The sequence below is a fragment of the Pleurodeles waltl genome, chromosome 11 (assembly GCF_031143425.1).
Source record: "Pleurodeles waltl isolate 20211129_DDA chromosome 11, aPleWal1.hap1.20221129, whole genome shotgun sequence".
NCBI lineage: Eukaryota > Metazoa > Chordata > Amphibia > Caudata > Salamandridae > Pleurodeles > Pleurodeles waltl.
This window is the reverse complement of record NC_090450.1, coordinates 763,559,871-763,630,993: the sequence shown is the minus strand read 5'-3', so window position 1 is coordinate 763,630,993 and position 71,123 is coordinate 763,559,871.

The window sequence follows — 71,123 nt, the reverse complement described above, 5'->3', positions numbered from 1 at the left end:
CAAAAATGCATAGGTTTGGTAGGTTTCCCTAGGTGCCGGCTGAGCTAGAGGCCAAAATCTACATGTAGGCACTTTGCAAAAAACACCTCTGTTTTCTTTCAAAAAATGTGATGTGTGCACGTTGCGTTTTGGGGCATTTCCTGTTGCAGGCGCTAGGCCTACCCACACAAGTGAGGTATCATTTTTATCGGGAGACTTGGGGGAACGCTGGGTGGAAGGAAATTTGTGGCTCCTCTCTGATTCCAAAACTTTCTGTCACCAAAATGTGAGAAAAATGTGTTTTTTTAGCCCAATTTTGAGGTTTGCAAAGGATTCTGGGTAACAGAACCTGGTCAGAGACCCACAAGTCACCCCATCTTGGATTCCCCTAGGCCTGTAGTTTTCAAAAATGCATAGGTTTGGTAGATTTCCCTAGGTGCCGGCTGAGCTAGAGGCCAAAATCTACAGGTAGGCACATTGCAAAAAACACCTCTGTTTTCTTTAAAAAAATGTGATGTGTGCACGTTGCGTTTTGGGGCATTTCCTATCGCGGGCGCTAGGCCTACCCACACAAGTGAGGTATAATTTTTATCGGGAGACTTGGGGGAACGCTGGGTGGAAGGAAATATGTGGCTCCTCTCTGATTCCAGAACTTTCTGTCACCAAAATGTTATAAAAATGTGTTTTTTTAGCCAGATTTTGAGGTTTGCAAAGGATTCTGGGTAACAGAACCTGGTCAGAGACCCACAAGTCACCCCATCTTTGATTCCCCTAGGTCTCTAGTTTTCAGAAATGCACAGGTTTGGTAGGTTTCCCTAGGTGCCGGATGAGCTAGAGGCCAAAATCTACAGGTAGGCACTTTGCAAAAAACACCTCTGTTTTCTTTAAAAAAATGTGATGTGTGCACGTTGCATTTTGGGGCATTTCCTGTCGCGGGCCCTAGGCCTACCCACACAAGTGAGGTATCATTTTTATCGGGAGACTTGGGGGAATGCTCGGTGGAAGGCAATTTGTGGCTCCTCTCTGATTCCAGAACTTTCTGTCACCAAAATGTGAGGAAAATGTGTTTTCTTAGGCACATTTTGAGGTTTGCAAAGGATTCTGGGTAACAGAACCTGGTCAGAGCCCCACAAGTCACCCCATCTTGGATTCCCCTAGGTCTCTAGCTTTCAAAAATGCATAGGTTTGGTAGGTTTCCCTAGGTGCCGGCTGAGCTAGAGGCCAAAATCTACAGGTAGGCACTTTGCAAAAAACACCTCTGTTTTCTTTCAAAAAATGTGATGTGTGCACGTTGCGTTTTGGGGCATTTCCTGTCGCGGGCGCTAGGCCTACCCACACAAGTGAGGTATCATTTTTATCAGGAGACTTGGGGGAACGCTGGGTGGAAGGAAATTTGTGGCTCCTCTCTGATTCCAGAACTTTCTGTCACCAAAATGTGAGGAAAATGTGTTTTTTTAGGCACATTTTGAGGTTTGCAAAGGATTCTGGGTAACAGAACCTGGTCAGAGCACCACAAGTCACCCCATCTTGGATTCCCATAGGTCTCTAGTTTTCAAAAATGCATAGGTTTGGTAGGTTTCCCTAGGTGCCGGCTGAGCTAGAGGCCAAAATCTACAGGTAGGCACTTTGCAAAAAACACCTCTGTTTTCTTTAAAAAAATGTGATGTGTGCACGTTGCGTTTTGGGGCATTTCCTATCGCGGGCGCTAGGCCTACCCACACAAGTGAGGTATAATTTTTATCGGGAGACTGGGGGGAACGCTGGGTGGAAGGAAATTTGTGGCTCCTCTCTGATTCCAGAACTTTCTGTCACCAAAATGTTAGAATTTTTAATTTTTTTAGCCAGATTTTGAAGTTTGCAAAGGATTCTGGGTAACAGAACCTGGTCAGAGACCCACAAGTCACCCCATCTTAGATTCCCCTAGGTCTCTAGTTTTCATAAATGCACAGGTTTGGTAGGTTTCCCTAGGTGCCAGCTGAGCTAGAGGCCAAAATCTACAGGTAGGCACTTTGCAAAAAACACCTCTGTTTTCTTTAAAAAAAATGTGATGTGTGCATGTTGCGTTTTGTGGCATTTCCTGTCGCGGGCGCTAGGCCTACCCACGCAAGTGAGGTATAATTTTTATCGGGAGACTTGGGGGAACGCTGGGCGGAAGGAAATATGTGGCTCCTCTCTGATTCCAGAACTTTCTGTAACCAAAATGTTAGAAAAATTTGTTTTTTTAGCCAGATTTTGAGATTTGCAAAGGATTCTGGGTAACAGAACCTGGTCAGAGACCCACAAGTCACCCCATCTTGGATTCCCCTAGGTCTCTAGTTTTCAGAAATGCACAGGGTTGGTAGGTTTCCCTAGGTGCCGGATGAGCTAGAGGCCAAAATCTACAGGTAGGCACTTTGCAAAAAACACCTCTGTTTTCTTTAAAAAAATGTGATGTGTGCACGTTGCGTTTTGGGGCATTTCCTGTTGCAGGCGCTAGGCCTACCCACACAAGTGAGGTATCATTTTTATCGGGAGACTTGGGGGAACGCTGCGTGGAAGGAAATTTGTGGCTCCTCTCTGATTCCAAAACTTTCTGTCACCAAAATGTGAGAAAAATGTGTTTTTTTAGCCCAATTTTGAGGTTTGCAAAGGATTCTGGGTAACAGAACCTGGTCAGAGACCCACAAGTCACCCCATCTTGGATTCCCCTAGGTCTCTAGTTTTCTGAAATGCACAGGTTTGGTAGGTTTCCCTATGTGCCGGCTGAGCTAGAGGCCAAAATCTACAGGTAGGCACTTTGCAAAAAACACCTATGTTTTCTTTCAAAAAATGTGATGTGTGCACATTGCGTTTTGGGGCATTTCCTGTCGCGGGCGCTAGGCCTACCCACACAAGTGAGGTATCATTTTAATCGGGAGACTTGGGGGAATGCTGGGTGGAAGGAAATTTGTGGCTCCTCTCTGATTCCAGAACTTTCTGTCACTAAAATGTGAGGAAAATGTGTTTTTTTAGGCATATTTTGAGGTTTGCAAAGGATTCTGGGTAACAGAACCTGGTCAGAGCCCCACAAGTCACCCCATCTTGGATTCCCCTAGGTCTCTAGTTTTCAGAAATGCACAGGTTTGGTAGGTTTCCCTAGGTGCCGGCTGAGCTAGAGGCCAAAATCTACAGGTAGGCACTTTGCAAAAAACACCTCTGTTTTCTTTCAAAAAATGTGATGTGTGCACGTTGCATTTTGGGGCATTTCCTGTCGCGGGCCCTAGGCCTACCCACACAAGTGAGGTATCATTTTTATCGGGAGACTTGGGGAATGCTGGGTGGAAGGCAATTTGTGGCTACTCTCTGATTCCAGAACTTTCTGTCACCAAAATGTGAGGAAAATGTGTTTTTTTAGCCACATTTTGAGGTTTGCAAAGGATTCTGGGTAACAGAACCTGGTCAGAGCCCCACAAGTCACCCCATCTTGGATTCCCCTAGGTCTCTAGCTTTAAAAAATGCATAGGTTTGGTAGGTTTCCCTAGGTGCCGGCTGAGCTAGAGGCCAAAATCTACAGGTAGGCACTTTGCAAAAAACACCTCTGTTTTCTTTCAAAAAATGTGATGTGTGCACGTTGCGTTTTGGGGCATTTCCTGTCGCGGGCGCTAGGCCTACCCACACAAGTGAGGTATCATTTTTATCAGGAGACTTGGGGGAACGCTGGGTGGAAGGAAATTTGTGGTTCCTCTCTGATTCCAGAACTTTCTTTCACCAAAATGTGAGGAAAATGTGTTTTTTTAGGCACATTTTGAGGTTTGCAAAGGATTCTGGGTAACAGAACCTGGTCAGAGCCCCACAAATCACCCCATCTTGGATTCCCATAGGTCTCTAGTTTTCAAAAATGCATAGGTTTGGTAGGTTTCCCTAGGTGCCGGCTGAGCTAGAGGCCAAAATCTACAGGTAGGCACTTTGCAAAAAACACCTCTGTTTTCTTTAAAAAAATGTGATGTGTGCACGTTGCGTTTTGGGGCATTTCCTATCGCGGGCGCTAGGCCTACCCACACAAGTGAGGTATAATTTTTATCGGGAGACTGGGGGGAACGCTGGGTGGAAGGAAATTTGTGGCTCCTCTCTGATTCCAGAACTTTCTGTCACCAAAATGTTAGAATTTTTTATTTTTTTAGCCAGATTTTGAGGTTTGCAAAGGATTCTGAGTAACAGAACCTGGTCAGAGACCCACAAGTCACCCCATCTTCGATTCCCCTAGGTCTCTAGTTTTCAGAAATGCACAGGTTTGGTAGGTTTCCCTAGGTGCCAGCTGAGCTAGAGGCCAAAATCTACAGGTAGGCACTTTGCAAAAAACACCTCTGTTTTCTTTAAAAAAATTTGATGTGTGCACGTTGCGTTTTGGGGCATTTCCTGTCGCGGGCGCTAGGCCTACCCACGCAAGTGAGGTATAATTTTTATCGGGAGACTTGAAGGAACGCTGGGCGGAAGGAAATATGTGGCTCCTCTCTGATTCCAGAACTTTCTGTCACCAAAATGTTAGAAAAATTTGTTTTTTTAGCCAGATTTTGAGATTTGCAAAGGATTCTGGGTAACAGAACCTGGTCAGAGACCCACAAGTCACCCCATCTTGGATTCCCCTAGGTCTCTAGTTTTCAGAAATGCACAGGGTTGGTAGGTTTCCCTAGGTGCCGGATGAGCTAGAGGCCAAAATCTACAGGTAGGCACTTTGCAAAAAACACCTCTGTTTTCTTTAAAAAAATGTGATGTGTGCACGTTGCGTTTTGGGGCATTTCCTGTTGCAGGCGCTAGGCCTACCCACACAAGTGAGGTATCATTTTTATCGGGAGACTTGGGGGAACGCTGCGTGGAAGGAAATTTGTGGCTCCTCTCTGATTCCAAAACTTTCTGTCACCAAAATGTGAGAAAAATGTGTTTTTTTAGCCCAATTTTGAGGTTTGCAAAGGATTCTGGGTAACAGAACCTGGTCAGAGACCCACAAGTCACCCCATCTTTGATTCCCCTAGGTCTCTAGTTTTCAGAAATGCACAGGTTTGGTAGGTTTCCCTATGTGCCGGCTGAGCTAGAGGCCAAAATCTACAGGTAGGCACTTTGCAAAAAACACCTATGTTTTCTTTCAAAAAATGTGATGTGTGCACGTTGCGTTTTGGGGCATTTCCTGTCGCGGGCGCTAGGCCTACCCACACAAGTGAGGTATCATTTTAATCGGGAGACTTGGGGGAATGCTGGGTGGAAGGAAATTTGTGGCTCCTCTCTGATTCCAGAACTTTCTGTCACCAAAATGTGAGGAAAATGTGTTTTTTTAGGCATATTTTGAGGTTTGCAAAGGATTCTGGGTAACAGAACCTGGTCAGAGCCCCACAAGTCACCCCATCTTGGATTCCCCTAGGTCTCTAGCTTTCAAAAATGCATAGGTTTGGCAGGTTTCCCTAGGTGCCGGCTGAGCTAGAGGCCAAAATCTACAGGTAGGCACTTTGCAAAAAACACCTCTGTTTTCTTTCAAAAAATGTGATGTGTGCACGTTGCGTTTTGGGGCATTTCCTGTCGCGGGCGCTAGGCCTACCCACACAAGTGAGGTATCATTTTTATCAGGAGACTTGGGGGAACGCTGGGTGGAAGGAAATTTGTGGCTCCTCTCTGATTCCAGAACTTTCTGTCACCAAAATGTGAGGAAAATGTGTTTTTTTAGGCACATTTTGAGGTTTGCAAAGGATTCTGGGTAACAGAACCTGGTCAGAGCCCCACAAGTCACCCCATCTTGGATTCCCATAGGTCTCTAGTTTTCAAAAATGCATAGGTTTGGTAGGTTTCCCTAGGTGCCGGCTGAGCTAGAGGCCAAAATCTACATGTAGGCACTTTGCAAAAAACACCTCTGTTTTCTTTCAAAAAATGTGATGTGTACACGTTGCGTTTTGGGGCATTTCCTGTTGCAGGCGCTAGGCCTACCCACACAAGTGAGGTATCATTTTTATTGGGAGACTTGGGGGAACACTGGGTGGAAGGAAATTTGTGGCTCCTCTCTGATTTCAGAACTTTCTGTCACCAAAATGTGAGGAAAATGTGTTTTTTTAGGCACATGTTGAGGTTTGCAAAGGATTCTGGGTAACAGAACCTGGTCAGAGCCCCACAAGTCACCCCATCTTGGATTCCCCTAGGCCTGTAGTTTTCAAAAATGCATAGGTTTGGTAGATTTCCCTAGGTGCCGGCTGAGCTAGAGGCCAAAATCTACAGGTAGGCACTTTGCAAAAAACACCTCTGTTTTCTTTCAAAAAATGTGATGTGTGCACGTTGCGTTTTGGGGCATTTCCTATCGCGGGCGCTAGGCCTACCCACACAAGTGAGGTATAATTTTTATCGGGAGACTTGGGGGAACGCTGGGTGGAAGGAAATATGTGGCTCCTCTCTGATTCCAGAACTTTCTGTCACCAAAATGTTATAAAAATTTGTTTTTTTAGCCAGATTTTGAGGTTTGCAAAGGATTCTGGGTAACAGAACCTGGTCAGAGACCCACAAGTCACCCCATCTTGGATTCCCCTAGGTCTCTAGTTTTCAGAAATGCACAGGTTTGGTAGGTTTCCCTAGGTGCCGGATGAGCTAGAGGCCAAAATCTACAGGTAGGCACTTTGCAAAAAACACCTCTGTTTTCTTTCAAAAAATGTGATGTGTGCACGTTGCGTTTTGGGGCATTTCCTGTTGCAGGCGCTAGGCCTACCCACACAAGTGAGGTATCATGTTTATCGGGAGACTTGGGGGAACGCTGGGTGGAAGGAAATTTGTGGCTCCTCTCTGATTCCAGAACTTTCTGTCACCAAAATGTGAGAAAACTGTGTTTTTTTAGCCAAATTTTGAGGTTTGCAAAGGATTCTGGGTAACAGAACCTGGTCAGAGACCAACAAGTCACCCCATCTTGGATTCCCCTAGGTCTCTAGTTTTCAGAAATGCACAGATTTGGTAGGTTTCCCTAGGTGCCGGCTGAGCTAGAGGCCAAAATCTACAGGTAGGCACTTTGCAAAAAACACCTCTGTTTTCTTTAAAAAAATTTGATGTGTGCACATTGCATTTTGGGGCATTTCCTGTCGCGGGCCCTAGGCCTACCCACACAAGTGAGGTATCATTTTTATCGGGAGACTTGGGGGAATGCTCGGTGGAAGGCAATTTGTGGCTCCTCTCTGATTCCAGAACTTTCTGTCACCAAAATGTGAGGAAAATGTGTTTTTTTAGGCACATTTTGAGGTTTGCAAAGGATTCTGGGTAACAGAACCTGGTCAGAGCCCCACAAGTCACCCCATCTTGGATTCCCCTAGGTCTCTAGCTTTCAAAAATGCATAGGTTTGGTAGGTTTCCCTAGGTGCCGGCTGAGCTAGAGGCCAAAATCTACAGGTAGGCACTTTGCAAAAAACACCTCTGTTTTCATTCAAAAAATGTGATGTGTGCACGTTGCGTTTTGGGGCATTTCCTGTCGCGGGCGCTAGGCCTACCCACACAAGTGAGGTATCATTTTTATCAGGAGACTTGGGGGAACGCTGGGTGGAAGGAAATTTGTGGCTCCTCTCTGATTCCAGAACTTTCTGTCACCAAAATGTGAGGAAAATGTGTTTTTTTAGGCACATTTTGAGGTTTGCAAAGGATTCTGGGTAACAGAACCTGGTCAGAGCCCCACAAGTCACCCCATCTTGGATTCCCCTAGGCCTGTAGTTTTAAAAAATGCATAGGTTTGGTAGATTTCCCTAGGTGCCGGCTGAGCTAGAGGCCAAAATCTACAGGTAGGCACTTTGCAAAAAACACCTCTGTTTTCTTTAAAAAAATGTGATGTGTGCACGTTGCGTTTTGGGGCATTTCCTATCGCGGGCGCTAGGCCTACCCACACAAGTGAGGTATAATTTTTATCGGGAGACTTGGGGGAACGCTGGGTGGAAGGAAATATGTGGCTCCTCTCTGATTCCAGAACTTTCTGTCACCAAAATGTTATAAAAATTTGTTTTTTTAGCCAGATTTTGAGGTTTGCAAAGGATTCTGGGTAACAGAACCTGGTGAGAGACCCACAAGTCACCCCATCTTGGATTCCCCTAGGTCTCTAGTTTTCAGAAATGCACAGGTTTGGTAGGTTTCCCTAGGTGCCGGATGAGCTAGAGGCCAAAATCTACAGGTAGGCACTTTGCAAAAAACACCTCTGTTTTCTTTCAAAAAATGTGATGTGTGCACGTTGCATTTTGGGGCATTTCCTGTCGCTGGCCCTAGGCCTACCCACACAAGTGAGGTATCATTTTTATCGGGAGACTTGGGGGAATGCTCGGTGGAAGGCAATTTGTGGCTCCTCTCTGATTCCAGAACTTTCTGTCACCAAAATGTGAGGAAAATGTGTTTTTTTAGGCACATTTTGAGGTTTGGAAAGGATTCTGGGTAACAGAACCTGGTCAGAGCCCCACAAGTCACCCCATCTTGGATTCCCCTAGGTCTCTAGCTTTCAAAAATGCATAGGTTTGGTAGGTTTACCTAGGTGCCGGCTGAGCTAGAGGCCAAAATCTACAGGTAGGCACTTTGCAAAAAACACCTCTGTTTTCTTTCAAAAAATGTGATGTGTGCACGTTGCGTTTTGGGGCATTTCCTGTCGCGGGCGCTAGGCCTACCCACACAAGTGAGGTATCATTTTTATCAGGAGACTTGGGGGAACGCTGGGTGGAAGGAAATTTGTGGCTCCTCTCTGATTCCAGAACTTTCTGTCACCAAAATGTGAGGAAAATGTGTTTTTTTAGGCACATTTTGAGGTTTGCAAAGGATTCTGGGTAACAGAACCTGGTCAGAGCCCCACAAGTCACCCCATCTTGGATTCCCCTAGGCCTGTAGTTTTAAAAAATGCATAGGTTTGGTAGATTTCCCTAGGTGCCGGCTGAGCTAGAGGCCAAAATCTACAGGTAGGCACTTTGCAAAAAACACCTCTGTTTTCTTTAAAAAAATGTGATGTGTGCACGTTGCGTTTTGGGGCATTTCCTATCGCGGGCGCTAGGCCTACCCACACAAGTGAGGTATAATTTTTATCGGGAGACTTGGGGGAACGCTGGGTGGAAGGAAATATGTGGCTCCTCTCTGATTCCAGAACTTTCTGTCACCAAAATGTTATAAAAATTTGTTTTTTTAGCCAGATTTTGAGGTTTGCAAAGGATTCTGGGTAACAGAACCTGGTCAGAGACCCACAAGTCACCCCATCTTGGATTCCCCTAGGTCTCTAGTTTTCAGAAATGCACAGGTTTGGTAGCTTTCCCTAGGTGCCGGATGAGCTAGAGGCCAAAATCTACAGGTAGGCACTTTGCAAAAAACACCTCTGTTTTCTTTCAAAAAATGTGATGTGTGCACGTTGCATTTTGGGGCATTTCCTGTCGCGGGCCCTAGGCCTACCCACACAAGTGAGGTATCATTTTTATCGGGAGACTTGGGGGAATGCTCTGTGGAAGGCAATTTGTGGCTCCTCTCTGATTCCAGAACTTTCTGTCACCAAAATGTGAGGAAAATGTGTTTTTTTAGGCACATTTTGAGGTTTGGAAAGGATTCTGGGTAACAGAACCTGGTCAGAGCCCCACAAGTCACCCCATCTTGGATTACCCTAGGTCTCTAGCTTTCAAAAATGCATAGGTTTGGTAGGTTTACCTAGGTGCCGGCTGAGCTAGAGGCCAAAATCTACAGGTAGGCACTTTGCAAAAAACACCTCTGTTTTCTATCAAAAAATGTGATGTGTGCACGTTGCGTTTTGGGGCATTTCCTGTCGCGGGCGCTAGGCCTACCCACACAAGTGAGGTATCATTTTTATCAGGAGACTTGGGGGAACGCTGGGTGGAAGGAAATTTGTGGCTCCTCTCTGATTCCAGAACTTTCTGTCACCAAAATGTGAGGAAAATGTGTTTTTTTAGGCACATTTTGAGGTTTGCAAAGGATTCTGGGTAACAGAACCTGGTCAGAGCCCCACAAGTCACCCCATCTTGGATTCCCATAGGTCTCTAGTTTTCAAAAATGCATAGGTTTGGTAGGTTTCCCTAGGTGCCGGCTGAGCTAGAGGCCAAAATCTACAGGTAGGCACTTTGCAAAAAACACCTCTGTTTTCTTTAAAAAAATGTGATGTGTGCACGTTGCGTTTTGGGGCATTTCCTATCGCGGGCGCTAGGCCTACCCACACAAGTGAGGTATAATTTTTATCGGGAGACTGGGGGGAACGCTGGGTGGAAGGAAATTTGTGGCTCCTCTCTGATTCCAGAACTTTCTGTCACCAAAATGTTAGAATTTTTTATTTTTTTAGCCAGATTTTGAGGTTTGCAAAGGATTCTGGGTAACAGAACCTGGTCAGAGCCCCACAAGTCACCCCATCTTCGATTCCCCTAGGTCTCTAGTTTTCATAAATGCACAGGTTTGGTAGGTTTCCCTAGGTGCCAGCTGAGCTAGAGGCCAAAATCTACAGGTAGGCACTTTGCAAAAAACACCTCTGTTTTCTTTAAAAAAATGTGATGTGTGCACGTTGCGTTTTGGGGCATTTCCTGTCGCGGGCGCTAGGCCTACCCACGCAAGTGAGGTATAATTTTTATCGGGAGACTTGGGGGAACGCTGGGCGGAAGGAAATATGTGGCTCCTCTCTGATTCCAGAACTTTCTGTCACCAAAATGTAAGAAAAATTTGTTTTTTTAGCCAGATTTTGAGATTTGCAAAGGATTCTGGGTAACAGAACCTGGTCAGAGACCCACAAGTCACCCCATCTTGGATTCCCCTAGGTCTCTAGTTTTCAGAAATGCACAGGGTTGGTAGGTTTCCCTAGGTGCCGGATGAGCTAGAGGCCAAAATCTACAGGTAGGCACTTTGCAAAAAACACCTCTGTTTTCTTTAAAAAAATGTGATGAGTGCACGTTGCGTTTTGGGGCATTTCCTGTTGCAGGCGCTAGGCCTACCCACACAAGTGAGGTATCATTTTTATCGGGAGACTTGGGGGAACGCTGCGTGGAAGGAAATTTGTGGCTCCTCTCTGATTCCAAAACTTTCTGTCACCAAAATGTGAGAAAAATGTGTTTTTTTAGCCCAATTTTGAGGTTTGCAAAGGATTCTGGGTAACAGAACCTGGTCAGAGACCCACAAGTCACCCCATCTTGGATTCCCCTAGGTCTCTAGTTTTCAGAAATGCACAGGTTTGGTAGGTTTCCCTATGTGCCGGCTGAGCTAGAGGCCAAAATCTACAGGTAGGCACTTTGCAAAAAACACCTATGTTTTCTTTCAAAAAATGTGATGTGTGCACATTGCGTTTTGGGGCATTTCCTGTCGCGGGCGCTAGGCCTACCCACACAAGTGAGGTATCATTTTAATCGGGAGACTTGGGGGAATGCTGGGTGGAAGGAAATTTGTGGCTCCTCTCTGATTCCAGAACTTTCTGTCACCAAAATGTGAGGAAAATGAGTTTTTTTAGGCATATTTTGAGGTTTGCAAAGGATTCTGGGTAACAGAACCTGGTCAGAGCTCCACAAGTCACCCCATCTTGGATTCCCCTAGGCCTCTAGCTTTCAAAAATGCATAGGTTTGGTAGGTTTCCCTAGGTGCCGGCTGAGCTAGAGGCCAAAATCTACAGGTAGGCACTTTGCAAAAAACACCTCTGTTTTCTTTAAAAAAATGTGATGTGTGCACGTTGCGTTTTGGGGCATTTCCTGTCGCGGGCGCTAGGCCTACCCACACAAGTGAGGTATCATTTTTATCAGGAGACTTGGGGGAACGCTGGGTGGAAGGAAATTTGTGGCTCCTCTCTGATTCCAGAACTTTCTGTCACCAAAATGTGAGGAAAATGTGTTTTTTTAGGCACATTTTGAGGTTTGCAAAGGATTCTGGGTAACAGAACCTGGTCAGAGCCCCACAAGTCACCCCATCTTGGATTCCCATAGGTCTCTAGTTTTCAAAAATGCATAGGTTTGGTAGGTTTCCCTAGGTGCCGGCTGAGCTAGAGGCCAAAATCTACATGTAGGCACTTTGCAAAAAACACCTCTGTTTTCTTTCAAAAAATGTGATGTGTGCACGTTGCGTTTTGGGGCATTTCCTGTTGCAGGCGCTAGGCCTACCCACACAAGTGAGGTATCATTTTTATCGGGAGACTTGGGGGAACGCTGGGTGGAAGGAAATTTGTGGCTCCTCTCTGATTCCAAAACTTTCTGTCACCAAAATGTGAGAAAAATGTGTTTTTTTAGCCCAATTTTGAGGTTTGCAAAGGATTCTGGGTAACAGAACCTGGTCAGAGACCCACAAGTCACCCCATCTTGGATTCCCCTAGGTCTCTAGTTTTCAGAAATGCACAGGTTTGGTAGGTTTCCCTATGTGCCGGCTGAGCTAGAGGCCAAAATCTACAGGTAGGCACTTTGCAAAAAACACCTATGTTTTCTTTCAAAAAATGTGATGTGTGCACTTTGCGTTTTGGGGCATTTCCTGTCGCGGGCGCTAGGCCTACCCACACAAGTGAGGTATCATTTTAATCGGGAGACTTGGGGGAATGCTGGGTGGAAGGAAATTTGTGGCTCCTCTCTGATTCCAGAACTTTCTGTCACCAAAATGTGAGGAAAATGTGTTTTTTTAGGCATATTTTGAGGTTTGCAAAGGATTCTGGGTAACAGAACCTGGTCAGAGCCCCACAAGTCACCCCATCTTGGATTCCCCTAGGTCTCTAGCTTTCAAAAATGCATAGGTTTGGTAGGTTTCCCTAGGTGCCGGCTGAGCTAGAGGCCAAAATCTACAGGTAGGCACTTTTCAAAAAACACCTCTGTTTTCTTTCAAAAAATGTGATGTGTGCACGTTGCGTTTTGGGGCATTTCCTGTCGCGGGCGCTAGGCCTACCCACACAAGTGAGGTATCATTTTTATCAGGAGACTTGGGGGAACGCTGGGTGGAAGGAAATTTGTGGCTCCTCTCTGATTCCAGAACTTTCTGTCACCAAAATGTGAGGAAAATGTGTTTTTTTAGGCACATTTTGAGGTTTGCAAAGGATTCTGGGTAACAGAACCTGGTCAGAGCCCCACAAGTCACCCTATCTTGGATTCCCATAGGTCTCTAGTTTTCAAAAATGCATAGGTTTGGTAGGTTTCCCTAGGTGCCGGCTGAGCTAGAGGCCAAAATCTACATGTAGGCACTTTGCAAAAAACACCTCTGTTTTCTTTAAAAAAATGTGATGTGTGCACGTTGCGTTTTGGGGCATTTCCTGTTGCAGGCGCTAGGCCTACCCACACAAGTGAGGTATCATTTTTATCGGGAGACTTGGGGGAACACTGGGTGGAAGGAAATTTGTGGCTCCTCTCTGATTCCAGAACTTTCTGTCACCAAAATTTGAGGAAAATGTGTTTTTTTAGGCACATTTTGAGGTTTGCAAAGGATTCTGGGTAACAGAACCTGGTCAGAGCCCCACAAGTCACCCCATCTTGGATTCCCCTAGGCCTGTAGTTTTCAAAAATGCATAGGTTTGGTAGATTTCCCTAGGTGCCGGCTGAGCTAGAGGCCAAAATCTACAAGTAGGCACTTTGCAAAAAACACCTCTGTTTTCTTTAAAAAAATGTGATGTGTGCACGTTGCGTTTTGGGGCATTTCCTATCGCGGGCGCTAGGCCTACCCACACAAGTGAGGTATAATTTTTATCGGGAGACTTGGGGGAACGCTGGGTGGAAGGAAATATGTGGCTCCTCTCTGATTCCAGAACTTTCTGTCACCAAAATGTTATAAAAATGTGTTTTTTTTTGGCCAGATTTTGAGGTTTGCAAAGGATTCTGGGTAACAGAACCTGGTCAGAGACCCACAAGTCACCCCATCTTGGATTCCCCTAGGTCTCTAGTTTTCAGAAATGCACAGGTTTGGTAGGTTTCCCTAGGTGCCGGATGAGCTAGAGGCCAAAATCTACAGGTAGGCACTTTGCAAAAAAACACCTCTGTTTTCTTTCAAAAAATGTGATGGGTGCACGTTGCGTTTGGGGGCATTTCCTGTTGCAGGCGCTAGGCCTACCCACACAAGTGAGGTATCATTTTTATCGGGAGACTTGGGGGAATGCTGGGTGGAAGGCAATTTGTGGCTCCTCTCTGATTCCAGAACTTTCTGTCACCAAAATGTGAGGAAAATGTGTTTTTTTAGGCATATTTTGAGGTTTGCAAAGGATTCTGGGTAACAGAACCTGGTCAGAGCCCCACAAGTCACCCCATCTTGGATTCCCCTAGGTCTCTAGCTTTCAAAGATGCATAGGTTTGGTAGGTTTCCCTAGGTGCCGGCTGAGCTAGACGCCAAAATCTACAGGTAGGCACTTTGCAAAAAACACCTCTGTTTTCTTTCAAAAAAATGTGATGTGTGCACGTTGCGTTTTGGGGCATTTCCTGTCGCGGGCGCTAGGCCTACCCACACAAGTGAGGTATCATTTTTATCAGGAGACTTGGGGGAACGCTGGGTGGAAGGAAATTTGTGGCTCCTCTCTGATTCCAGAACTTTCTGTCACCAAAATGTGAGGAAAATGTGTTTTTTTACGCACATTTTGAGGTTTGCAAAGGATTCTGGGTAACAGAACCTGGTCAGAGCCCCACAAGTCACCCCATCTTGGATTCCCATAGGTCTCTAGTTTTCAAAAATGCATAGGTTTGGTAGGTTTCCCTAGGTGCCGGCTGAGCTAGAGGCCAAAATCTACATGTAGGCACTTTGCAAAAAACACCTCTGTTTTCTTTCAAAAAATGTGATGTGTGCACGTTGCGTTTTGGGGCATTTCCTGTTGCAGGCGCTAGGCCTACCCACACAAGTGAGGTATCATTTTTATCGGGAGACTTGGGGGAACACTGGGTGGAAGGAAATTTGTGGCTCCTCTCTGATTCCAGAACTTTCTGTCTCCAAAATGTGAGGAAAATGTGTTTTTTTAGGCACATTTTGAGGTTTGCAAAGGATTCTGGGTAACAGAACCTGGTCAGAGCCCCACAAGTCACCCCATCTTGGATTCCCCTAGGCCTGTAGTTTTCAAAAATGCATAGGTTTGGTTGATTTCCCTAGGTGCCGGCTGAGCTAGAGGCCAAAATCTACAGGTAGGCACTTTGCAAAAAACACCTCTGTTTTCTTTAAAAAAATGTGATGTGTGCACGTTGCGTTTTGGGGCATTTCCTATCGCGGGCGCTAGGCCTACCCACACAAGTGAGGTATAATTTTTATCGGGAGACTTGGGGGAACGCTGGGTGGAAGGAAATATGTGGCTCCTCTCTGATTCCAGAACTTTCTGTCACCAAAATGTTATAAAAATTAGTTTTTTTAGCCAGATTTTGAGGTTTGCAAAGGATTCTGGGTAACAGAACCTGGTCAGAGACCCACAAGTCACCCCATCTTGGATTCCCCTAGGTCTCTAGTTTTCAGAAATGCACAGGTTTGGTAGGTTTCCCTAGGTGCCGGATGAGCTAGAGGCCAAAATCTACAGGTAGGCACTTTGCAAAAAACACCTCTGTTTTCTTTCAAAAAATGTGATGTGTGCACGTTGCATTTTGGGGCATTTCCTGTCGCGGGCCCTAGGCCTACCCACACAAGTGAGGTATCATTTTTATCGGGAGACTTGGGGGAATGCTGGGTGGAAGGCAATTTGTGGCTCCTCTCTGATTCCAGAACTTTCTGTCACCAAAATGTGAGGAAAATGTGTTTTTTTAGGCACATTTTGAGGTTTGCAAAGGATTCTGGGTAACAGAACCTGGTCAGAGCCCCACAAGTCACCCCATCTTGGATTCCCCTAGGTCTCTAGCTTTCAAAAATGCATAGGTTTGGTAGGTTTCCCTAGGTGCCGGCTGAGCTAGAGGCCAAAATCTACAGGTAGGCACTTTGCAAAAAACACCTCTGTTTTCTTTCAAAAAATGTGATGTGTGCACGTTGCGTTTTGGGGCATTTCCTGTCGCGGGCGCTAGGCCTACCCACACAAGTGAGGTATCATTTTTATCAGGAGACTTGGGGGAACGCTGGGTGGAAGGAAATTTGTGGCTCCTCTCTGATTCCAGAACTTTCTGTCACCAAAATGTGAGGAAAATGTGTTTTTTTAGGCACATTTTGATGTTTGCAAAGGATTCTGGGTAACAGAACCTGGTCAGAGCCCCACAAGTCACCCCATCTTGGATTCCCCTAGGTCTCTAGTTTTCAAAAATGCATAGGTTTGGTAGGTTTCCCTAGGTGCCGGCTGAGCTAGAGGCCAAAATCTACAGGTAGGCACTTTGCAAAAAACACCTCTGTTTTCTTTCAAAAAATGTGATGTGTGCACGTTGCGTTTTGGGGCATTTCCTGTCGCGGGCGCTAGGCCTACCCACACAAGTGAGGTATCATTTTTATCGGGAGACTTGGGGGAACGCTGGGTGGAAGGAAATTTGTGGCTCCTTTCTGATTCCAAAACTTTCTGTCACCAAAATGTGAGAAAAATTTGTTTTTTTAGCCAAATTTTGAGGTTTGCAAAGGATTCTGGGTAACAGAACCTGGTCAGAGACCCACAAGTCACCCCATCTTGGATTCCCCTAGGTCTCTAGTTTTCAGAAATGCACAGGTTTGGTAGGTTTCCCTAGGTGCTGGCTGAGCTAGAGGCCAAAATCTACAGGTAGGCACTTTGCAAAAAACACCTCTATTTTCTTTCAAAAAATGTGATGTGTGCACTTTGCGTTTTGGGGCATTTCCTGTTGCGGGCCCTAGGCCTACCCACACAAGTGAGGTATCATTTTTATCGGGAGACTTGGGGGAATGCTGGGTGGAAGGAAATTTGTGGCTCCTCTCTGATTCCAGAACTTTATGTCACCAAAATGTGAGGAAAATGTGTTTTTGTAGGCACAGTTTGAGGTTTGCAAAGGATTCTGGGTAACAGAACCTGGTCAGAGCCCCACAAGTCACCCCATCTTGGATTCCCCTAGGTCTCTAGCTTTCAAAAATGCATAGGTTTGGTAGGTTTCCCTAGGTGCCGGCTGAGCTAGAGGCCAAAATCTACAGGTAGGCACTTTGCAAAAAACACCTCTGTTTTCTTTCAAAAAATGTGATGTGTGCACGCTGCGTTTTGGGGCATTTCCTGTCGCGGGCGCTAGGCCTACCCACACAAGTGAGGTATAATTTTTATCAGGAGACTTGGGGGAACGCTGTGTGGAAGGAAATTTGTGGCTCCTCTCTGATTCCAGAACTTTCTGTCACCAAAATGTGAGGAAATTGTGTTTTTTTAGGCACATTTTGAAGTTTGCAAAGGATTCTGGGTAACAGAACCTGGTCAGAGCCCCAAAGGTCACCCCATCTTGGATTCCCCTAGCTCTCTAGTTTTAAAAAATGCATAGGTTTGGTAGGTTTCCCCAGGTGCCGGCTGAGCTAGAGGCCAAAATCTACAGGTAGGCACTTTGCAAAAAACACCTGTTTTCTTTAAAAAAATGTGATGTGTACACGTTGCGTTTTGGGGCATTTCCTGTCGCAGGCGCTAGGCCTACCCACACAAGTGAGGTATCATTTTTATCGGGAGACTTGGGGGAACGCTGGGTGGAAGGAAATTTGTGGCTCCTCTCTGATTCCAAAACTTTCTGTCACCAAAATGTGAGAAAAATTAGTTTTTTTAGCCAAATTTTGAGGTTTGCAAAGGATTCTGGGTAACAGAACCTGGTCAGAGACCCACAAGTCACCCCATCTTGGATTCCCCTAGGTCTCTAGTTTTCAGAAATGCACAGGTTTGGTAGGTTTCCCTAGGTGCCGGCTGAGCTAGAGGCCAAAATCTACAGGTAGGCACTTTGCAAAAAACACCTCTGTTTTCTTTCAAAAAAAGTGATGTGTGCACGTTGCATTTTGGGGCATTTCCTGTCGCGGGCCCTAGGCCTACCCACACAAGTGAGGTATCATTTTTATCGGGAGACTTGGGGGAATGCTCGGTGGAAGGCAATTTGTGGCTCCTCTCTGATTCCAGAACTTTCTGTCACCAAAATGTGAGGAAAATGTGTTTTTTTAGGCACATTTTGAGGTTTGCAAAGGATTCTGGGTAACAGAACCTGGTCAGAGCCCCACAAGTCACCCCATCTTGGATTCCCCTAGGTCTCTAGCTTTCAAAAATGCATAGGTTTGGTAGGTTTCCCTAGGTGCCGGCTGAGCTAGAGGCCAAAATCTACAGGTAGGCACTTTGCAAAAAACACCTCTGTTTTCTTTCAAAAAATGTGATGTGTGCACGTTGCGTTTTGGGGCATTTCCTGTCGCGGGCGCTAGGCCTACCCACACAAGTGAGGTATCATTTTTATCAGGAGACTTGGGGGAACGCTGGGTGGAAGGAAATTTGTGGCTCCTCTCTGATTCCAGAACTTTCTGTCACCAAAATGTGAGGAAAATGTGTTTTTTTAGGCACATTTTGAGGTTTGCAAAGGATTCTGGGTAACAGAACCTGGTCAGAGCCCCACAAATCACCCCATCTTGGATTCCCATAGGTGTCTAGTTTTCAAAAATGCATAGGTTTGGTAGGTTTCCCTAGGTGCCGGCTGAGCTAGAGGCCAAAATCTACAGGTAGGCACTTTGCAAAAAACACCTCTGTTTTCTTTAAAAAAATGTGATGTGTGCACGTTGCGTTTTGGGGCATTTCCTATCGCGGGCGCTAGGCCTACCCACACAAGTGAGGTATAATTTTTATCGGGAGACTGGGGGGAACGCTGGGTGGAAGGAAATTTGTGGCTCCTCTCTGATTCCAGAACTTTCTGTCACCAAAATGTTAGAATTTTTTATTTTTTTAGCCAGATTTTGAGGTTTGCAAAGGATTCTGGGTAACAGAACCTGGTCAGAGACCCACAAGTCACCCCATCTTGGATTCCCCTAGGCCTCTAGTTTTAAAAAATGCATAGGTGTGGTAGATTTCCCTAGGTGCCGGCTGAGCTAGAGGCCAAAATCTACAGGTAGTCACTTTGCAAAAAACACCTCTGTTTTCTTTAAAAAAATGTGATGTGTGCACGTTGCGTTTTGGGGCATTTCCTGTTGCAGGCGCTAGGCCTACCCACACAAGTGAGGTATCATTTTTATCGGGAGACTTGGGGGAACGCTGCGTGGAAGGAAATTTGTGGCTCCTCTCTGATTCCAAAACTTTCTGTCACCAAAATGTGAGAAAAATGTGTTTTTTTAGCCCAATTTTGAGGTTTGCAAAGGATTCTGGGTAACAGAACCTGGTCAGAGACCCACAAGTCACCCCATCTTTGATTCCCCTAGGTCTCTAGTTTTCAGAAATGCACAGGTTTGGTAGGTTTCCCTATGTGCCGGCTGAGCTAGAGGCCAAAATCTACAGGTAGGCACTTTGCAAAAAACACCTATGTTTTCTTTCAAAAAATGTGATGTGTGCACGTTGCGTTTTGGGGCATTTCCTGTCGCGGGCGCTAGGCCTACCCACACAAGTGAGGTATCATTTTAATCGGGAGACTTGGGGGAATGCTGGGTGGAAGGAAATTTGTGGCTCCTCTCTGATTCCAGAACTTTCTGTCACCAAAATGTGAGGAAAATGTGTTTTTTGTAGGCATATTTTGAGGTTTGCAAAGGATTCTGGGTAACAGAACCTGGTCAGAGCCCCACAAGTCACCCCATCTTGGATTCCCCTAGGTCTCTAGCTTTCAAAAATGCATAGGTTTGGTAGGTTTCCCTAGGTGCCGGCTGAGCTAGAGGCCAAAATCTACAGGTAGGCACTTTGCAAAAAACACCTCTGTTTTCTTTCAAAAAATGTGATGTGTGCACGTTGCGTTTTGGGGCATTTCCTGTCGCGGGCGCTAGGCCTACCCACACAAGTGAGGTATCATTTTTATCAGGAGACTTGGGGGAACGCTGGGTGGAAGGAAATTTGTGGCTCCTCTCTGATTCCAGAACTTTCTGTCACCAAAATGTGAGGAAAATGTGTTTTTTTAGGCACATTTTGAGGTTTGCAAAGGATTCTGGGTAACAGAACCTGGTCAGAGCCCCACAAGTCACCCCATCTTGGATTCCCATAGGTCTCTAGTTTTCAAAAATGCATAGGTTTGGTAGGTTTCCCTAGGTGCCGGCTGAGCTAGAGGCCAAAATCTACATGTAGGCACTTTGCAAAAAACACCTCTGTTTTCTTTCAAAAAATGTGATGTGTACTCGTTGCGTTTTGGGGCATTTCCTGTTGCAGGCGCTAGGCCTACCCACACAAGTGAGGTATCATTTTTATTGGGAGACTTGGGGGAACACTGGGTGGAAGGAAATTTGTGGCTCCTCTCTGATTCCAGAACTTTCTGTCACCAAAATGTGAGGAAAATGTGTTTTTTTAGGCACATTTTGAGGTTTGCAAAGGATTCTGGGTAACAGAACCTGGTCAGAGCCCCACAAGTCACCCCATCTTGGATTCCCCTAGGCCTGTTGTTTTCAAAAATGCATAGGTTTGGTAGATTTCCCTAGGTGCCGGCTGAGCTAGAGGCCAAAATCTACAGGTAGGCACTTTGCAAAAAACACCTCTGTTTTCTTTAAAAAAATGTGATGTGTGCACGTTGCGTTTTGGGGCATTTCCTATCGCGGGCGCTAGGCCTACCCACACAAGTGAGGTATAATTTTTATCGGGAGACTTGGGGGAACGCTGGGTGGAAGGAAATATGTGGCTCCTCTCTGATTCCAGAACTTTCTGTCACCAAAATGTTATAAAAATTTGTTTTTTTAGCCAGATTTTGAGGTTAGCAAAGGATTCTGGGTAACAGAACCTGGTCAGAGACCCACAAGTCACCCCATCTTGGATTCCCCTAGGTCTCTAGTTTTCAGAAATGCACAGGTTTGGTAGGTTTCCCTAGGTGCCGGATGAGCTAGAGGCCAAAATCTACAGGTAGGCACTTTGCAAAAAACACCTCTGTTTTCTTTCAAAAAATGTGATGTGTGCACGTTGCGTTTTGGGGCATTTCCTGTTGCAGGCGCTAGGCCTACCCACACAAGTGAGGTATCATGTTTATCGGGAGACTTGGGGGAACGCTGGGTGGAAGGAAATTTGTGGCTCCTCTCTGATTCCAGAACTTTCTGTCACCAAAATGTGAGAAAACTGTGTTTTTTTAGCCAAATTTTGAGGTTTGCAAAGGATTCTGGGTAACAGAACCTGGTCAGAGACCCACAAGTCACCCCATCTTGGATTCCCCTAGGTCTCTAGTTTTCAGAAATGCACAGGTTTGGTAGGTTTCCCTAGGTGCCGGCTGAGCTAGAGGCCAAAATCTACAGGTAGGCACTTTGCAAAAAACACCTCTGTTTTCTTTCAAAAAATGTGATGTGTGCACGTTGCATTTTGGGGCATTTCCTGTCGCGGGCCCTAGGCCTACCCACACAAGTGAGGTATCATTTTTATCGGGAGACTTGGGGGAATGCTCGGTGGAAGGCAATTTGTGGCTCCTCTCTGATTCCAGAACTTTCTGTCACCAAAATGTGAGGAAAATGTGTTTTTTTAGGCACATTTTGAGGTTTGCAAAGGATTCTGGGTAACAGAACCTGGTCAGAGCCCCACAAGTCACCCCATCTTGGATTCCCCTAGGTCTCTAGCTTTCAAAAATGCATAGGTTTGGTAGGTTTCCCTAGGTGCCGGCTGAGCTAGAGGCCAAAATCTACAGGTAGGCACTTTGCAAAAAACACCTCTGTTTTCTTTCAAAAAATGTGATGTGTGCACGTTGCGTTTTGGGGCATTTCCTGTCGCGGGCGCTAGGCCTACCCACACAAGTGAGGTATCATTTTTATCAGGAGACTTGGGGGAACGCTGGGTGGAAGGAAATTTGTGGCTCCTCTCTGATTCCAGAACTTTCTGTCACCAAAATGTGAGGAAAATGTGTTTTTTTAGGCACATTTTGAGGTTTGCAAAGGATTCTGGGTAACAGAACCTGGTCAGAGCCCCACAAGTCACCCCATCTTGGATTCCCCTAGGCCTGTAGTTTTCAAAAATGCATAGGTTTGGTAGATTTCCCTAGGTGCCGGCTGAGCTAGAGGCCAAAATCTACAGGTAGGCACATTGCAAAAAACACCTCTGTTTTCTTTAAAAAAATGTGATGTGTGCACGTTGCGTTTTGGGGCATTTCCTATCGCGGGCGCTAGGCCTACCCACACAAGTGAGGTATAATTTTTATCGGGAGACTTGGGGGAACGCTGGGTGGAAGGAAATATGTGGCTCCTCTCTGATTCCAGAACTTTCTGTCACCAAAATGTTATAAAAATGTGTTTTTTTAGCCAGATTTTGAGGTTTGCAAAGGATTCTGGGTAACAGAACCTGGTCAGAGACCCACAAGTCACCCCATCTTTGATTCCCCTAGGTCTCTAGTTTTCAGAAATGCACAGGTTTGGTAGGTTTCCCTAGGTGCCGGATGAGCTAGAGGCCAAAATCTACAGGTAGGCACTTTGCAAAAAACACCTCTGTTTTCTTTCAAAAAATGTGATGTGTGCACGTTGCATTTTGGGGCATTTCCTGTCGCGGGCCCTAGGCCTACCCACACAAGTGAGGTATCATTTTTATCGGGAGACTTGGGGGAATGCTCGGTGGAAGGCAATTTGTGGCTCCTCTCTGATTCCAGAACTTTCTGTCACCAAAATGTGAGGAAAATGTGTTTTCTTAGGCACATTTTGAGGTTTGCAAAGGATTCTGGGTAACAGAACCTGGTCAGAGCCCCACAAGTCACCCCATCTTGGATTCCCCTAGGTCTCTAGCTTTCAAAAATGCATAGGTTTGGTAGGTTTCCCTAGGTGCCGGCTGAGCTAGAGGCCAAAATCTACAGGTAGGCACTTTGCAAAAAACACCTCTGTTTTCTTTCAAAAAATGTGATGTGTGCACGTTGCGTTTTGGGGCATTTCCTGTCGCGGGCGCTAGGCCTACCCACACAAGTGAGGTATCATTTTTATCAGGAGACTTGGGGGAACGCTGGGTGGAAGGAAATTTGTGGCTCCTCTCTGATTCCAGAACTTTCTGTCACCAAAATGTGAGGAAAATGTGTTTTTTTAGGCACATTTTGAGGTTTGCAAAGGATTCTGGGTAACAGAACCTGGTCAGAGCACCACAAGTCACCCCATCTTGGATTCCCATAGGTCTCTAGTTTTCAAAAATGCATAGGTTTGGTAGGTTTCCCTAGGTGCCGGCTGAGCTAGAGGCCAAAATCTACAGGTAGGCACTTTGCAAAAAACACCTCTGTTTTCTTTAAAAAAATGTGATGTGTGCACGTTGCGTTTTGGGGCATTTCCTATCGCGGGCGCTAGGCCTACCCACACAAGTGAGGTATAATTTTTATCGGGAGACTGGGGGGAACGCTGGGTGGAAGGAAATTTGTGGCTCCTCTCTGATTCCAGAACTTTCTGTCACCAAAATGTTAGAATTTTTAATTTTTTTAGCCAGATTTTGAAGTTTGCAAAGGATTCTGGGTAACAGAACCTGGTCAGAGACCCACAAGTCACCCCATCTTCGATTCCCCTAGGTCTCTAGTTTTCATAAATGCACAGGTTTGGTAGGTTTCCCTAGGTGCCAGCTGAGCTAGAGGCCAAAATCTACAGGTAGGCACTTTGCAAAAAACACCTCTGTTTTCTTTAAAAAAATGTGATGTGTGCATGTTGCGTTTTGTGGCATTTCCTGTCGCGGGCGCTAGGCCTACCCACGCAAGTGAGGTATAATTTTTATCGGGAGACTTGGGGGAACGCTGGGCGGAAGGAAATATGTGGCTCCTCTCTGATTCCAGAACTTTCTGTAACCAAAATGTTAGAAAAATTTGTTTTTTTAGCCAGATTTTGAGATTTGCAAAGGATTCTGGGTAACAGAACCTGGTCAGAGACCCACAAGTCACCCCATCTTGGATTCCCCTAGGTCTCTAGTTTTCAGAAATGCACAGGGTTGGTAGGTTTCCCTAGGTGCCGGATGAGCTAGAGGCCAAAATCTACAGGTAGGCACTTTGCAAAAAACACCTCTGTTTTCTTTAAAAAAATGTGATGTGTGCACGTTGCGTTTTGGGGCATTTCCTGTTGCAGGCGCTAGGCCTACCCACACAAGTGAGGTATCATTTTTATCGGGAGACTTGGGGGAACGCTGCGTGGAAGGAAATTTGTGGCTCCTCTCTGATTCCAAAACTTTCTGTCACCAAAATGTGAGAAAAATGTGTTTTTTAGCCCAATTTTGAGGTTTGCAAAGGATTCTGGGTAACAGAACCTGGTCAGAGACCCACAAGTCACCCCATCTTGGATTCCCCTAGGTCTCTAGTTTTCTGAAATGCACAGGTTTGGTAGGTTTCCCTATGTGCCGGCTGAGCTAGAGGCCAAAATCTACAGGTAGGCACTTTGCAAAAAACACCTATGTTTTCTTTCAAAAAATGTGATGTGTGCACATTGCGTTTTGGGGCATTTCCTGTCGCGGGCGCTAGGCCTACCCACACAAGTGAGGTATCATTTTAATCGGGAGACTTGGGGGAATGCTGGGTGGAAGGAAATTTGTGGCTCCTCTCTGATTCCAGAACTTTCTGTCACTAAAATGTGAGGAAAATGTGTTTTTTTAGGCATATTTTGAGGTTTGCAAAGGATTCTGGGTAACAGAACCTGGTCAGAGCCCCACAAGTCACCCCATCTTGGATTCCCCTAGGCCTCTAGCTTTCAAAAATGCATAGGTTTGGTAGGTTTCCCTAGGTGCCGGCTGAGCTAGAGGCCAAAATCTACAGGTAGGCACTTTGCAAAAAACACCTCTGTTTTCTTTCAAAAAATGTGATGTGTGCACGTTGCGTTTTGGGGCATTTCCTGTCGCGGGCGCTAGGCCTACCCACACAAGTGAGGTATCATTTTTATCAGGAGACTTGGGGGAACGCTGGGTGGAAGGGAATTTGTGGCTCCTCTCTGATTCCAGAACTTTCTGTCACCAAAATGTGAGGAAAATGTGTTTTTTTAGGCACATTTTGAGGTTTGCAAAGGATTCTGGGTAACAGAACCTGGTCAGAGCCCCACAAGTCACCCCATCTTGGATTCCCATAGGTCTCTAGTTTTCAAAAATGCATAGGTTTGGTAGGTTTCCCTAGGTGCCGGCTGAGCTAGAGGCCAAAATCTACATGTAGGCACTTTGCAAAAAACACCTCTGTTTTCTTTCAAAAAATGTGATGTGTGCACGTTGCGTTTTGGGGCATTTCCTGTTGCAGGCGCTAGGCCTACCCACACAAGTGAGGTATCATTTTTATCGGGAGACTTGGGGGAACGCTGGGTGGAAGGAAATTTGTGGCTCCTCTCTGATTCCAAAACTTTCTGTCACCAAAATGTGAGAAAAATGTGTTTTTTTAGCCCAATTTTGAGGTTTGCAAAGGATTCTGGGTAACAGAACCTGGTCAGAGACCCACAAGTCACCCCATCTTGGATTCCCCTAGGTCTCTAGTTTTCAGAAATGCACAGGTTTGGTAGGTTTCCCTATGTGCCGGCTGAGCTAGAGGCCAAAATCTACAGGTAGGCACTTTGCAAAAAACACATATGTTTTCTTTCAAAAAATGTGATGTGTGCACTTTGCGTTTTGGGGCATTTCCTGTCGCGGGCGCTAGGCCTACCCACACAAGTGAGGTATCATTTTAATCGGGAGACTTGGGGGAATGCTGGGTGGAAGGAAATTTGTGGCTCCTCTCTGATTCCAGAACTTTCTGTCACCAAAATGTGAGGAAAATGTGTTTTTTTAGGCATATTTTGAGGTTTGCAAAGGATTCTGGGTAACAGAACCTGGTCAGAGCCCCACAAGTCACCCCATCTTGGATTCCCCTAGGTCTCTAGCTTTCAAAAATGCATAGGTTTGGTAGGTTTCCCTAGGTGCCGGCTGAGCTAGAGGCCAAAATCTACAGGTAGGCACTTTTCAAAAAACACCTCTGTTTTCTTTCAAAAAATGTGATGTGTGCACGTTGCGTTTTGGGGCATTTCCTGTCGCGGGCGCTAGGCCTACCCACACAAGTGAGGTATCATTTTTATCGGGAGACTTGGGGGAACGCTGGGTGGAAGGAAATATGTGGCTCCTCTCTGATTCCAGAACTTTCTGTCACCAAAATGTTATAAAAATGTGTTTTTTTAGCCAGATTTTGAGGTTTGCAAAGGATTCTGGGTAACAGAACCTGGTCAGAGACCCACAAGTCACCCCATCTTGGATTCCCCTAGGTCTCTAGTTTTCAGAAATGCACAGGTTTGGTAGGTTTCCCTAGGTGCCGGCTGAGCTAGAGGCCAAAATCTACAGGTAGGCACTTTGCAAAAAACACCTCTGTTTTCTTTCAAAAAATGTGATGTGTGCACGTTGCATTTTGGGGCATTTCCTGTCGCGGGCCCTAGGCCTACCCACACAAGTGAGGTATCATTTTTATCGGGAGACTTGGGGGAATGCTCGGTGGAAGGCAATTTGTGGCTCCTCTCTGATTCCAGAACTTTCTGTCACCAAAATGTGAGGAAAATGTGTTTTTTTAGGCACATTTTGAGGTTTGCAAAGGATTCTGGGTAACAGAACCTGGTCAGAGCCCCACAAGTCACCCCATCTTGGATTCCCCTAGGTCTCTAGCTTTCAAAAATGCATAGGGTTGGTAGGTTTCCCTAGGTGCCGGCTGAGCTAGAGGCCAAAATCTACAGGTAGGCACTTTGCAAAAAACACCTCTGTTTTCTTTCAAAAAATGTGATGTGTGCACGTTGCGTTTTGGGGCATTTCCTGTCGCGGGCGCTAGGCCTACCCACACAAGTGAGGTATCATTTTTATCAGGAGACTTGGGGGAACGCTGGGTGGAAGGAAATTTGTGGCTCCTCTCTGATTCCACAACTTTCTGTCACCAAAATGTGAGGAAAATGTGTTTTTTTACGCACATTTTGAGGTTTGCAAAGGATTCTGGGTAACAGAACCTGGTCAGAGACCCACAAGTCACCCCTTCTTCGATTCCCCTAGGTCTCTAGTTTTCAGAAATGCACAGGTTTGGTAGGTTTCCCTAGGTGCCAGCTGAGCTAGAGGCCAAAATCTACAGGTAGGCACTTTGCAAAAAACACCTCTGTTTTCTTTAAAAAAATGTGATGTGTGCACGTTGCGTTTTGGGGCATTTCCTGTCGCGGGCGCTAGGCCTACCCACGCAAGTGAGGTATAATTTTTATCGGGAGACTGGGGGGAACGCTGGGTGGAAGGAAATTTGTGGCTCCTCTCTGATTCCAGAACTTTCTGTCACCAAAATGTGAGAAAACTGTGTTTTTTTAGCCAAATTTTGAGGTTTGCAAAGGATTCTGGGTAACAGAACCTGGTCAGAGACCCACAAGTCACCCCATCTTGGATTCCACTAGGTCTCTAGTTTTCAGAAATGCACAGGTTTGGTAGTTTTCCCTAGGTGCCGGCTGAGCTAGAGGCCAAAATCTACAGGTAGGCACTTTGCAAAAAACACCTCTGTTTTCTTTCAAAAAATGTGATGTGTGCACGTTGCATTTTGGGGCATTTCCTGTCGCGGGCCCTAGGCCTACCCACACAAGTGAGGTATCATTTTTATCGGGAGACTTGGGGGAATGCTGGGTGGAAGGCAATTTGTGGCTCCTCTCTGATTCCAGAACTTTCTGTCACCAAAATGTGAGGAAAATGTGTTTTTTTAGGCACATTTTGAGGTTTGCAAAGGATTCTGGGTAACAGAACCTGGTCAGAGCCCCACAAGTCACCCCATCTTGGATTCCCCTAGGTCTCTAGCTTTCAAAAATGCATAGGTTTGGTAGGTTTCCCTAGGTGCCGGCTGAGCTAGAGGCCAAAATCTACAGGTAGGCACTTTGCAAAAAACACCTCTGTTTTCTTTCAAAAAATGTGATGTGTGCACGTTGCGTTTTGGGGCATTTCCTGTCGCGGGCGCTAGGCCTACCCACACAAGTGAGGTATCATTTTTATCAGGAGACTTGGGGGAACGCTGGGTGGAAGGAAATTTGTGGCTCCTCTCTGATTCCAGAACTTTCTGTCACCAAAATGTGAGGAAAATGTGTTTTTTTAGGCACATTTTGATGTTTGCAAAGGATTCTGGGTAACAGAACCTGGTCAGAGCCCCACAAGTCACCCCATCTTGGATTCCCCTAGGTCTCTAGTTTTCAAAAATGCATAGGTTTGGTAGGTTTCCCTAGGTGCCGGCTGAGCTAGAGGCCAAAATCTACAGGTAGGCACTTTGCAAAAAACACCTCTGTTTTCTTTAAAAAAATGTGATGTGTGCACGTTGCGTTTTGGGGCATTTCCTGTCGCGGGCGCTAGGCCTACCCACACAAGTGAGGTATCATTTTTATCGGGAGACTTGGGGGAACGCTGGGTGGAAGGAAATTTGTGGCTCCTCTCTGATTCCAAAACTTTCTGTCACCAAAATGTGAGAAAAATTTGTTTTTTTAGCCAAATTTTGAGGTTTGCAAAGGATTCTGGGTAACAGAACCTGGTCAGAGACCCACAAGTCACCCCATCTTGGATTCCCCTAGGTCTCTAGTTTTCAGAAATGCACAGGTTTGGTAGGTTTCCCTAGGTGCTTTCTGAGCTAGAGGCCAAAATCTACAGGTAGGCACTTTGCAAAAAACACCTCTATTTTCTTTCAAAAAATGTGATGTGTGCACTTTGCGTTTTGGGGCATTTCCTGTCACGGGCCCTAGGCCTACCCACACAAGTGAGGTATCATTTTTATCGGGAGACTTGGGGGAATGCTGGGTGGAAGGAAATTTGTGGCTCCTCTCTGATTCCAGAACTTTATGTCACCAAAATGTGAGGAAAATGTGTTTTTTTAGGCACAGTTTGAGGTTTGCAAAGGATTCTGGGTAACAGAACCTGGTCAGAGCCCCACAAGTCACCCCATCTTGGATTCCCCTAGGTCTCTAGCTTTCAAAAATGCATAGGTTTGGTAGGTTTCCCTAGGTGCCGGCTGAGCTAGAGGCCAAAATCTACAGGTAGGCACTTTGCAAAAAACACCTCTGTTTTCTTTCAAAAAATGTGATGTGTGCACGCTGCGTTTTGGGGCATTTCCTGTCGCGGGCGCTAGGCCTACCCACACAAGTGAGGTATCATTTTTATCAGGAGACTTGGGGGAACGCTGTGTGGAAGGAAATTTGTGGCTCCTCTCTGATTCCAGAACTTTCTGTCACCAAAATGTGAGGAAAATGTGTTTTTTTAGGCACATTTTGAGGTTTGCAAAGGATTCTGGGTAACAGAACCTGGTCAGAGCCCCAAAGGTCACCCCATCTTGGATTCCCCTAGCTCTCTAGTTTTCAAAAATGCATAGGTTTGGTAGGTTTCCCCAGGTGCCGGCTGAGCTAGAGGCCAAAATCTACAGGTAGGCACTTTGCAAAAAACACCTCTGTTTTCTTTAAAAAAATGTGATGTGTGCACGTTGCGTTTTGGGGCATTTCCTGTTGCAGGCGCTAGGCCTACCCACACAAGTGAGGTATCATTTTTATCGGGAGACTTGGGGGAACACTGGGTGGAAGGAAATTTGTGGCTCCTCTCTGATTCCAGAACTTTCTGTCACCAAAATGTGAGGAAAATGTGTTTTTTTAGGCACATTTTGAGGTTTGCAAAGGATTCTGGGTAACAGAACCTGGTCAGAGCCCCACAAGTCACCCCATCTTGGATTCCCCTAGGCCTGTAGTTTTCAAAAATGCATAGGTTTGGTAGATTTCCCTAAGTGCCGGCTGAGCTAGAGGCCAAAATCTACAGGTAGGCACTTTGCAAAAAACACCTCTGTTTTCTTTAAAAAAATGTGATGTGTGCACGTTGCGTTTTGGGGCATTTCCTATCGCGGGCGCTAGGCCTACCCACACAAGTGAGGTATAATTTTTATCGGGAGACTTGGGGGAACGCTGGGTGGAAGGAAATATGTGGCTCCTCTCTGATTCCAGAACTTTCTGTCACCAAAATGTTATAAAAATGTGTTTTTTTAGCCAGATTTTGAGGTTTGCAAAGGATTCTGGGTAACAGAACCTGGTCAGAGACCCACAAGTCACCCCATCTTGGATTCCCCTAGGTCTCTAGTTTTCAGAAATGCACAGGTTTGGTAGGTTTCCCTAGGTGCCGGATGAGCTAGAGGCCAAAATCTACAGGTAGGCACTTTGCAAAAAAACACCTCTGTTTTCTTTCAAAAAATGTGATGTGTGCACGTTGCGTTTTGGGGCATTTCCTGTTGCAGGCGCTAGGCCTACCCACACAAGTGAGGTATCATTTTTATCGGGAGACTTGGGGGAATGCTGGGTGGAAGGCAATTTGTGGCTCCTCTCTGATTCCAGAACTTTCTGTCACCAAAATGTGAGGAAAATGTGTTTTTTTAGGCATATTTTGAGGTTTGCAAAGGATTCTGGGTAACAGAACCTGGTCAGAGCCCCACAAGTCACCCCATCTTGGATTCCCCTAGGTCTCTAGCTTTCAAAAATGCATAGGTTTGGTAGGTTTCCCTAGGTGCCGGCTGAGCTAGAGGCCAAAATCTACAGGTAGGCACTTTGCAAAAAACACCTCTGTTTTCTTTCAAAAAATGTGATGTGTGCACGTTGCGTTTTGGGGCATTTCCTGTCGCGGGCGCTAGGCCTACCCACACAAGTGAGGTATCATTTTTATCAGGAGACTTGGGGAAACGCTGGGTGGAAGGAAATTTGTGGCTCCTCTCTGATTCCAGAACTTTCTGTCACCAAAATGTGAGGAAAATGTGTTTTTTTACGCACATTTTGAGGTTTGCAAAGGATTCTGGGTAACAGAACCTGGTCAGAGACCCACAAGTCACCCCTTCTTCGATTCCCCTAGGTCTCTAGTTTTCAGAAATGCACAGGTTTGGTAGGTTTCCCTAGGTGCCAGCTGAGCTAGAGGCCAAAATCTACAGGTAGGCACTTTGCAAAAAACACCTCTGTTTTCTTTAAAAAAATGTGATGTGTGCACGTTGCGTTTTGGGGCATTTCCTGTCGCGGGCGCTAGGCCTACCCACGCAAGTGAGGTATAATTTTTATCGGGAGACTGGGGGGAACGCTGGGTGGAAGGAAATTTGTGGCTCCTCTCTGATTCCAGAACTTTCTGTCACCAAAATGTGAGAAAACTGTGTTTTTTTAGCCAAATTTTGAGGTTTGCAAAGGATTCTGGGTAACAGAACCTGGTCAGAGACCCACAAGTCACCCCATCTTGGATTCCCCTAGGTCTCTAGTTTTCAGAAATGCACAGGTTTGGTAGTTTTCCCTAGGTGCCGGCTGAGCTAGAGGCCAAAATCTACAGGTAGGCACTTTGCAAAAAACACCTCTGTTTTCTTTCAAAAAATGTGATGTGTGCACGTTGCATTTTGGGGCATTTCCTGTCGCGGGCCCTAGGCCTACCCACACAAGTGAGGTATCATTTTTATCGGGAGACTTGGGGGAATGCTGGGTGGAAGGCAATTTGTGGCTCCTCTCTGATTCCAGAACTTTCTGTCACCAAAATGTGAGGAAAATGTGTTTTTTTAGGCACAGTTTGAGGTTTGCAAAGGATTCTGGGTAACAGAACCTGGTCAGAGCCCCACAAGTCACCCCATCTTGGATTCCCCTAGGTCTCTAGCTTTCAAAAATGCATAGGTTTGGTAGGTTTCCCTAGGTGCCGGCTGAGCTAGAGGCCAAAATCTACAGGTAGGCACTTTGCAAAAAACACCTCTGTTTTCTTTAAAAAAAATGTGATGTGTGCACGTTGCGTTTTGGGGCATTTCCTGTCGCGGGCGCTAGGCCTACCCACACAAGTGAGGTATCATTTTTATCAGGAGACTTGGGGGAACGCTGGGTGGAAGGAAATTTGTGGCTCCTCTCTGATTCCAGAACTTTCTGTCACCAAAATGTGAGGAAAATGTGTTTTTTTAGGCACATTTTGATGTTTGCAAAGGATTCTGGGTAACAGAACCTGGTCAGAGCCCCACAAGTCACCCCATCTTGGATTCCCCTAGGTCTCTAGTTTTCAAAAATGCATAGGTTTGGTAGGTTTCCCTAGGTGCCGGCTGAGCTAGAGGCCAAAATCTACAGGTAGGCACTTTGCAAAAAACACCTCTGTTTTCTTTCAAAAAATGTGATGTGTGCACGTTGCGTTTTGGGGCATTTCCTGTCGCGGGCGCTAGGCCTACCCACACAAGTGAGGTATCATTTTTATCGGGAGACTTGGGGGAACGCTGGGTGGAAGGAAATTTGTGGCTCCTCTCTGATTCCAAAACTTTCTGTCACCAAAATGTGAGAAAAATTTGTTTTTTAGCCAAATTTTGAGGTTTGCAAAGGATTCTGGGTAACAGAACCTGGTCAGAGACCCACAAGTCACCCCATCTTGGATTCCCCTAGGTCTCTAGTTTTCAGAAATGCACAGGTTTGGTAGGTTTCCCTAGGTGCTGGCTGAGCTAGAGGCCAAAATCTACAGGTAGGCACTTTGCAAAAAACACCTCTATTTTCTTTCAAAAAATGTGATGTGTGCACTTTGCGTTTTGGGGCATTTCCTGTCACGGGCCCTAGGCCTACCCACACAAGTGAGGTATCATTTTTATCGGGAGACTTGGGGGAATGCTGGGTGGAAGGAAATTTGTGGCTCCTCTCTGATTCCAGAACTTTATGTCACCAAAATGTGAGGAAAATGTTTTTTTTTAGGCACAGTTTGAGGTTTGCAAAGGATTCTGGGTAACAGAACCTGGTCAGAGCCCCACAAGTCACCCCATCTTGGATTCCCCTAGGTCTCTAGCTTTCAAAAATGCATAGGTTTGGTAGGTTTCCCTAGGTGCCGGCTGAGCTAGAGGCCAAAATCTACAGGTAGGCACTTTGCAAAAAACACCTCTGTTTTCTTTCAAAAAATGTGATGTGTGCACGCTGCGTTTTGGGGCATTTCCTGTCGCGGGCGCTAGGCCTACCCACACAAGTGAGGTATCATTTTTATCAGGAGACTTGGGGGAACGCTGTGTGGAAGGAAATTTGTGGCTCCTCTCTGATTCCAGAACTTTCTGTCACCAAAATGTGAGGAAAATGTGTTTTTTTAGGCACATTTTGAGGTTTGCAAAGGATTCTGGGTAACAGAACCTGGTCAGAGCCCCAAAGGTCACCCCATCTTGGATTCCCCTAGCTCTCTAGTTTTCAAAAATGCATATTTTTGGTAGGTTTCCCCAGGTGCCGGCTGAGCTAGAGGCCAAAATCTACAGGAAGGCACTTTGCAAAAAACACCTCTGTTTTCTTTAAAAAAATGTGATGTGTACACGTTGCGTTTTGGGGCATTTCCTGTCGCAGGCGCTAGGCCTACCCACACAAGTGAGGTATCATTTTTATCGGGAGACTTGGGGGAACGCTGGGTGGAAGGAAATTTGTGGCTCCTCTCTGATTCCAAAACTTTCTGTCACCAAAATGTGAGAAAAATTAGTTTTTTTAGCCAAATTTTGAGGTTTGCAAAGGATTCTGGGTAACAGAACCTGGTCAGAGACCCACAAGTCACCCCATCTTGGATTCCCTTAGGTCTCTAGTTTTCAGAAATGCACAGGTTTGGTAGGTTTCCCTAGGTGCCGGCTGAGCTAGAGGCCAAAATCTACAGGTAGGCACTTTGCAAAAAACACCTCTGTTTTCTTTCAAAAAATGTGATGTGTGCACGTTGCATTTTGGGGCATTTCCTGTCGCGGGCCCCAGGCCTACCCACACAAGTGAGGTATCATTTTTATCGGGAGACTTGGGGGAATGCTCGGTGGAAGGCAATTTGTGGCTCCTCTCTGATTCCAGAACTTTCTGTCACCAAAATGTGAGGAAAATGTGTTTTTTTAGGCACATTTTGAGGTTTGCAAAGGATTCTGGGTAACAGAACCTGGTCAGAGCCCCACAAGTCACCCCATCTTGGATTCCCCTAGGCCTGTAGTTTTCAAAAATGCATAGGTTTGGTAGATTTCCCTAGGTGCCGGCTGAGCTAGAGGCCAAAATCTACAGGTAGGCACTTTGCAAAAAACACCTCTGTTTTCTTTAAAAAAATGTGATGTGTGCACGTTGCGTTTTGGGGCATTTCCTATCGCGGGCGCTAGGCCTACCCACACAAGTGAGGTATAATTTTTATCGGGAGACTAGGGGGAACGCTGGGTGGAAGGAAATATGTGGCTCCTCTCTGATTCCAGAACTTTCTGTCACCAAAATGTTATAAAAATTTGTTTTTTTAGCCAGATTTTGAGGTTTGCAAAGGATTCTGGGTAACAGAACCTGGTCAGAGACCCACAAGTCACCCCATCTTGGATTCCCCTAGGTCTCTAGTTTTCAGAAATGCACAGGTTTGGTAGGTTTCCCTAGGTGCCGGATGAGCTAGAGGCCAAAATCTACAGGTAGGCACTTTGCAAAAAACACCTCTGTTTTCTTTCAAAAAATGTGATGTGTGCACGTTGCGTTTTGGGGCATTTCCTGTTGCAGGCGCTAGGCCTACCCACACAAGTGAGGTATCATTTTTATCGGGAGACTTGGGGGAACGCTGGGTGGAAGGAAATTTGTGGCTCCTCTCTGATTCCAGAACTTTCTGTCACCAAAAAGTGAGAAAACTGTGTTTTTTTAGCCAAATTTTGAGGTTTGCAAAGGATTCTGGGTAACAGAACCTGGTCAGAGACCCACAAGTCACCCCATCTTGGATTCCCCTAGGTCTCTAGTTTTCAGAAATGCACAGGTTTGGTAGGTTTCCCTAGGTGCCGGCTGAGCTAGAGGCCAAAATCTACAGGTAGGCACTTTGCAAAAAACACCTCTGTTTTCTTTAAAAAAATGTGATGTGTGCACGTTGCATTTTGGGGCATTTCCTGTCGCGGGCCCTAGGCCTACCCACACAAGTGAGGTATCATTTTTATCGGGAGACTTGGGGGAATGCTCGGTGGAAGGCAATTTGTGGCTCCTCTCTGATTCCAGAACTTTCTGTCACCAAAATGTGAGGAAAATATGTTTTTTTAGGCACATTTTGAGGTTTGCAAAGGATTCTGGGTAACAGAACCTGGTCAGAGCCCCACAAGTCACCCCATCTTGGATTCCCCTAGGTCTCTAGCTTTCAAAAATGCATAGGTTTGGTAGGTTTCCCTAGGTGCCGGCTGAGCTAGAGGCCAAAATCTACAGGTAGGCACTTTGCAAAAAACACCTCTGTTTTCTTTCAAAAAATGTGATGTGTGCACGTTGCGTTTTGGGGCATTTCCTGTCGCGGGCGCTAGGCCTACCCACACAAGTGAGGTATCATTTTTATCAGGAGACTTGGGGGAACGCTGGGTGGAAGGAAATTTGTGGCTCCTCTCTGATTCCAGAACTTTCTGTCACCAAAATGTGAGGAAAATGTGTTTTTTTAGGCACATTTTGAGGTTTGCAAAGGATTCTGGGTAACAGAACCTGGTCAGAGCCCCACAAGTCACCCCATCTTGGATTCCCATAGGTCTCTAGTTTTCAAAAATGCATAGGTTTGGTAGGTTTCCCTAGGTGCCGGCTGAGCTAGAGGCCAAAATCTACAGGTAGGCACTTTGCAAAAAACACCTCTGTTTTCTTTAAAAAAATGTGATGTGTGCACGTTGCGTTTTGGGGCATTTCCTATCGCGGGCGCTAGGCCTACCCACACAAGTGAGGTATAATTTTTATCGGGAGACTGGGGGAACACTGGGTGGAAGGAAATTTGTGGCTCCTCTCTGATTCCAGAACTTTCTGTCACCAAAATGTTAGAATATTTTATTTTTTTAGCCAGATTTTGATGTTTGCAAAGGATTCTGGGTAACAGAACCTGATCAGAGCCCCACAAGTCACCCCATCTTGGATTCCCATAGGTCTCTAGTTTTCAAAAATGCATAGGTTTGGTAGGTTTCCCTAGGTGCCGGCTGAGCTAGAGGCCAAAATCTACAGGTAGGCACTTTGCAAAAAACACCTCTGTTTTCTTTAGAAAAATGTGATGTGTGCACGTTGCGTTTTGGGGCATTTCCTATCGCGGGCGCTAGGCCTACCCACACAAGTGAGGTATAATTTTTATCGGGAGACTGGGGGGAACACTGGGTGGAAGGAAATTTGTGGCTCCTCTCTGATTCCAGAACTTTCTGTCACCAAAATGTGAGGAAAATGTGTTTTTTTAGGCACATTTTGAGGTTTGCAAAGGATTCTGGGTAACAGAACCTGGTCAGAGCCCCAAAGGTCACCCCATCTTGGATTCCCCTAGCTCTCTAGTTTTCAAAAATGCATAGGTTTGGTAGGTTTCCCCAGGTGCCGGCTGAGCTAGAGGCCAAAATCTACAGGTAGGCACTTTGCAAAAAACACCTCTGTTTTCTTTAAAAAAATGTGATGTGTACACGTTGCGTTTTGGGGCATTTCCTGTCGCAGGCGCTAGGCCTACCCACACAAGTGAGGTATCATTTTTATCGGGAGACTTGGGGGAACGCTGGGTGGAAGGAAATTTGTGGCTCCTCTCTGATTCCAAAACTTTCTGTCACCAAAATGTGAGAAAAATTAGTTTTTTTAGCCAAATTTTGAGGTTTGCAAAGGATTCTGGGTAACAGAACCTGGTCAGAGACCCACAAGTCACCCCATCTTGGATTCCCCTAGGTCTCTAGTTTTCAGAAATGCACAGGTTTGGTAGGTTTCCCTAGGTGCCGGCTGAGCTAGAGGCCAAAATCTACAGGTAGGCACTTTGCAAAAAACACCTCTGTTTTCTTTAAAAAAATGTGATGTGTGCACGTTGCATTTTGGGGCATTTCCTGTCGCGGGCCCTAGGCCTACCCACACAAGTGAGGTATCATTTTTATCGGGAGACTTGGGGGAATGCTCGGTGGAAGGCAATTTGTGGCTCCTCTCTGATTCCAGAACTTTCTGTCACCAAAATGTGAGGAAAATGTGTTTTTTTAGGCACATTTTGAGGTTTGCAAAGGATTCTGGGTAACAGAACCTGGTCAGAGCCCCACAAGTCACCCCATCTTGGATTCCCCTAGGTCTCTAGCTTTCAAAAATGCATAGGTTTGGTAGGTTTCCCTAGGTGCCGGCTGAGCTAGAGGCCAAAATCTACAGGTAGGCACTTTGCAAAAAACACCTCTGTTTTCTTTCAAAAAATGTGATGTGTGCACGTTGCGTTTTGGGGCATTTCCTGTCGCGGGCGCTAGGCCTACCCACACAAGTGAGGTATCATTTTTATCAGGAGACTTGGGGGAACGCTGGGTGGAAGGAAATTTGTGGCTCCTCTCTGATTCCAGAACTTTCTGTCACCAAAATGTGAGGAAAATGTGTTTTTTTAGGCACATTTTGATGTTTGCAAAGGATTCTGGGTAACAGAACCTGGTCAGAGCCCCACAAGTCACCCCATCTTGGATTCCCCTAGGTCTCTAGTTTTCAAAAATGCATAGGTTTGGGAGGTTTCCCTAGGTGCCGGCTGAGCTAGAGGCCAAAATCTACAGGTAGGCACTTTGCAAAAAACACCTCTGTTTTCTTTCAAAAAATGTGATGTGTGCACGTTGCGTTTTGGGGCATTTCCTGTCGCGGGCGCTAGGCCTACCCACACAAGTGAGGTATCATTTTTATCGGGAGACTTGGGGGAACGCTGGGTGGAAGGAAATTTGTGGCTCCTCTCTGATTCCAAAACTTTCTGTCACCAAAATGTGAGAAAAATTTGTTTTTTTAGCCAAATTTTGAGGTTTGCAAAGGATTCTGGGTAACAGAACCTGGTCAGAGACCCACAAGTCACCCCATCTTGGATTCCCCTAGGTCTCTAGTTTTCAGAAATGCACAGGTTTGGTAGGTTTCCCTAGGTGCTGGCTGAGCTAGAGGCCAAAATCTACAGGTAGGCACTTTGCAAAAAACACCTCTATTTTCTTTCAAAAAATGTGATGTGTGCACTTTGCGTTTTGGGGCATTTCCTGTCACGGGCCCTAGGCCTACCCACACAAGTGAGGTATCATTTTTATCGGGAGACTTGGGGGAATGCTGGGTGGAAGGAAATTTGTGGCTCCTCTCTGATTCCAGAACTTTATGTCACCAAAATGTGAGGAAAATGTGTTTTTTTAGGCATATTTTGAGGTTTGCAAAGGATTCTGGGTAACAGAACCTGGTCAGAGCCCCACAAGTCACCCCATCTTGGATTCCCCTAGGTCTCTAGTTTTCAAAAATGCATAGGTTTGGTAGGTTTCCCTAGGTGCCGGCTGAGCTAGAGGCCAAAATCTACAGGTAGGCACTTTGCAAAAAACACCTCTGTTTTCTTTCAAAAAATGTGATGTGTGCACGTTGCGTTTTGGGGCATTTCCTGTCGCGGGCGCTAGGCCTACCCACACAAGTGAGGTATCATTTTTATCGGGAGACTTGGGGGAACGCTGGGTGGAAGGAAATTTGTGGCTCCTCTCTGATTCCAAAACTTTCTGTCACCAAAATGTGAGAAAAATTTGTTTTTTTAGCCAAATTTTGAGGTTTGCAAAGGATTCTGGGTAACAGAACCTGGTCAGAGACCCACAAGTCACCCCATCTTGGATTCCCCTAGGTCTCTAGTTTTCAGAAATGCACAGGTTTGGTAGGTTTCCCTAGGTGCTGGCTGAGCTAGAGGCCAAAATCTACAGGTAGGCACTTTGCAAAAAACACCTCTATTTTCTTTCAAAAAATGTGATGTGTGCACTTTGCGTTTTGGGGCATTTCCTGTCACGGGCCCTAGGCCTACCCACACAAGTGAGGTATCATTTTTATCGGGAGACTTGGGGGAATGCTGGGTGGAAGGAAATTTGTGGCTCCTCTCTGATTCCAGAACTTTATGTCACCAAAATGTGAGGAAAATGTGTTTTTTTAGGCATATTTTGAGGTTTGCAAAGGATTCTGGGTAACAGAACCTGGTCAGAGCCCCACAAGTCACCCCATCTTGGATTCCCCTAGGTCTCTAGCTTTCAAAAATGCATAGGTTTGGTAGGTTTCCCTAGGTGCCGGCTGAGCTAGAGGCCAAAATCTACAGGTAGGCACTTTGCAAAAAACACCTCTGTTTTCTTTCAAAAAATGTGATGTGTGCACGCTGCGTTTTGGGGCATTTCCTGTCGCGGGCGCTAGGCCTACCCACACAAGTGAGGTATCATTTTTATCAGGAGACTTGGGGGAACGCTGTGTGGAAGGAAATTTGTGGCTCCTCTCTGATTCCAGAACTTTCTGTCACCAAAATGTGAGGAAAATGTGTTTTTTTAGGCACATTTTGAGGTTTGCAAAGGATTCTGGGTAACAGAACCTGGTCAGAGCCCCAAAGGTCACCCCATCTTGGATTCCCCTAGCTCTCTAGTTTTCAAAAATGCATAGGTTTGGTAGGTTTCCCCAGGTGCCGGCTGAGCTAGAGAACAAAATCTACAGGTAGGCACTTTGCAAAAAACACCTCTGTTTTCTTTAAAAAAATGTGATGTGTACACGTTGCGTTTTGGGGCATTTCCTGTCGCAGGCGCTAGGCCTACCCACACAAGTGAGGTATCATTTTTATCGGGAGACTTGGGGGAACGCTGGGTGGAAGGAAATTTGTGGCTCCTCTCTGATTCCAAAACTTTCTGTCACCAAAATGTGAGAAAAATTAGTTTTTTTAGCCAAATTTTGAGGTTTGCAAAGGATTCTGGGTAACAGAACCTGGTCAGAGACCCACAAGTCACCCCATCTTGGATTCCCCTAGGTCTCTAGTTTTCAGAAATGCACAGGTTTGGTAGGTTTCCCTAGGTGCCGGCTGAGCTAGAGGCCAAAATCTACAGGTAGGCACTTTGCAAAAAACACCTCTGTTTTCTTTCAAAAAATGTGATGTGTGCACGTTGCATTTTGGGGCATTTCCTGTCGCGGGCCCTAGGCCTACCCACACAAGTGAGGTATCATTTTTATCGGGAGACTTGGGGGAATGCTCGGTAGGGGCAATTTGTGGCTCCTCTCTGATTCCAGAACTTTCTGTCACCAAAATGTGAGGAAAATGTGTTTTTTTAGGCACATTTTGAGGTTTGCAAAGGATTCTGGGTAACAGAACCTGGTCAGAGCCCCACAAGTCACCCCATCTTGGATTCCCCTAGGTCTCTAGCTTTCAAAAATGCATAGGTTAGGTAGGTTTCCCTAGGTGCCGGCTGAGCTAGAGGCCAAAATCTACAGGTAGGCACTTTGCAAAAAACACCTCTGTTTTCTTTCAAAAAATGTGATGTGTGCACGTTGCGTTTTGGGGCATTTCCTGTCGCGGGCGCTAGGCCTACCCACACAAGTGAGGTATCATTTTTATCAGGAGACTTGGGGGAACGCTGGGTGGAAGGAAATTTGTGGCTCCTCTCTGATTCCAGAACTTTCTGTCACCAAAATGTGAGGAAAATGTGTTTTTTTAGGCACATTTTGAGGTTTGCAAAGGATTCTGGGTAACAGAACCTGGTCAGAGCCCCACAAGTCACCCCATCTTGGATTCCCCTAGGCCTGTAGTTTTCAAAAATGCATAGGTTTGGTAGATTTCCCTAGGTGCCGGCTGAGCTAGAGGCCAAAATCTACAGGTAGGCACTTTGCAAAAAACACCTCTGTTTTCTTTAAAAAAATGTGATGTGTGCACGTTGCGTTTTGGGACATTTCCTATCGCGGGCGCTAGGCCTACCCACACAAGTGAGGTATAATTTTTATCGGGAGACTTGGGGGAACGCTGGGTGGAAGGAAATATGTGGCTCCTCTCTGATTCCAGAACTTTCTGTCACCAAAATGTTATAAAAATTTGTTTTTTTAGCCAGATTTTGAGGTTTGCAAAGGATTCTGGGTAACAGAACCTGGTCAGAGACCCACAAGTCACCCCATCTTGGATTCCCCTAGGTCTCTAGTTTTCAGAAATGCACAGGTTTGGTAGGTTTCCCTAGGTGCCGGATGAGCTAGAGGCCAAAATCTACAGGTAGGCACTTTGCAAAAAACACCTCTGTTTTCTTTCAAAAAATGTGATGTGTGCACGTTGCGTTTTGGGGCATTTCCTGTTGCAGGCGCTAGGCCTACCCACACAAGTGAGGTATCATTTTTATCGGGAGACTTGGGGGAACTCTGGGTGGAAGGAAATTTGTGGCTCCTCTCTGATTCCAGAACTTTCTGTCACCAAAATGTGAGAAAACTGTGTTTTTTTAGCCAAATTGTGAGGTTTGCAAAGGATTCTGGGTAACAGAACCTGGTCAGAGACCCACAAGTCACCCCATCTTGGATTCCCCTAGGTCTCTAGTTTTCAGAAATGCACAGGTTTGGTAGGTTTCCCTAGGTGCCGGCTGAGCTAGAGGCCAAAATCTACAGGTAGGCACTTTGCAAAAAACACCTCTGTTTTCTTTCAAAAAATGTGATGTGTGCACGTTGCATTTTGGGGCATTTCCTGTCGCGGGCCCTAGGCCTACCCACACAAGTGAGGTATCATTTTTATCGGGAGACTTGGGGGAATGCTCGGTGGAAGGCAATTTGTGGCTCCTCTCTGATTCCAGAACTTTCTGTCACCAAAATGTGAGGAAAATGTGTTTTTTTAGGCACATTTTGAGGTTTGCAAAGGATTCTGGGTAACAGAACCTGGTCAGAGCCCCACAAGTCACCCCATCTTGGATTCCCCTAGGTCTCTAGCTTTCAAAAATGCATAGGTTTGGTAGGTTTCCCTATGTGCCGGCTGAGCTAGAGGCCAAAATCTACAGGTAGGCACTTTGCAAAAAACACCTCTGTTTTCTTTCAAAAAATGTGATGTGTGCATGTTGCGTTTTGGGGCATTTCCTGTCGCGGGCGCTAGGCCTACCCACACAAGTGAGGTATCATTTTTATCAGGAGACTTGGGGGAACGCTGGGTGGAAGGAAATTTGTGGCTCCTCTCTGATTCCAGAACTTTCTGTCACCAAAATGTGAGGAAAATGTGTTTTTTTAGGCACATTTTGAGCTTGGCAAAGGATTCTGGGTAACAGAACCTGGTCAGAGCCCCACAAGTCACCCCATCTTGGATTCCCATAGGTCTCTAGTTTTCAAAAATGCATAGGTTTGGTAGGTTTCCCTATGTGCCGGCTGAGCTAGAGGCCAAAATAAACAGGTAGGCACTTTGCAAAAAACACCTCTGTTTTCTTTAAAAAAATGTGATGTGTGCACGTTGCGTTTTGGGACATTTCCTATCGCGGGCGCTAGGCCTACCCACACAAGTGAGGTATAATTTTTATCGGGAGACTTGGGGGAACGCTGGGTGGAAGGAAATATGTGGCTCCTCTCTGATTCCAGAACTTTCTGTCACCAAAATGTTATAAAAATTTGTTTTTTTAGCCAGATTTTGAGGTTTGCAAAGGATTCTGGGTAACAGAACCTGGTCAGAGACCCACAAGTCACCCCATCTTGGATTCCCCTAGGTCTCTAGTTTTCAGAAATGCACAGGTTTGGTAGGTTTCCCTAGGTGCCGGATGAGCTAGAGGCCAAAATCTACAGGTAGGCACTTTGCAAAAAACACCTCTGTTTTCTTTCAAAAAATGTGATGTGTGCACGTTGCGTTTTGGGGCATTTCCTGTTGCAGGCGCTAGGCCTACCCACACAAGTGAGGTATCATTTTTATCGGGAGACTTGGGGGAACTCTGGGTGGAAGGAAATTTGTGGCTCCTCTCTGATTCCAGAACTTTCTGTCACCAAAATGTGAGAAAACTGTGTTTTTTTAGCCAAATTGTGAGGTTTGCAAAGGATTCTGGGTAACAGAACCTGGTCAGAGACCCACAAGTCACCCCATCTTGGATTCCCCTAGGTCTCTAGTTTTCAGAAATGCACAGGTTTGGTAGGTTTCCCTAGGTGCCGGCTGAGCTAGAGGCCAAAATCTACAGGTAGGCACTTTGCAAAAAACACCTCTGTTTTCTTTCAAAAAATGTGATGTGTGCACGTTGCATTTTGGGGCATTTCCTGTCGCGGGCCCTAGGCCTACCCACACAAGTGAGGTATCATTTTTATCGGGAGACTTGGGGGAATGCTCGGTGGAAGGCAATTTGTGGCTCCTCTCTGATTCCAGAACTTTCTGTCACCAAAATGTGAGGAAAATGTGTTTTTTTAGGCACATTTTGAGGTTTGCAAAGGATTCTGGGTAACAGAACCTGGTCAGAGCCCCACAAGTCACCCCATCTTGGATTCCCCTAGGTCTCTAGCTTTCAAAAATGCATAGGTTTGGTAGGTTTCCCTATGTGCCGGCTGAGCTAGAGGCCAAAATCTACAGGTAGGCACTTTGCAAAAAACACCTCTGTTTTCTTTCAAAAAATGTGATGTGTGCATGTTGCGTTTTGGGGCATTTCCTGTCGCGGGCGCTAGGCCTACCCACACAAGTGAGGTATCATTTTTATCAGGAGACTTGGGGGAACGCTGGGTGGAAGGAAATTTGTGGCTCCTCTCTGATTCCAGAACTTTCTGTCACCAAAATGTGAGGAAAATGTGTTTTTTTAGGCACATTTTGAGCTTGGCAAAGGATTCTGGGTAACAGAACCTGGTCAGAGCCCCACAAGTCACCCCATCTTGGATTCCCATAGGTCTCTAGTTTTCAAAAATGCATAGGTTTGGTAGGTTTCCCTATGTGCCGGCTGAGCTAGAGGCCAAAATCTACAGGTAGGCACTTTGCAAAAAACACCTCTGTTTTCTTTAAAAAAATGTGATGTGTGCACGTTGCATTTTGGGGCATTTCCTGTCGCGGGCCCTAGGCCTACCCACACAAGTGAGGTATCATTTTTATCGGGAGACTTGGGGGAATGCTCGGTGGAAGGCAATTTGTGGCTCCTCTCTGATTCCAGAACTTTCTGTCACCAAAATGTGAGGAAAATGTGTTTTTTTAGGCACATTTTGAGGTTTGCAAAGGATTCTGGGTAACAGAACCTGGTCAGAGCCCCACAAGTCACCCCATCTTGGATTCCCCTAGGTCTCTAGCTTTCAAAAATGCATAGGTTTGGTAGGTTTCCCTATGTGCCGGCTGAGCTAGAGGCCAAAATCTACAGGTAGGCACTTTGCAAAAAACACCTCTGTTTTCTTTAAAAAAATGTGATGTGTGCACGTTGCGTTTTGGGGCATTTCCTATCGCGGGCGCTAGGCCTACCCACACAAGTGAGGTATAATTTTTATCGGGAGACTGGGGGGAACGCTGGGTGGAAGGAAATTTGTGGCTCCTCTCTGATTCCAGAACTTTCTGTCACCAAAATTTTAGAATATTTTATTTTTTTAGCCAGATTTTGAGGTTTGCAAAGGATTCTGGGTAACAGAACCTGGTCAGAGACCCACAAGTCACCCCATCTTCGATTCCCCTAGGTCTCTAGTTTTCATAAATGCACAGGTTTGGTAGGTTTCCCTAGGTGCCAGCTGAGCTAGAGGCCAAAATCTACAGGTAGGCACTTTGCAAAAAACACCTCTGTTTTCTTTAAAAAAAATGTGATGTGTGCACGTTGCGTTTTGGGGCATTTCCTGTCGCGGGCGCTAGGCCTACCCACGCAAGTGAGGTATAATTTTTATCGGGAGACTTGGGGGAACGCTGGGCGGAAGGAAATATGTGGCTCCTCTCTGATTCCAGAAGTTTCTGTCACCAAAATGTTAGAAAAATTTGTTTTTTTAGCCAGATTTTGAGATTTGCAAAGGATTCTGGGTAACAGAACCTGGTCAGAGACCCACAAGTCACCCCATCTTGGATTCCCCTAGGTCTCTAGTTTTCAGAAATGCACAGGGTTGGTAGGTTTCCCTAGGTGCAGGATGAGCTAGAGGCCAAAATCTACAGGTAGGCACTTTGCAAAAAACACCTCTGTTTTCTTTAAAAAAATGTGATGTGTGCACGTTGCGTTTTGGGGCATTTCCTGTTGCAGGCGCTAGGCCTACCCACACAAGTGAGGTATCATTTTTATCGGGAGACTTGGGGGAACGCTGTGTGGAAGGAAATTTGTGGCTCCTCTCTGATTCCAAAACTTTCTGTCACCAAAATGTGAGAAAAATGTGTTTTTTTAGCCCAATTTTGAGGTTTGCAAAGGATTCTGGGTAACAGAACCTGGTCAGAGACCCACAAGTCACCCCATCTTGGATTCCCCTAGGTCTCTAGTTTTCAGAAATGCACAGGTTTGGTAGGTTTCCCTATGTGCCGGCTGAGCTAGAGGCCAAAATCTACAGGTAGGCACTTTGCAAAAAACACCTATGTTTTCTTTCAAAAAATGTGATGTGTGCACGTTGCGTTTTGGGGCATTTCCTGTCGCGGGCGCTAGGCCTACCCACACAAGTGAGGTATCATTTTAATCGGGAGACTTGGGGGAATGCTGGGTGGAAGGAAATTTGTGGCTCCTCTCTGATTCCAGAACTTTCTGTCACCAAAATGTGAGGAAAATGTGTTTTTTTAGGCATATTTTGAGGTTTGCAAAGGATTCTGGGTAACAGAACCTGGTCAGAGCCCCACAAGTCACCCCATCTTGGATTCCCCTAGGCCTCTAGCTTTCAAAAATGCATAGGTTTGGTAGGTTTCCCTAGGTGCCGGCTGAGCTAGAGGCCAAAATCTACATGTAGGCACTTTGCAAAAAACACCTCTGTTTTCTTTCAAAAAATGTGATGTGTGCACGTTGCGTTTTGGGGCATTTCCTGTTGCAGGTGCTAGGCCTACCCACACAAGTGAGGTATCATTTTTATCGGGAGACTTGGGGGAACGCTGGGTGGAAGGAAATTTGTGGCTCCTCTCTGATTCCAAAACTTTCTGTCACCAAAATGTGAGAAAAATGTGTTTTTTTAGCCCAATTTTGAGGTTTGCAAAGGATTCTGGGTAACAGAACCTGGTCAGAGACCCACAAGTCACCCCATCTTGGATTCCCCTAGGTCTCTAGTTTTCAGAAATGCACAGGTTTGGTAGGTTTCCCTATGTGCCGGCTGAGCTAGAGGCCAAAATCTACAGGTAGGCACTTTGCAAAAAACACCTATGTTTTCTTTCAAAAAATGTGATGTGTGCACGTTGCGTTTTGGGGCATTTCCTGTCGCGGGCGCTAGGCCTACCCACACAAGTGAGGTATCATTTTAATCGGGAGACTTGGGGGAATGCTGGGTGGAAGGAAATTTGTGGCTCCTCTCTGATTCCAGAACTTTCTGTCACCAAAATGTGAGGAAAATGTGTTTTTTTAGGCATATTTTGAGGTTTGCAAAGGATTCTGGGTAACAGAACCTGGTCAGAGCCCCACAAGTCACCCCATCTTGGATTCCCCTAGGTCTCTAGCTTTCAAAAATGCATAGGTTTGGTAGGTTTCCCTAGGTGCCGGCTGAGCTAGAGGCCAAAATCTACAGGTAGGCACTTTGCAAAAAACACCTCTGTTTTCTTTAAAAAAATGTGATGTGTGCACGTTGCGTTTTGGGGCATTTCCTGTCGCGGGCGCTAGGCCTACCCACACAAGTGAGGTATAATTTTTATCAGGAGACTTGGGGGAACGCTGGGTGGAAGGAAATTTGTGGCTCCTCTCTGATTCCAGAACTCTTTTGTCACCAAAATGTGAGGAAAATGTGTTTTTTTAGGCACATTTTGAGGTTTGCAAAGGATTCTGGGTAACAGAACCTGGTCAGAGCCCCACAAGTCACCCCATCTTGGATTCCCATAGGTCTCTAGTTTTCAAAAATGCATAGGTTTGGTAGGTTTCCCTAGGTGCCGGCTGAGCTAGAGGCCAAAATCTACATGTAGGCACTTTGCAAAAAACACCTCTGTTTTCTTTAAAAAAATGTGATGTGTGCACGTTGCGTTTTGGGGCATTTCCTGTCGCGGGCGCTAGGCCTACCCACACAAGTGAGGTATCATTTTTATCAGGAGACTTGGGGGAACGCTGGGTGGAAGGAAATTTGTGGCTCCTCTCTGATTCCAGAACTTTCTGTCACCAAAATGTGAGGAAAATGTGTTTTTTTAGGCACATTTTGAGGTTTGCAAAGGATTCTGGGTAACAGAACCTGGTCAGAGCCCCACAAGTCACCCCATCTTGGATTCCCCTAGGCCTGTAGTTTTCAAAAATGCATAGGTTTGGTAGATTTCCCTAGGTGCCGGCTGAGCTAGAGGCCAAAATCTACAGGTAGGCACTTTGCAAAAAACACCTCTGTTTTCTTTAAAAAAATGTGATGTGTGCACGTTGCGTTTTGGGGCATTTCCTATCGCGGGCGCTAGGCCTACCCACACAAGTGAGGTATAATTTTTATCGGGAGACTGGGGGAACACTGGGTGGAAGGAAATTTGTGGCTCCTCTCTGATTCCAGAACTTTCTGTCACCAAAATGTTAGAATATTTTATTTTTTTAGCCAGATTTTGATGTTTGCAAAGGATTCTGGGTAACAGAACCTGGTCAGAGCCCCACAAGTCACCCCATCTTGGATTCCCATAGGTCTCTAGTTTTCAAAAATGCATAGGTTTGGTAGGTTTCCCTAGGTGCCGGCTGAGCTAGAGGCCAAAATCTACAGGTAGGCACTTTGCAAAAAACACCTCTGTTTTCTTTAAAAAAATGTGATGTGTGCACGTTACGTTTTGGGGCATTTCCTATCGCGGGCGCTAGGCCTACCCACACAAGTGAGGTATAATTTTTATCGGGAGACTGGGGGGAACACTGGGTGGAAGGAAATTTGTGGCTCCTCTCTGATTCCAGAACTTTCTGTCACCAAAATGTGAGGAAAATGTGTTTTTTAGGCACATTTTGAGGTTTGCAAAGGATTCTGGGTAACAGAACCTGGTCAGAGCCCCAAAGGTCACCCCATCTTGGATTCCCCTAGCTCTCTAGTTTTCAAAAATGCATAGGTTTGGTAGGTTTCCCCAGGTGCCGGCTGAGCTAGAGGCCAAAATCTACAGGTAGGCACTTTGCAAAAAACACCTCTGTTTTCTTTAAAAAAATGTGATGTGTACACGTTGCGTTTTGGGGCATTTCCTGTCGCAGGCGCTAGGCCTACCCACACAAGTGAGGTATCATTTTTATCGGGAGACTGGGGGGAACACTGGGTGGAAGGAAATTTGTGGCTCCTCTCTGATTCCAAAACTTTCTGTCACCAAAATGTGAGAAAAATGTGTTTTTTTAGCCCAATTTTGAGGTTTGCAAAGGATTCTGGGTAACAGAACCTGGTCAGAGACCCACAAGTCACCCCATCTTGGATTCCCCTAGGTCTCTAGTTTTCAGAAATGCACAGGTTTGGTAGGTTTCCCTATGTGCCGGCTGAGCTAGAGGCCAAAATCTACAGGTAGGCACTTTGCAAAAAACACCTATGTTTTCTTTCAAAAAATGTGATGTGTGCACGTTGCGTTTTGGGGCATTTCCTGTCGCGGGCGCTAGGCCTACCCACACAAGTGAGGTATCATTTTAATCGGGAGACTTGGGGGAATGCTGGGTGGAAGGAAATTTGTGGCTCCTCTCTGATTCCAGAACTTTCTGTCACCAAAATGTGAGGAAAATGTGTTTTTTTAGGCATATTTTGAGGTTTGCAAAGGATTCTGGGTAACAGAACCTGGTCAGAGCCCCACAAGTCACCCCATCTTGGATTCCCCTAGGCCTCTAGCTTTCAAAAATGCATAGGTTTGGTAGGTTTCCCTAGGTGCCGGCTGAGCTAGAGGCCAAAATCTACATGTAGGCACTTTGCAAAAAACACCTCTGTTTTCTTTCAAAAAATGTGATGTGTGCACGTTGCGTTTTGGGGCATTTCCTGTTGCAGGTGCTAGGCCTACCCACACAAGTGAGGTATCATTTTTATCGGGAGACTTGGGGGAACGCTGGGTGGAAGGAAATTTGTGGCTCCTCTCTGATTCCAAAACTTTCTGTCACCAAAATGTGAGAAAAATGTGTTTTTTTAGCCCAATTTTGAGGTTTGCAAAGGATTCTGGGTAACAGAACCTGGTCAGAGACCCACAAGTCACCCCATCTTGGATTCCCCTAGGTCTCTAGTTTTCAGAAATGCACAGGTTTGGTAGGTTTCCCTATGTGCCGGCTGAGCTAGAGGCCAAAATCTACAGGTAGGCACTTTGCAAAAAACACCTATGTTTTCTTTCAAAAAATGTGATGTGTGCACGTTGCGTTTTGGGGCATTTCCTGTCGCGGGCGCTAGGCCTACCCACACAAGTGAGGTATCATTTTAATCGGGAGACTTGGGGGAATGCTGGGTGGAAGGAAATTTGTGGCTCCTCTCTGATTCCAGAACTTTCTGTCACCAAAATGTGAGGAAAATGTGTTTTTTTAGGCATATTTTGAGGTTTGCAAAGGATTCTGGGTAACAGAACCTGGTCAGAGCCCCACAAGTCACCCCATCTTGGATTCCCCTAGGTCTCTAGCTTTCAAAAATGCATAGGTTTGGTAGGTTTCCCTAGGTGCCGGCTGAGCTAGAGGCCAAAATCTACAGGTAGGCACTTTGCAAAAAACACCTCTGTTTTCTTTAAAAAAATGTGATGTGTGCACGTTGCGTTTTGGGGCATTTCCTGTCGCGGGCGCTAGGCCTACCCACACAAGTGAGGTATAATTTTTATCAGGAGACTTGGGGGAACGCTGGGTGGAAGGAAATTTGTGGCTCCTCTCTGATTCCAGAACTCTTTTGTCACCAAAATGTGAGGAAAATGTGTTTTTTTAGGCACATTTTGAGGTTTGCAAAGGATTCTGGGTAACAGAACCTGGTCAGAGCCCCACAAGTCACCCCATCTTGGATTCCCATAGGTCTCTAGTTTTCAAAAATGCATAGGTTTGGTAGGTTTCCCTAGGTGCCGGCTGAGCTAGAGGCCAAAATCTACATGTAGGCACTTTGCAAAAAACACCTCTGTTTTCTTTAAAAAAATGTGATGTGTGCACGTTGCGTTTTGGGGCATTTCCTGTCGCGGGCGCTAGGCCTACCCACACAAGTGAGGTATCATTTTTATCAGGAGACTTGGGGGAACGCTGGGTGGAAGGAAATTTGTGGCTCCTCTCTGATTCCAGAACTTTCTGTCACCAAAATGTGAGGAAAATGTGTTTTTTTAGGCACATTTTGAGGTTTGCAAAGGATTCTGGGTAACAGAACCTGGTCAGAGCCCCACAAGTCACCCCATCTTGGATTCCCCTAGGCCTGTAGTTTTCAAAAATGCATAGGTTTGGTAGATTTCCCTAGGTGCCGGCTGAGCTAGAGGCCAAAATCTACAGGTAGGCACTTTGCAAAAAACACCTCTGTTTTCTTTAAAAAAATGTGATGTGTGCACGTTGCGTTTTGGGGCATTTCCTATCGCGGGCGCTAGGCCTACCCACACAAGTGAGGTATAATTTTTATCGGGAGACTGGGGGGAACACTGGGTGGAAGGAAATTTGTGGCTCCTCTCTGATTCCAGAACTTTCTGTCACCAAAATGTTAGAATATTTTATTTTTTTAGCCAGATTTTGATGTTTGCAAAGGATTCTGGGTAACAGAACCTGGTCAGAGCCCCACAAGTCACCCCATCTTGGATTCCCATAGGTCTCTAGTTTTAAATAAATGCATAAGTTTGGTAGGTTTCCCTAGGTGCCGGCTGAGCTAGAGGCCAAAATCTACAGGTAGGCACTTTGCAAAAAACACCTCTGTTTTCTTTAAAAAAATGTGATGTGTGCACGTTGCGTTTTGGGGCATTTCCTATCGCGGGCGCTAGGCCTACCCACACAAGTGAGGTATAATTTTTATCGGGAGACTGGGGGGAACGCTGGGTGGAAGGAAATTTGTGGCTCCTCTCTGATTCCAGAACTTTCTGTCACCAAAATGTGAGGAAAATGTGTTTTTTTAGGCACATTTTGAGGTTTGCAAAGGATTCTGGGTAACAGAACCTGGTCAGAGCCCCAAAGGTCACCCCATCTTGGATTCCCCTAGCTCTCTAGTTTTCAAAAATGCATAGGTTTGGTAGGTTTCCCCAGGTGCCGGCTGAGCTAGAGGCCAAAATCTACAGGTAGGCACTTTGCAAAAAACACCTCTGTTTTCTTTAAAAAAATGTGATGTGTACACGTTGCGTTTTGGGGCATTTCCTGTCGCAGGCGCTAGGCCTACCCACACAAGTGAGGTATCATTTTTATCGGGAGACTGGGGGGAACACTGGGTGGAAGGAAATTTGTGGCTCCTCTCTGATTCCAAAACTTTCTGTCACCAAAATGTGAGAAAAATTAGTTTTTTTAGCCAAATTTTGAGGTTTGCAAAGGATTCTGGGTAACAGAACCTGGTCAGAGACCCACAAGTCACCCCATCTTGGATTCCCCTAGGTCTCTAGTTTTCAGAAATGCACAGGTTTGGTAGGTTTCCCTAGGTGCCGGCTGAGCTAGAGGCCAAAATCTACAGGTAGGCACTTTGCAAAAAACACCTCTGTTTTCTTTCAAAAAATGTGATGTGTGCACGTTGCGTTTTGGGGCATTTCCTATCGCGGGCGCTAGGCCTACCCACACAAGTGAGGTATAATTTTTATCGGGAGACTGGGGGGAACACTGGGTGGAAGGAAATTTGTGGCTCCTCTCTGATTCCAGAACTTTCTGTCACCAAAATGTTAGAATATTTTATTTTTTTAGCCAGATTTTGATGTTTTCAAAGGATTCTGGGTAACAGAACCTGGTCAGAGCCCCACAAGTCACCCCATCTTGGATTCCCATAGGTCTCTAGTTTTCAAAAATGCATAGGTTTGGTAGGTTTCCCTAGGTGCCGGCTGAGCTAGAGGCCAAAATCTACAGGTAGGCACTTTGCAAAAAACACCTCTGTTTTCTTTCAAAAAATGTGATGTGTGCACGTTGCGTTTTGGGGCATTTCCTATCGCGGGCGCTAGGCCTACCCACACAAGTGAGGTATAATTTTTATCGGGAGACTGGGGGGAACACTGGGTGGAAGGAAATTTGTGGCTCCTCTCTGATTCCAGAACTTTCTGTCACCAAAATGTGAGGAAAATGTGTTTTTTTAGGCACATTTTGAGGTTTGCAAAGGATTCTGGGTAACAGAACCTGGTCAGAGCCCCAAAGGTCACCCCATCTTGGATTCCCCTAGCTCTCTAGTTTTCAAAAATGCATAGGTTTGGTAGGTTTCCCCAGGTGCCGGCTGAGCTAGAGGCCAAAATCTACAGGTAGGCACTTTGCAAAAAACACCTCTGTTTTCTTTAAAAAAATGTGATGTGTACACGTTGCGTTTTGGGGCATTTCCTGTCGCAGGCGCTAGGCCTACCCACACAAGTGAGGTATCATTTTTATCGGGAGACTTGGGGGAACGCTGGGTGGAAGGAAATTTGTGGCTCCTCTCTGATTCCAAAACTTTCTGTCACCAAAATGTGAGAAAAATTAGTTTTTTTAGCCAAATTTTGAGGTTTGCAAAGGATTCTGGGTAACAGAACCTGGTCAGAGACCCACAAGTCACCCCATCTTGGATTCCCCTAGGTCTCTAGTTTTCAGAAATGCACAGGTTTGGTAGGTTTCCCTGGGTGCCGGCTGAGCTAGAGGCCAAAATCTACAGGTAGGCACTTTGCAAAAAACACCTCTGTTTTCTTTCAAAAAATGTGATGTGTGCACGTTGCATTTTGGGGCATTTCCTGTCGCGGGCCCTAGGCCTACCCACACAAGTGAGGTATCATTTTTTTCGGGAGACTTGGGGGAATGCTCGGTGGAAGGCAATTTGTGGCTCCTCTCTGATTCCAGAACTTTCTGTCACCAAAATGTGAGGAAAATGTGTTTTTTTAGGCACATTTTGAGGTTTGCAAAGGATTCTGGGTAACAGAACCTGGTCAGAGCCCCACAAGTCACCCCATCTTGGATTCCCCTAGGTCTCTAGCTTTCAAAAATGCATAGGTTTGGTAGGTTTCCCTAGGTGCCGGCTGAGCTAGAGGCCAAAATCTACAGGTAGGCACTTTGCAAAAAACACCTCTGTTTTCTTTCAAAAAATGTGATGTGTGCACGTTGCGTTTTGGGGCATTTCCTGTCGCGGGCGCTAGGCCTACCCACACAAGTGAGGTATCATTTTTATCAGGAGACTTGGGGGAACGCTGGGTGGAAGGAAATTTGTGGCTCCTCTCTGATTCCAGAACTTTCTGTCACCAAAATGTGAGGAAAATGTGTTTTTTTAGGCACATTTTGATGTTTGCAAAGGATTCTGGGTAACAGAACCTGGTCAGAGCCCCACAAGTCACCCCATCTTGGATTCCCATAGGTCTCTAGTTTTCAAAAATGCATAGGTTTGGTAGGTTTCCCTAGGTGCCGGCTGAGCTAGAGGCCAAAATCTACAGGTAGGCACTTTGCAAAAAACACCTCTGTTTTCTTTAAAAAAATGTGATGTGTGCACGTTGCGTTTTGGGGCATTTCCTATCGCGGGCGCTAGGCCTACCCACACAAGTGAGGTATAATTTTTATCGGGAGACTGGGGGGAACACTGGGTGGAAGGAAATTTGTGGCTCCTCTCTGATTCCAGAATTTCTGTCACCAAAATGTGAGGAAAATGTGTTTTTTTAGGCACATTTTGAGGTTTGCAAAGGATTCTGGGTAACAGAACCTGGTCAGAGCCCCAAAGGTCACCCCATCTTGGATTCCCCTAGCTCTCTAGTTTTCAAAAATGCATAGGTTTGGTAGGTTTCCCCAGGTGCCGGCTGAGCTAGAGGCCAAAATCTACAGGTAGGCACTTTGCAAAAAACACCTCTGTTTTCTTTAAAAAAATGTGATGTGTACACGTTGCGTTTTGGGGCATTTCCTGTCGCAGGCGCTAGGCCTACCCACACAAGTGAGGTATCATTTTTATCGGGAGACTTGGGGGAACGCTGGGTGGAAGGAAATTTGTGGCTCCTCTCTGATTCCAAAACTTTCTGTCACCAAAATGTGAGAAAAATTAGTTTTTTTAGCCAAATTTTGAGGTTTGCAAAGGATTCTGGGTAACAGAACCTGGTCAGAGACCCACAAGTCACCCCATCTTGGATTCCCCTAGGTCTCTAGTTTTCAGAAATGCACAGGTTTGGTAGGTTTCCCTAGGTGCCGGCTGAGCTAGAGGCCAAAATCTACAGGTAGGCACTTTGCAAAAAACACCTCTGTTTTCTTTCAAAAAATGTGATGTGTGCACGTTGCATTTTGGGGCATTTCCTGTCGCGGGCCCTAGGCCTACCCACACAAGTGAGGTATCATTTTTATCGGGAGACTTGGGGGAATGCTCGGTGGAAGGCAATTTGTGGCTCCTCTCTGATTCCAGAACTTTCTGTCACCAAAATGTGAGGAAAATGTGTTTTTTTAGGCACATTTTGAGGTTTGCAAAGGATTCTGGGTAACAGAACCTGGTCAGAGCCCCACAAGTCACCCCATCTTGGATTCCCCTAGGTCTCTAGCTTTCAAAAATGCATAGGTTTGGTAGGTTTCCCTAGGTGCCGGCTGAGCTAGAGGCCAAAATCTACAGGTAGGCACTTTGCAAAAAACACCTCTGTTTTCTTTCAAAAAATGTGATGTGTGCACGTTGCGTTTTGGGGCATTTCCTGTCGCGGGCGCTAGGCCTACCCACACAAGTGAGGTATCATTTTTATCAGGAGACTTGGGGGAACGCTGGGTGGAAGGAAATTTGTGGCTCCTCTCTGATTCCAGAACTTTCTGTCACCAAAATGTGAGGAAAATGTGTTTTTTTAGGCACATTTTGATGTTTGCAAAGGATTCTGGGTAACAGAACCTGGTCAGAGCCCCACAAGTCACCCCATCTTGGATTCCCCTAGGTCTCTAGTTTTCAAAAATGCATAGGTTTGGTAGGTTTCCCTAGGTGCCGGCTGAGCTAGAGGCCAAAATCTACAGGTAGGCACTTTGCAAAAAACACCTCTGTTTTCTTTCAAAAAATGTGATGTGTGCACGTTGCGTTTTGGGGCATTTCCTGTCGCGGGCGCTAGGCCTACCCACACAAGTGAGGTATCATTTTTATCGGGAGACTTGGGGGAACGCTGGGTGGAAGGAAATTTGTGGCTCCTCTCTGATTCCAAAACTTTCTGTCACCAAAATGTGAGAAAAATTTGTTTTTTTAGCCAAATTTTGAGGTTTGCAAAGGATTCTGGGTAACAGAACCTGGTCAGAGACCCACAAGTCACCCCATCTTGGATTCCCCTAGATCTCTAGTTTTCAGAAATGCACAGGTTTGGTAGGTTTCCCTAGGTGCTGGCTGAGCTAGAGGCCAAAATCTACAGGTAGGCACTTTGTAAAAAACACCTCTATTTTCTTTCAAAAAATGTGATGTGTGCACTTTGCGTTTTGGGGCATTTCCTGTCACGGGCCCTAGGCCTACCCACACAAGTGAGGTATCATTTTTATCGGGAGACTTGGGGTAATGCTGGGTGGAAGGAAATTTGTGGCTCCTCTCTGATTCCAGAACTTTATGTCACCAAAATGTGAGGAAAATGTGTTTTTTTAGGCACAGTTTGAGGTTTGCAAAGGATTCTGGGTAACAGAACCTGGTCAGAGCCCCAAAGGTCACCCCATCTTGGATTCCCCTAGCTCTCTAGTTTTCAAAAATGCATAGGTTTGGTAGGTTTCCCCAGGTGCCGGCTGAGCTAGAGGCCAAAATCTACAGGTAGGCACTTTGCAAAAAACACCTCTGTTTTCTTTAAAAAAATGTGATGTGTACACGTTGCGTTTTGGGGCATTTCCTGTCGCAGGCGCTAGGCCTACCCACACAAGTGAGGTATCATTTTTATCGGGAGACTTGGGGGAACGCTGGGTGGAAGGAAATTTGTGGCTCCTCTCTGATTCCAAAACTTTCTGTCACCAAAATGTGAGAAAAATTAGTTTTTTTAGCCAAATTTTGAGGTTTGCAAAGGATTCTGGGTAACAGAACCTGGTCAGAGACCCACAAGTCACCCCATCTTGGATTCCCCTAGGTCTCTAGTTTTCAGAAATGCACAGGTTTGGTAGGTTTCCCTAGGTGCCGGCTGAGCTAGAGGCCAAAATCTACAGGTAGGCACTTTGCAAAAAACACCTCTGTTTTCTTTCAAAAAATGTGATGTGTGCACGTTGCATTTTGGGGCATTTCCTGTCGCGGGCCCTAGGCCTACCCACACAAGTGAGGTATCATTTTTTTCGGGAGACTTGGGGGAATGCTCGGTGGAAGGCAATTTGTGGCTCCTCTCTGATTCCAGAACTTTCTGTCACCAAAATGTGAGGAAAATGTGTTTTTTTAGGCACATTTTGAGGTTTGCAAAGGATTCTGGGTAACAGAACCTGGTCAGAGCCCCACAAGTCACCCCATCTTGGATTCCCCTAGGTCTCTAGCTTTCAAAAATGCATAGGTTTGGTAGGTTTCCCTAGGTGCCGGCTGAGCTAGAGGCCAAAATAAACAGGTAGGCACTTTGCAAAAAACACCTCTGTTTTCTTTAAAAAAATGTGATGTGTGCACGTTGCGTTTTGGGGCATTTCCTGTCGCGGGCGCTAGGCCTACCCACACAAGTGAGGTATCATTTTTATCAGGAGACTTGGGGGAACGCTGGGTGGAAGGAAATTTGTGGCTCCTCTCTGATTCCAGAACTTTCTGTCACCAAAATGTGAGGAAAATGTGTTTTTTTATGCACATTTTGATGTTTGCAAAGGATTCTGGGTAACAGAACCTGGTCAGAGCCCCACAAGTCACCCCATCTTGGATTCCCATAGGTCTCTAGTTTTCAAAAATGCATAGGTTTGGTAGGTTTCCCTAGGTGCCGGCTGAGCTAGAGGCCAAAATCTACAGGTAGGCACTTTGCAAAAAACACCTCTGTTTTCTTTAAAAAAATGTGATGTGTGCACGTTGCGTTTTGGGGCATTTCCTATCGCGGGCGCTAGGCCTACCCACACAAGTGAGGTATAATTTTTATCGGGAGACTGGGGGGAACACTGGGTGGAAGGAAATTTGTGGCTCCTCTCTGATTCCAGAACTTTCTGTCACCAAAATGTGAGGAAAATGTGTTTTTTTAGGCACATTTTGAGGTTTGCAAAGGATTCTGGGTAACAGAACCTGGTCAGAGCCCCAAAGGTCACCCCATCTTGGATTCCCCTAGCTCTCTAGTTTTCAAAAATGCATAGGTTTGGTAGGTTTCCCCAGGTGCCGGCTGAGCTAGAGGCCAAAATCTACAGGTAGGCACTTTGCAAAAAACACCTCTGTTTTCTTTAAAAAAATGTGATGTGTACACGTTGCGTTTTGGGGCATTTCCTGTCGCAGGCGCTAGGCCTACCCACACAAGTGAGGTATCATTTTTATCGGGAGACTTGGGGGAACGCTGGGTGGAAGGAAATTTGTGGCTCCTCTCTGATTCCAAAACTTTCTGTCACCAAAATGTGAGAAAAATTAGTTTTTTTAGCCAAATTTTGAGGTTTGCAAAGGATTCTGGGTAACAGAACCTGGTCAGAGACCCACAAGTCACCCCATCTTGGATTCCCCTAGGTCTCTAGTTTTCAGAAATGCACAGGTTTGGTAGGTTTCCCTAGGTGCCGGCTGAGCTAGAGGCCAAAATCTACAGGTAGGCACTTTGCAAAAAACACCTCTGTTTTCTTTCAAAAAATGTGATGTGTGCACGTTGCATTTTGGGGCATTTCCTGTCGCGGGCCCTAGGCCTACCCACACAAGTGAGGTATCATTTTTATCGGGAGACTTGGGGGAATGCTCGGTGGAAGGCAATTTGTGGCTCCTCTCTGATTCCAGAACTTTCTGTCACCAAAATGTGAGGAAAATGTGTTTTTTTAGGCACATTTTGAGGTTTGCAAAGGATTCTGGGTAACAGAACCTGGTCAGAGCCCCACAAGTCACCCCATCTTGGATTCCCCTAGGTCTCTAGCTTTCAAAAATGCATAGGTTTGGTAGGTTTCCCTAGGTGCCGGCTGAGCTAGAGGCCAAAATCTACAGGTAGGCACTTTGCAAAAAACACCTCTGTTTTCTTTCAAAAAATGTGATGTGTGCACGTTGCGTTTTGGGGCATTTCCTGTCACGGGCGCTAGGCCTACCCACACAAGTGAGGTATCATTTTTATCAGGAGACTTGGGGGAACGCTGGGTGGAAGGAAATTTGTGGCTCCTCTCTGATTCCAGAACTTTCTGTCACCAAAATGTGAGGAAAATGTGTTTTTTTAGGCACATTTTGATGTTTGCAAAGGATTCTGGGTAACAGAACCTGGTCAGAGCCCCACAAGTCACCCCATCTTGGATTCCCCTAGGTCTCTAGTTTTCAAAAATGCATAGGTTTGGTAGGTTTCCCTAGGTGCCGGCTGAGCTAGAGGCCAAAATCTACAGGTAGGCACTTTGCAAAAAACACCTCTGTTTTCTTTCAAAAAATGTGATGTGTGCACGTTGCGTTTTGGGGCATTTCCTGTCGCGGGCGCTAGGCCTACCCACACAAGTGAGGTATCATTTTTATCGGGAGACTTGGGGGAACGCTGGGTGGAAGGAAATTTGTGGCTCCTCTCTGATTCCAAAACTTTCTGTCACCAAAATGTGAGAAAAATTTGTTTTTTTAGCCAAATTTTGAGGTTTGCAAAGGATTCTGGGTAACAGAACCTGGTCAGAGACCCACAAGTCACCCCATCTTGGATTCCCCTAGGTCTCTAGTTTTCAGAAATGCACAGGTTTGGTAGGTTTCCCTAGGTGCTGGCTGAGCTAGAGGCCAAAATCTACAGGTAGGCACTTTGCAAAAAACACCTCTATTTTCTTTCAAAAAATGTGATGTGTGCACTTTGCGTTTTGGGGCATTTCCTGTCACGGGCGCTAGGCCTACCCACACAAGTGAGGTATCATTTTTATCGGGAGACTTGGGGGAATGCTGGGTGGAAGGAAATTTGTGGCTCCTCTATGATTCCACAACTTTATGTCACCAAAATGTGAGGAAAATGTGTTTTTTTAGGCACAGTTTGAGGTTTGCAAAGGATTCTGGGTAACAGAACCTGGTCAGAGCCCCACAAGTCACCCCATCTTGGATTCCCCTAGGTCTCTAGCTTTCAAAAATGCATAGGTTTGGTAGGTTTCCCTAGGTGCCGGCTGAGCTAGAGGCCAAAATCTACAGGTAGGCACTTTGCAAAAAACACCTCTGTTTTCTTTCAAAAAATGTGATGTGTGCACGCTGCGTTTTGGGGCATTTCCTGTCGCGGGCGCTAGGCCTACCCACACAAGTGAGGTATCATTTTTATCAGGAGACTTGGGGGAACGCTGTGTGGAAGGAAATTTGTGGCTCCTCTCTGATTCCAGAACTTTCTGTCACCAAAATGTGAGGAAAATGTGTTTTTTTAGGCACATTTTGAGGTTTGCAAAGGATTCTGGGTAACAGAACCTGGTCAGAGCCCCAAAGGTCACCCCATCTTGGATTCCCCTAGCTCTCTAGTTTTCAAAAATGCATAGGTTTGGTAGGTTTCCCCAGGTGCCGGCTGAGCTAGAGGCCAAAATCTACAGGTAGGCACTTTGCAAAAAACACCTCTGTTTTCTTTAAAAAAATGTGATGTGTACACGTTGCATTTTGGGGCATTTCCTGTCGCAGGCGCTAGGCCTACCCACACAAGTGAGGTATCATTTTTATCGGGAGACTTGGGGGAACGCTGGGTGGAAGGAAATTTGTGGCTCCTCTCTGATTCCAAAACTTTCTGTCACCAAAATGTGAGAAAAATTTGTTTTTTTAGCCAAATTTTGAGGTTTGCAAAGGATTCTGGGTAACAGAACCTGGTCAGAGACCCACAAGTCACCCCATCTTGGATTCCCCTAGGTCTCTAGTTTTCAGAAATGCACAGGTTTGGTAGGTTTCCCTAGGTGCCGGCTGAGCTAGAGGCCAAAATCTACAGGTAGGCACTTTGCAAAAAACACCTCTGTTTTCTTTCAGAAAATGTGATGTGTGCACGTTGCATTTTGGGGCATTTCCTGTCGCGGGCCCTAGGCCTACCCACACAAGTGAGGTATCATTTTTATCGGGAGACTTGGGGGAATGCTCGGTGGAAGGCAATTTGTGGCTCCTCTCTGATTCCAGAACTTTCTGTCACCAAAATGTGAGGAAAATGTGTTTTTTTAGGCACATTTTGAGGTTTGCAAAGGATTCTGGGTAACAGAACCTGGTCAGAGCCCCACAAGTCACCCCATCTTGGATTCCCCTAGGTCTCTAGCTTTCAAAAATGCATAGGTTTGGTAGGTTTCCCTAGGTGCCGGCTGAGCTAGAGGCCAAAATCTACAGGTAGGCACTTTGCAAAAAACACCTCTGTTTTCTTTAAAAAAATGTGATGTGTGCACGTTGCGTTTTGGGGCATTTCCTGTCGCGGGCGCTAGGCCTACCCACACAAGTGAGGTATCATTTTTATCAGGAGACTTGGGGGAACGCTGGGTGGAAGGAAATTTGTGGCTCCTCTCTGATTCCAGAACTTTCTGTCACCAAAATGTGAGGAAAATGTGTTTTTTTAGGCACATTTTGAGGTTTGCAAAGGATTCTGGGTAACAGAACCTGGTCAGAGCCCCACAAGTCACCCCATCTTGGATTCCCCTAGGCCTGTAGTTTTCAAAAATGCATAGGTTTGGTAGATTTCCCTAGGTGCCGGCTGAGCTAGAGGCCAAAATCTACAGGTAGGCACTTTGCAAAAAACACCTCTGTTTTCTTTAAAAAAATGTGATGTGTGCACGTTGCGTTTTGGGACATTTCCTATCGCGGGCGCTAGGCCTACCCACACAAGTGAGGTATCATTTTTATCGGGAGACTTGGGGGAACGCTGGGTGGAAGGAAATATGTGGCTCCTCTCTGATTCCAGAACTTTCTGTCACCAAAATGTTATAAAAATTTGTTTTTTTAGCCAGATTTTGAGGTTTGCAAAGGATTCTGGGTAACAGAACCTGGTCAGAGACCCACAAGTCACCCCATCTTGGATTCCCCTAGGTCTCTAGTTTTCAGAAATGCACAGGTTTGGTAGGTTTCCCTAGGTGCCGGATGAGCTAGAGGCCAAAATCTACAGGTAGGCACTTTGCAAAAAACACCTCTGTTTTCTTTCAAAAAATGTGATGTGTGCACGTTGCGTTTTGGGGCATTTCCTGTTGCAGGCGCTAGGCCTACCCACACAAGTGAGGTATCATTTTTATCGGGAGACTTGGGGGAACGCTGGGTGGAAGGAAATTTGTGGCTCCTCTCTGATTCCAGAACTTTCTGTCACCAAAATGTGAGAAAACTGTGTTTTTTTAGCCAAATTGTGAGGTTTGCAAAGGATTCTGGGTAACAGAACCTGGTCAGAGACCCACAAGTCACCCCATCTTGGATTCCCCTAGGTCTCTAGTTTTCAGAAATGCACAGGTTTGGTAGGTTTCCCTAGGTGCCGGCTGAGCTAGAGGCCAAAATCTACAGGTAGGCACTTTGCAAAAAACACCCCTGTTTTCTTTCAAAAAATGTGATGTGTGCACGTTGCATTTTGGGGCATTTCCTGTCGCGGGCCCTAGGCCTACCCACACAAGTGAGGTATCATTTTTATCGGGAGACTTGGGGGAATGCTCGGTGTAAGGCAATTTGTGGCTCCTCTCTGATTCCAGAACTTTCTGTCACCAAAATGTGAGGAAAATGTGTTTTTTTAGGCACATTTTGAGGTTTGCAAAGGATTCTGGGTAACAGAACCTGGTCAGAGCCCCACAAGTCACCCCATCTTGGATTCCCCTAGGTCTTTAGCTTTCAAAAATGCATAGGTTTGATAGGTTTCCCTATGTGCCGGCTGAGCTAGAGGCCAAAATCTACAGGTAGGCACTTTGCAAAAAACACCTCTGTTTTCTTTCAAAAAATGTGATGTGTGCACGTTGCGTTTTGGGGCATTTCCTGTCGCGGGCGCTAGGCCTACCCACACAAGTGAGGTATCATTTTTATCAGGAGACTTGGGGGAACGCTGGGTGGAAGGAAATTTGTGGCTCCTCTCTGATTCCAGAACTTTCTGTCACCAAAATGTGAGGAAAATGTGTTTTTTTAGGCACATTTTGAGGTTTGCAAAGGATTCTGGGTAACAGAACCTGGTCAGAGCCCCACAAGTCACCCCATCTTGGATTCCCATAGGTCTCTAGTTTTAAAAAATGCATAGGTTTGGTAGGTTTCCCTAGGTGCCGGCTGAGCTAGAGGCCAAAATCTACAGGTAGGCACTTTGCAAAAAACACCTCTGTTTTCTTTAAAAAAATGTGATGTGTGCACGTTGCGTTTTGGGGCATTTCCTATCGCGGGCGCTAGGCCTACCCACACAAGTGAGGTATAATTTTTATCGGGAGACTGGGGGGAACGCTGGGTGGAAGGAAATTTGTGGCTCCTCTCTGATTCCAGAACTTTCTGTCACCAAAATGTTAGAATATTTTATTTTTTTAGCCAGATTTTGAGGTTTGCAAAGGATTCTGGGTAACAGAACCTGGTCAGAGACCCACAAGTCACCCCATCTTCGATTCCCCTAGGTCTCTAGTTTTCATAAATGCACAGGTTTGGTAGGTTTCCCTAGGTGCCAGCTGAGCTAGAGGCCAAAATCTACAGGTAGGCACTTTGCAAAAAACACCTCTGTTTTCTTTAAAAAAAATGTGATGTGTGCACGTTGCGTTTTGGGGCATTTCCTGTCGCGGGCGCTAGGCCTACCCACGCAAGTGAGGTATAATTTTTATCGGGAGACTTGGGGGAACGCTGGGCGGAAGGAAATATGTGGCTCCTCTCTGATTCCAGAAGTTTCTGTCACCAAAATGTTAGAAAAATTTGTTTTTTTAGCCAGATTTTGAGATTTGCAAAGGATTCTGGGTAACAGAACCTGGTCAGAGACCCACAAGTCACCCCATCTTGGATTCCCCTAGGTCTCTAGTTTTCAGAAATGCACAGGGTTGGTAGGTTTCCCTAGGTGCCGGATGAGCTAGAGGCCAAAATCTACAGGTAGGCACTTTGCAAAAAACACCTCTGTTTTCTTTAAAAAAATGTGATGTGTGCACGTTGCGTTTTGGGGCATTTCCTGTTGCAGGCGCTAGGCCTACCCACACAAGTGAGGTATCATTTTTATCGGGAGACTTGGGGGAACGCTGCGTGGAAGGAAATTTGTGGCTCCTCTCTGATTCCAAAACTTTCTGTCACCAAAATGTGAGAAAAATGTGTTTTTTTAGCCCAATTTTGAGGTTTGCAAAGGATTCTGGGTAACAGAACCTGGTCAGAGACCCACAAGTCACCCCATCTTGGATTCCCCTAGGTCTCTAGTTTTCAGAAATGCACAGGTTTGGTAGGTTTCCCTATGTGCCGGCTGAGCTAGAGGCCAAAATCTACAGGTAGGCACTTTGCAAAAAACACCTATGTTTTCTTTCAAAAAATGTGATGTGTGCACGTTGCGTTTTGGGGCATTTCCTGTCGCGGGCGCTAGGCCTACCCACACAAGTGAGGTATCATTTTAATCGGGAGACTTGGGGGAATGCTGGGTGGAAGGAAATTTGTGGCTCCTCTCTGATTCCAGAACTTTCTGTCACCAAAATGTGAGGAAAATGTGTTTTTTTAGGCATATTTTGAGGTTTGCAAAGGATTCTGGGTAACAGAACCTGGTCAGAGCCCCACAAGTCACCCCATCTTGGATTCCCCTAGGCCTCTAGCTTTCAAAAATGCATAGGTTTGGTAGGTTTCCCTAGGTGCCGGCTGAGCTAGAGGCCAAAATCTACATGTAGGCACTTTGCAAAAAACACCTCTGTTTTCTTTCAAAAAATGTGATGTGTGCACGTTGCGTTTTGGGGCATTTCCTGTTGCAGGTGCTAGGCCTACCCACACAAGTGAGGTATCATTTTTATCGGGAGACTTGGGGGAACGCTGGGTGGAAGGAAATTTGTGGCTCCTCTCTGATTCCAAAACTTTCTGTCACCAAAATGTGAGGAAAATGTGTTTTTTTAGGCATATTTTGAGGTTTGCAAAGGATTCTGGGTAACAGAACCTGGTCAGAGCCCCACAAGTCACCCCATCTTGGATTCCCCTAGGTCTCTAGCTTTCAAAAATGCATAGGTTTGGTAGGTTTCCCTAGGTGCCGGCTGAGCTAGAGGCCAAAATCTACAGGTAGGCACTTTGCAAAAAACACCTCTGTTTTCTTTCAAAAAATGTGATGTGTGCACGTTGCGTTTTGGGGCATTTCCTGTCGCGGGCGCTAGGCCTACCCACACAAGTGAGGTATCATTTTTATCAGGAGACTTGGGGGAACGCTGGGTGGAAGGAAATTTGTGGCTCCTCTCTGATTCCAGAACTCTTTTGTCACCAAAATGTGAGGAAAATGTGTTTTTTTAGGCACATTTTGAGGTTTGCAAAGGATTCTGGGTAACAGAACCTGGTCAGAGCCCCACAAGTCACCCCATCTTGGATTCCCATAGGTCTCTAGTTTTCAAAAATGCATAGGTTTGGTAGGTTTCCCTAGGTGCCGGCTGAGCTAGAGGCCAAAATCTACATGTAGGCACTTTGCAAAAAACACCTCTGTTTTCTTTCAAAAAATGTGATGTGTGCACGTTGCGTTTTGGGGCATTTCCTGTTGCAGGCGCTAGGCCTACCCACACAAGTGAGGTATCATTTTTATCGGGAGACTTGGGGGAACACTGGGTGGAAGGAAATTTGCGGCTCCTCTCTGATTCCAGAACTTTCTGTCACCAAAATGTGAGGAAAATGTGTTTTTTTAGGCACATTTTGAGGTTTGCAAAGGATTCTGGGTAACAGAACCTGGTCAGAGCCCCACAAGTCACCCCATCTTGGATTCCCATAGGTCTCTAGTTTTCAAAAATGCATAGGTTTGGTAGGTTTCCCTAGGTGCCGGCTGAGCTAGAGGCCAAAATCTACATGTAGGCACTTTGCAAAAAACACCTCTGTTTTCTTTAAAAAAATGTGATGTGTGCACGTTGCGTTTTGGGGCATTTCCTGTTGCAGGCGCTAGGCCTACCCACACAAGTGAGGTATCATTTTTATCGGGAGACTTGGGGGAACACTGGGTGGAAGGAAATTTGTGGCTCCTCTCTGATTCCAGAACTTTCTGTCACCAAAATGTGAGGAAAATGTGTTTTTTTAGGCACATTTTGAGGTTTGCAAAGGATTCTGGGTAACAGAACCTGGTCAGAGCCCCACAAGTCACCCCATCTTGGATTCCCCTAGGCCTGTAGTTTTCAAAAATGCATAGGTTTGGTAGATTTCCCTAGGTGCCGGCTGAGCTAGAGGCCAAAATCTACAGGTAGGCACTTTGCAAAAAAACACCTCTGTTTTCTTTAAAAAAATGTGATGTGTGCACGTTGCGTTTTGGGGCATTTCCTATCGCGGGCGCTAGGCCTACCCACACAAGTGAGGTATAATTTTTATCGGGAGACTTGGGGGAACGCTGGGTGGAAGGAAATATGTGGATCCTCTCTGATTCCAGAACTTTCTGTCACCAAAATGTGAGGAAAATGTGTTTTTTTAGGCATATTTTGAGGTTTGCAAAGGATTCTGGGTAACAGAACCTGGTCAGAGCCCCACAAGTCACCCCATCTTGGATTCCCCTAGGTCTCTAGCTTTCAAAAATGCATAGGTTTGGTAGGTTTCCCTAGGTGCTGGCTGAGCTAGAGGCCAAAATCTACAGGTAGGCACTTTGCAAAAAACACCTCTGTTTTCTTTCAAAAAATGTGATGTGTGCACGTTGCGTTTTGGGGCATTTCCTGTTGCAGGCGCTAGGCCTACCCACACAAGTGAGGTATCATTTTTATCGGGAGACTTGGGGGAACACTGGGTGGAAGGAAATTTGTGGCTCCTCTCTGATTCCAGAACTTTCTGTCACCAAAATGTGAGGAAAATGTGTTTTTTTAGGCACATTTTGAGGTTTGCAAAGGATTCTGGGTAACAGAACCTGGTCAGAGCCCCACAAGTCACCCCATCTTGGATTCCCCTAGGTCTCTAGTTTTCAAAAATGCATAGGTTTGGTAGGTTTCCCTAGGTGCCGGCTGAGCTAGAGGCCAAAATCTACAGGTAGGCACTTTGCAAAAAACACCTCTGTTTTCTTTCAAAAAATGTGATGTGTGCACGTTGCGTTTTGGGGCATTTCCTGTTGCAGGCGCTAGGCCTACCCACACAAGTGAGGTATCATTTTTATCGGGAGACTTGGGGGAACACTGGGTGGAAGGAAATTTGTGGCTCCTCTCTGATTCCAGAACTTTCTGTCACCAAAATGTGAGGAAAATGTGTTTTTTTAGGCACATTTTCAGGTTTGCAAAGGATTCTGGGTAACAGAACCTGGTCAGAGCCCCACAAGTCACCCCATCTTGGATTCCCCTAGGTCTCTAGCTTTCAAAAATGCATAGGTTTGGTAGGTTTCCCTAGGTGCCGGCTGAGCTAGAGGCCAAAATCTACAGGTAGGCACTTTGCAAAAAACACCTCTGTTTTCTTTCAAAAAATGTGATGTGTGCACGTTGCGTTTTGGGGCATTTCCTGTCGCGGGCGCTAGGCCTACCCACACAAGTGAGGTATCATTTTTATCAGGAGACTTGGGGGAACGCTGGGTGGAAGGAAATTTGTGGCTCCTCTCTGATTCCAGAACTCTTTTGTCACCAAAATGTGAGGAAAATGTGTTTTTTTAGGCACATTTTGAGGTTTGCAAAGGATTTGGGTAACAGAACCTGGTCAGAGCCCCACAAGTCACCCCATCTTGGATTCCCATAGGTCTCTAGTTTTCAAAAATGCATAGGTTTGGTAGGTTTCCCTAGGTGCCGGCTGAGCTAGAGGCCAAAATCTACATGTAGGCACTTTGCAAAAAACACCTCTGTTTTCTTTAAAAAAATGTGATGTGTGCACGTTGCGTTTTGGGGCATTTCCTGTTGCAGGCGCTAGGCCTACCCACACAAGTGAGGTATCATTTTTATCGGGAGACTTGGGGGAACACTGGGTGGAAGGAAATTTGAGGCTCCTCTCTGATTCCAGAACTTTCTGTCACCAAAATGTGAGGAAAATGTGTTTTTTTAGGCACATTTTGAGGTTTGCAAAGGATTCTGGGTAACAGAACCTGGTCAGAGCCCCACAAGTCACCCCATCTTGGATTCCCATAGGTCTCTAGTTTTCAAAAATGCATAGGTTTGGTAGGTTTCCCTAGGTGCCGGCTGAGCTAGAGGCCAAAATCTACATGTAGGCACTTTGCAAAAAACACCTCTGTTTTCTTTAAAAAAATGTGATGTGTGCACGTTGCGTTTTGGGGCATTTCCTGTTGCAGGCGCTAGGCCTACCCACACAAGTGAGGTATCATTTTTATCGGGAGACTTGGGGGAACACTGGGTGGAAGGAAATTTGTGGCTCCTCTCTGATTCCAGAACTTTCTGTCACCAAAATGTGAGGAAAATGTGTTTTTTTAGGCACATTTTGAGGTTTGCAAAGGATTCTGGGTAACAGAACCTGGTCAGAGCCCCACAAGTCACCCCATCTTGGATTCCCCTAGGCCTGTAGTTTTCAAAAATGCATAGGTTTGGTAGATTTCCCTAGGTGCCGGCTGAGCTAGAGGCCAAAATCTACAGGTAGGCACTTTGCAAAAAACACCTCTGTTTTCTTTAAAAAAATGTGATGTGTGCACGTTGCGTTTTGGGGCATTTCCTATCGCGGGCGCTAGGCCTACCCACACAAGTGAGGTATAATTTTTATCGGGAGACTTGGGGGAACGCTGGGTGGAAGGAAATATGTGGCTCCTCTCTGATTCCAGAACTTTCTGTCACCAAAATGTTATAAAAATGTGTTTTTTTAGCCAGATTTTGAGGTTTGCAAAGGATTCTGGGTAACAGAACCTGGTCAGAGACCCACAAGTCACCCCATCTTGGATTCCCCTAGGTCTCTAGTTTTCAGAAATGCACAGGTTTGGTAGGTTTCCCTAGGTGCCGGATGAGCTAGAGGCCAAAATCTACAGGTAGGCACTTTGCAAAAAAACACCTCTGTTTTCTTTCAAAAAATGTGATGTGTGCACGTTGCGTTTTGGGGCATTTCCTGTTGCAGGCGCTAGGCCTACCCACACAAGTGAGGTATCATTTTTATCGGGAGACTTGGGGGAATGCTGGGTGGAAGGCAATTTGTGGCTCCTCTCTGATTCCAGAACTTTCTGTCACCAAAATGTGAGGAAAATGTGTTTTTTTAGGCATATTTTGAGGTTTGCAAAGGATTCTGGGTAACAGAACCTGGTCAGAGCCCCACAAGTCACCCCATCTTGGATTCCCCTAGGTCTCTAGCTTTCAAAAATGCATAGGTTTGGTAGGTTTCCCTAGGTGCTGGCTGAGCTAGAGGCCAAAATCTACAGGTAGGCACTTTGCAAAAAACACCTCTGTTTTTTTCAAAAAATGTGATGTGTGCACGTTGCGTTTTGGGGCATTTCCTGTCGCGGGCGCTAGGCCTACCCACACAAGTGAGGTATCATTTTAATCGGGAGACTTGGGGGAATGCTGGGTGGAAGGAAATTTGTGGCTCCTCTCTGATTCCAGAACTTTCTGTCACCAAAATGTGAGGAAAATGTGTTTTTTTAGGCATATTTTGAGGTTTGCAAAGGATTCTGGGTAACAGAACCTGGTCAGAGCCCCACAAGTCACCCCATCTTGGATTCCCCTAGGTCTCTAGCTTTCAAAAATGCATAGGTTTGGTAGGTTTCCCTAGGTGCCAGCTGAGCTAGAGGCCAAAATCTACAGGTAGGCACTTTGCAAAAAACACCTCTGTTTTCTTTCAAAAAATGTGATGTGTGCACGTTGCGTTTTGGGGCATTTCCTGTCGCGGGCGCTAGGCCTACCCACACAAGTGAGGTATCATTTTTATCAGGAGACTTGGGGGAACGCTGGGTGGAAGGAAATTTGTGGCTCCTCTCTGATTCCAGAACTCTTTTGTCACCAAAATGTGAGGAAAATGTGTTTTTTTAGGCACATTTTGAGGTTTGCAAAGGATTCTGGGTAACAGAACCTGGTCAGAGCCCCACAAGTCACCCCATCTTGGATTCCCATAGGTCTCTAGTTTTCAAAAATGCATAGGTTTGGTAGGTTTCCCTAGGTGCCGGCTGAGCTAGAGGCCAAAATCTACATGTAGGCACTTTGCAAAAAACACCTCTGTTTTCTTTAAAAAAATGTGATGTGTGCACGTTGCGTTTTGGGGCATTTCCTGTTGCAGGCGCTAGGCCTACCCACACAAGTGAGGTATCATTTTTATCGGGAGACTTGGGGGAACACTGGGTGGAAGGAAATTTGTGGCTCCTCTCTGATTCCAGAACTTTCTGTCACCAAAATGTGAGGAAAATGTGTTTTTTTAGGCACATTTTGAGGTTTGCAAAGGATTCTGGGTAACAGAACCTGGTCAGAGCCCCACAAGTCACCCCATCTTGGATTCCCATAGGTCTCTAGTTTTCAAAAATGCATAGGTTTGGTAGGTTTCCCTAGGTGCCGGCTGAGCTAGAGGCCAAAATCTACATGTAGGCACTTTGCAAAAAACACCTCTGTTTTCTTTAAAAAAATGTGATGTGTGCACGTTGCGTTTTGGGGCATTTCCTGTTGCAGGCGCTAGGCCTACCCACACAAGTGAGGTATCATTTTTATCGGGAGACTTGGGGGAACACTGGGTGGAAGGAAATTTGTGGCTCCTCTCTGATTCCAGAACTTTCTGTCACCAAAATGTGAGGAAAATGTGTTTTTTTAGGCACATTTTGAGGTTTGCAAAGGATTCTGGGTAACAGAACCTGGTCAGAGCCCCACAAGTCACCCCATCTTGGATTCCCCTAGGCCTGTAGTTTTCAAAAATGCATAGGTTTGGTAGATTTCCCTAGGTGCCGGCTGAGCTAGAGGCCAAAATCTACAGGTAGGCACTTTGCAAAAAACACCTCTGTTTTCTTTAAAAAAATGTGATGTGTGCACGTTGCGTTTTGGGGCATTTCCTATCGCGGGCGCTAGGCCTACCCACACAAGTGAGGTATAATTTTTATCGGGAGACTTGGGGGAACGCTGGGTGGAAGGAAATATGTGGCTCCTCTCTGATTCCAGAACTTTCTGTCACCAAAATGTTATAAAAATGTGTTTTTTTAGCCAGATTTTGAGGTTTGCAAAGGATTCTGGGTAACAGAACCTGGTCAGAGACCCACAAGTCACCCCATCTTGGATTCCCCTAGGTCTCTAGTTTTCAGAAATGCACAGGTTTGGTAGGTTTCCCTAGGTGCCGGATGAGCTAGAGGCCAAAATCTACAGGTAGGCACTTTGCAAAAAAACACCTCTGTTTTCTTTCAAAAAATGTGATGTGTGCACGTTGCGTTTTGGGGCATTTCCTGTTGCAGGCGCTAGGCCTACCCACACAAGTGAGGTATCATTTTTATCGGGAGACTTGGGGGAATGCTGGGTGGAAGGCAATTTGTGGCTCCTCTCTGATTCCAGAACTTTCTGTCACCAAAATGTGAGGAAAATGTGTTTTTTTAGGCATATTTTGAGGTTTGCAAAGGATTCTGGGTAACAGAACCTGGTCAGAGCCCCACAAGTCACCCCATCTTGGATTCCCCTAGGTCTCTAGCTTTCAAAAATGCATAGGTTTGGTAGGTTTCCCTAGGTGCTGGCTGAGCTAGAGGCCAAAATCTACAGGTAGGCACTTTGCAAAAAACACCTCTGTTTTCTTTCAAAAAATGTGATGTGTGCACGTTGCGTTTTGGGGCATTTCCTGTCGCGGGCGCTAGGCCTACCCACACAAGTGAGGTATCATTTTTATCAGGAGACTTGGGAGAACGCTGGGTGGAAGGAAATTTGTGGCTCCTCTCTGATTCCAGATCTTTCTGTCACCAAAATGTGAGGAAAATGTGTTTTTTTAGGCACATTTTGAGGTTTGCAAAGGATTCTGGGTAACAGAACCTGGTCAGAGCCCCACAAGTCACCCCATCTTGGATTCCCATAGGTCTCTAGTTTTCAAAAATGGATAGGTTTGGTAGGTTTCCCTAGGTGCCGGCTGAGCTAGAGGCCAAAATCTACATGTAGGCACTTTGCAAAAAACACCTCTGTTTTCTTTCAAAAAATGTGATGTGTGCACGTTGCGTTTTGGGGCATTTCCTGTTGCAGGCGCTAGGCCTACCCACACAAGTGAGGTATCATTTTTATTGGGAGACTTGGGGGAACACTGGGTGGAAGGAAATTTGTGGCTCCTCTCTGATTCCAGAACTTTCTGTCACCAAAATGTGAGGAAAATGTGTTTTTTTAGGCACATTTTGAGGTTTGCAAAGGATTCTGGGTAACAGAACCTGGTCAGAGCCCCACAAGTCACCCCATCTTGGATTCCCCTAGGCCTGTAGTTTTCAAAAATGCATAGGTTTGGTAGATTTCCCTAGGTGCCGGCTGAGCTAGAGGCCAAAATCTACAGGTAGGCACTTTGCAAAAAACACCTCTGTTTTCTTTAAAAAAATGTGATGTGTGCACGTTGCGTTTTGGGGCATGTCCTATCGCGGGCGCTAGGCCTACCCACACAAGTGAGGTATAATTTTTATCGGGAGACTTGGGGGAACGCTGGGTGGAAGGAAATATGTGGCTCCTCTCTGATTCCAGAACTTTCTGTCACCA